This window comes from Pagrus pagrus (assembly GCF_965226575.1).
Source record: "Pagrus pagrus genome assembly, chromosome: 18".
NCBI classification, from domain to species: Eukaryota; Metazoa; Chordata; class Actinopteri; order Spariformes; family Sparidae; genus Pagrus; species Pagrus pagrus.
Window position 1 is genome coordinate 10,258,608 of NC_140202.1, and position 72,089 is coordinate 10,330,696.

Below are 72,089 nucleotides of genomic sequence, written 5' to 3' on the forward strand. Positions count from 1 at the left end.
TCACTTATCATTTATTCACATATTGGTGCTGACAAAGCACCACATTATCATTCAGGTCAGTCAGGTTTTGTTTAAGTTCACTGTTCAGTTCAGTTATTTTGCTCAGTTAGAAGCTGTTGTTAGGCAGTATGGCAATATAGGTACATAAGTATAAATATAAATCAAATTTTCTTTACCCAAGTGTTTTATGTTGTGATGTGAATTAAAGTAGGGCTGCATGACATGGTGACTGAAATCATAATGTGATTATTTTGATGGATCTTACGATTGTGATATGATGCACAATCAGAATGAGAATGATCATTTTTGCATCAGAATTTTCATTTTTCATAGTCAAAACTATTTAAATCATGATGATGTGACAGTTGTTGGGACTCTTCTTTTTGTAGGCCAGGGCATTTCTGTCATACTCTTTTGTCCCACATTTTACCCTTTACCTGACCATACTGCAATTTCTTTTTTTTTTTTTGGTAAACATATTTTATTGCAACAGGGTGAAAACATATACATTGGCACCGTATAGAAAGTTATTTTACATACACATGTCCCATTAGACCCAAACGTCCCTTGCCAAATCCCACCCCCCCATATTGCAATTTCAATGGACAATATTTAAATTAATTGTGCAGCTCTACTAAAAGGCTACTAATAATAGTTGTTCATTTAATTTTTTTAATGTCTTGATAAAAAGCTGAGAACAATTTGGTTTTTGAACAAGTTGAATTTGTCACCACTTATATAATACTAGTTATTTCTGTCAGATATAAAAAACAAATAAACAATGACTATCCTAAATAATTTACACATCAAAATGAATAAACGACTTGACTATGTTGTGGTTAGGGTTACATAACATTTTATCTCTGTTAATACCGAAAAAATAGTTTAACTTAAAAAAAAACCCACTAAACAACACTAAACATTTGTTACATTTGTGCATTTAGAAATTGTGCATCACCACAAGTTGGAGATTATTAACCCAGATAGCACATAGTCCACTACAGAAAATAACATAATTACATTTTGGGGACACACACAATCTGTATGATATCAAATCATAATATCCGAAAATGATTCCAGCAAATCAAAAAATTGTCTCAAAATAATACGTGATTGTAGTGTGTGAGAGTGAGGAGAGAGAGAGAGAGAGAGAGAGAGAGAGAGAGAGAGAGAGAGAGAGAATAAATAGCTTCTGTGGGACAGAGAAGTGAATGTGGGCCTCTGAGAGAATACCTTGACAACCCAGTGTGTGCCCTGTTCACAATAGGAGAGACCACCCTACCAGTTAAGATTGCAAATTCAACCAGGGGAAGTGAGCTCGGAGGAATTGCTTGGCTATATTGGATATGACCTCCTGGCTACAGGTATATGATAAGCACTTATCTGTTTGCACTGACGGAGGACATGCATTCAGGGCCTTCTTTCCTTTCTGCTGGAGTATTTCTTCCATGTACTGTATACACCCTCCAATGGTGCACACATATACACACGAGTAAACACACACACAAATGCAGCACAAATGTTTACATCCCAGAAATAATATCTCCATACAATGGAAAGAAAGGCAGCAAAATAAGTAGCTGCCCACCCTGCTCCTCACCCCGGCTCATCCTTCTCATAATTAGCTCTCTTGTGCCGTTGTGCGCCGCACACAGCCGCCACGAAACAAGTGCTTCATGGGAGGAGGTATTTATCAACATTTCCATTTACTGTGTACAAAAAGGACATAAGCAGCACATTCTCGTCAGTTCACGGACAAACTCTTTTAATTCAGCGAGGAAACGAGCAGGTTTTTTCAGCACACGCAGCTAGACAAGCGTATCACAAATAGTGCCAGGCAGGCAGATAGGGGCTCATAACAAGAGATCATCAGTAATTTTCAAAAGTACTGAGTTCCGCCGCGAACGGCGTTCAGCGGGTCAGAAAGTGTACTTGACAGGAAATATGCATACTGAGTGGATCCTACTCCCCTGCTTTTCATTTGCATTGTGTATTGATTTTTTTGGTCCCATTTAATACAATATTATGTGTGGGTCTACGGCGGCTTTTAGGTGTCTCTGGAGTGGACCAGTTCCATTGGAGGCTTAATGATAATTGCAGCTGGTAAAGGCAAGCTCAGGCAGATTTCATTGCAGGGCCATCAGTGCCCTCTCGCCCACCTCTTCTTCCATTCCCATACCCCCTCCTTATGTTGCGTGCACACACAAACACACAGACGCACACACAATCATGCCAGAAATGGTGGAGAAAGAAGGAATGTATCGTGAGAGGAAAAAAACAATGTTGAGGATTTTTAAAGCAATCACCAGCTCCTCTTGACTATTTAAAGGCTACAATGATATAGGGCTGCGCAATTTGTCAATATTATATTGTTATTGTGATATGAGACTGTATATCATCTATATTTTGGATATCAGTATGTCATGATATGCAGGGCTCCAGGGTGTGACAATTTTGGTCACACATGCACCCAAGGAGTTTTCGTCGGTTGCACCAATGCGCCCAAGATTTAGAGGTTTATCTTTTAAACAATTAAGATTATCGCAATTTCTTGTTGCATGTGATTTAAATTAAGAACATACAATCATTTACATCATGTGTTAAGAAATTAAAGCTGATACAAGGAGATTTAAACTATATATCTATATGACCTACATAAGCAAATGGGATCAACAGCGAGAAGATTAACTATTTCTATTTAGTTATTCTGTCACCAGGTCCATGCACTGGAAGAGCCTGTGTTTTTTACATTTTCCCAGGTCAAGTTACAGTCAGTAGTAATTTTTCTTTAGATAATTTTATTTTTTTGGTGGTTTTGACGGTGGAACCACTACCACTTTTGTCCACAGGGGCCTCCAAAATCAACAAAATATCAGTTACACGTTAAAATGTATAATTGGATGCATCTCAATGATGTGCTGGTACACCTAAATGAAACAGTTAGGGGCATCAGTGCACCTGGTATGAAAAATCAGTCTGTGGTCCTGATATAGCATAAGTGTTGTCTTTTCTTGGATTCAAAGGCTGCACTGCAGTAAAGTGATGTCATTTTCTAAACTGTTCTACTTGTTCTAATACTTTCCTTTATATACTTAGTTATTATATCCACATTACTGATGATTATCAAAAATCTCATTGTGTTTATATTGCGTGAAGGTGCCAATAGTCATCCCTACAATACTGTTGCAAGATCGATATTAAGGCATTTGGTCCAAAAAGTTGTGATACTTGATTTTATCGCGTAGTACTAGGATTTATGAAGTTCTTTTGAGGAGATTTCAAAGAGACATATATTGTATATCATGATATTGCAATATTATTTTAAGGCCATATCGGCCAGCCCTATACAGTGACATTTTATAGTTTGAGGAAAGTGCTCAGACCCCTTTAGGTTGCTTCTATTCCTCTCGGTAACCTTTCCTAGAGCATATACTGGTGGTCTGCTATGCATACAAAGACATTAACAGGAACTGTCAGCTGCTGCAATGCAAATCACCTTTCTCCTCCTCCCAGGAGACCCTGATTAATGCCTTTATTGTAATACAATTGGCCACAATATGGCTTCCTTTGAGAAAAATAAAGTCAAATATGTAACTCCCTAATAACATGATACTTATCACCGGGATGGCTTATAAAACTGTTAAACCATGACACCAAAACACACAAATCATATTAAGGTCCCGGTCACGCTCTCTCTCTCACACACACCCACACTGAGGTTAGAGATTATTAAGCTGTCACAGACAGTGGGAGTGATAAGCGGCTATTTGGTCTACAAATTAGGCATAATTAAGGAGACATGTTGCCAAACAGAGCCGCAGATATCTTCATCTGGCCCAAATATGACAGCGCCCAAATCCTACGCCTGGATTTACAGAGACAAATCAAACCAGGGATGAACTCAGGTGTTAGGGAGCAGATAGTAATGCCTGTATGCTTTAAGTCTTTCAGTCGCTCTGCGTCTCGCTGGCTTAAAGGAAGCCGACCACAGTTGTATATCCAGGGAGGAGGCCGCTGGTGTTGATGACGGCCGTCTTTTTTTTTTTTAAGGGCTTAATGCTCATCCCTTGTTTATATCTACAGCCACCAACAGACATGCACAAACATTAATGAGATTAAGAGGAAGCGCTGTGCAATATTTATTAGGCTAGACAAACACTTCTGGGCTTTAGTGCGCTGGGAACAGGGCTCTCTCCAGGCGCCGGCGTTGGCACAGGCTGCCCAGGCAGGAGAGGCAGATGTCTTGAATTGCCAAGAGGATCTGCCTGCCTGCCTGCCTGCCTGCCACCCTCAAGATTGCTGCTCCACTTCTCCACACAACTTTAAAATACACTTGATGTGTGTGTGTGTGTGAGTGTGTGTGTGCACCCAATAAATTCCCTCCCTCCTTCCCGCTGCTCTTCATCCCCACAAGTTACCGCCTCCCTAATTTTTTATTTTCTCTGTGACCGCTCTTATAACTTAAAAATGCAAATGTGCGGATTGTTGTGATCATTGATGAGGACCTCTTTGTGTTGTGTGTTAACCTCCATTAGGCAGGATTACAGGGACAGAGGCACACTGGCATTTGGTCAGTGTCACAGTGACAGCACTTTGCTGCTGGAATGCCCGGCTGTCACAGTCAGTTTTTATCACTGGGCTTTCTCTCCTCCGAGTGTGAACTAATAAGCCTAGAAATTACAATTGCCTCCCTGCTAAATCCCTGATAGGCGGAAATAATGATATCAGTGCCCTGCTAATCTTCTTGGCTTGCCGCTTGGCATCAGCCTATTGAGGCACCAGTCATACTTACGTCTGATGAGATGAATTTAATCTCTCTGTCCGTAATGACAATAGGGGCCATTTTAATGTTATGGATGATATTTGTCAAGGTTCTGTCTTAGTCTGTTTTGTTTTTTTCAACCCTCCTCTTTCTCTAGCACGTACCCTATTTGAGACGTCTGTCAAGGTATCAGAACACTTGGACATTAGCTAAAGCAGACACAGATTGCAAGTCTTTCTTAATTTCCTCATTTCGTAAGGAAACCAGACACGTTGCAACAGCAGTGCTGTTTTTGAATTTAAATGGATCCTACATTGAATGTTCCTCAGAGTAATGGGATGTTAAAAGTACTGACGGAGCTAAGCAGATGCAAGCAGACTTCTGCCAAGAAAATATTTTAATTTCTCTGCTGCTAGCTATTACCCAGTGCTACTGGGTCATTCAGTGCTCCACAATGTCCTTCAACTCATTATAATCCAAAATACATTTGACAATGTTCAGCATTCTCGCAATATTAATGCATTTCATTATGAGGGATGTATATCATCATAAAGGCGTGTGTGTTTCCTCTAGCTGTCATTCATTCTCTCTGGGGACAAGAAATAAGGGGGGACTCTAGGGAAAAGACAAATTTATATCAAATGCAGTTCTGCGACAACAGTGGCATCCAAGGACACCTACCCAGGAATACTCCAAATTATTTTCAGCCACCACCTCCAACCACGTAGCCATTGTTACGGCACCTCAAGGTCACATGACAGCCACAGCAGTGACCTATTCAGTGCAACAAGAATGTAACAGTGAGAACTTAGCTAAGTATTCTGGAGAGTTCAAGAGTGGAGACATTTCTGACTCCATTTACACATGAGTACTAAAATATAATGCAAGCTGCTTAACTTATTCCCTCATATTCTCTCCCTCTCTCGCAGCACAAAACACCCAACCTCCCCAAACTGCAAAAATGTCACCATTAATTTGGTTTCTTTTTTGTCATTTATTCACAGGAGTGGAAATCACCTTGACCTCGGCCATGACTGAAGAAGTGAAAAGTAATGGACTCAATAAGGGAAGGGACAGAACAAAACAATTTCACATTCATGTCTGCATATTATTATGGAATTAGACAATAATTCCTACAGGAAACAATATTGTTATATTGGTGCTATATGCCACATATTTAACAAATTAATAGATTAAGCATCATTTTAACAAAATAATTATTCTACATGTGACAGTTACCAGGATATAGTTAATATCTAACTTTCTGTGCATCAATAAAAACTTGTGGCGAGTGAATATTGTAGATTCTCAGAACAGTTAGAAAAAAAAGATACATTATTATTTTGGTGGCTCTTACAGGGAAGCTTTAGAAGATTCACCTGCTTCAAAGAAAATACAAGGATAAAAATTAGATAATGTTTGACAGTTACATTTTGAATCAAAGCAAAGCACTTAGTGTTCATTTCCCTCAGTGTGTATAGACACTCCAAATCAGTGCTGGACACATACATATATATAAAATAAATAAAATAACTGAAACTTTGTGGTAGCTTAAGAATGTATTGAATTGATACTTCTACAGACAATGCTGCACTTCAACACAGAGCATCTCTGTCTCCTGTTCCTGAATGTGTTTTTTCTGTGTTCAACTAACACAGCCAATTGCAAATGTTTTGCACCCCCTTCACACACACACAGACACACACACACACACACACACACACATACACACACAGAGAGAGAGAGAGAGAGAGAGAGAGAGAGGGAGAGACTCACACACAACCCGGGCTGCAGGAGGATCGATTGTCGTCATAGAAACTCTGTCATTAGATAAATGACTGCTTCCCCGAGCTGTCAGATTAACTTTGACAGAACAATCAACACTATGTTATTTATGCCTGGCTGACAAAGAATCGTTTTGGCTTGGCGAGAAACTGAACAATCCCACTGTGTCCCTAGTTGTCCTATTCAGGAAAGTACGCCATTACAAGGGTTGAGTTATGGAACATTGGACTTCCTTTACTGTCTGTTTATAGGCCAACATTTGAATCGCTCTCCTATGTCATGGAAATCAGGCTTCAGCTATTCATTGGCAGCTTGTTGAAATGGACTTCCTGTCAAGCTGTGAGCCCTAAACTTTAAGTTTTAAATTAGGGAAATTAAAGAAATTCTGTTACATCCTGTCTACACAACAACACCCACAGCAAATTTTCTTCTCTTACCGTATGGTGCCAATTATTTCAGCAGGGACAACACAACAGATGTATATTAATATACAGTAGATATACAGAGGATGTTTGAAGTGAAGAACAGTGGGGGGACGATAATTATCATCATATTTTGATGTAGCTGGCATCAACTTCATGCATGTCCTGCAGAAAGTAAGTAGTGGGCATTTGTTTCTGCAAGTTATTATACTGGATTATATTTTCAATGGATGCTTTTCATGTGTTAAAAAAGTTTACACCAATAACCAAATGTTCAGTCACTTTAAACCACTGCTAGTGCACACAAATCCCGATGCGTGGGAACAGAACATCGGCACACCGTCTGCTTTGTTTCCATCCTCAGTGTTTTTCCAAACTGATTGCCTCTCCGCTTTATGCTCTAATTTGAAATCTGTTTGGCTTTTCCTGGAGGAGAGTATTGTTCTTTCCTGCACTGTGCTGTTAATGAGTATGGTTAAGAACATCATTATTTTTTAAGTATCATTTGGGTGTTCACAGTGGGTGATCTCGACAATAATCTGTTTTCTTGTTTCATATCCAGAGTGACAGCAGTGGGTGCCTCTTTAATACCCAGAAAATCATTAGCGCTGAGAATCTTTTGGTATGGAGAGAGAGAGAGAGAGAGAGAGAGAAAGAGAGAGAGAGACAGAGAGAGAGAGAAATTGTAATGAAGACGTATTAACTACGGGTAATTTGGTTGTTCTTCAGCTCGAGTTTCCCTTCGCTCTGCTAGTTGGTTTTATTTGCATTGATGTCTCCTCAGAAGTAGTTTGCTTCTTGAACAAAGGGGCTGGCGTATGTTAAGTGCTTTTGAAAGCACAAGCGTTCCAGCCACGAGGGCCGGGCCTGATGAAAGGGTGTGAAATACAATGTGGAAATCGATTTCACTATCTTCTCATTTGGCCTTGCCTAAGCACAGTTTTGTGTCAAAGTGGCAGACACGGGGCTGCTGTGTGCATGCGCGCACATTTAACACACTTCACGCAAAGGAAGACTTAGAACAGGCGGCGTGGCTTTAAGCCTGATAAATTCATGCAAATTCCAGCTATGCTATGGACAGAATACATTAAAGCTGTTTAGTCTTGATATGAAGGCTTAACAATTATGAAAAAATAAAGAGAGAGAGAGTTGCTGGCATGAAAGGGTACTGCTGCACCATCAGTCTGAAGGCCACCACAGAATAAGACTAAGCCACTTGTAAGATGCAAAGGTCAAATAGTTGATTTTCATTTCCTCAACAACAGACACAATCGTATTACAGTTACACAAATGTGAATGCTGTCATTCAACAAGAACGATGGGTGGAAAAAGGGGCCAGTCCCAGGAAGTCAGGGGTCCGCAGATAGTGTATGCACGTCATTATACTCATCGCAATCTGTCAGCGCTGCGCCCAGCGAGCATCATCAATTTCTTTCCATTTCCAGAAAAATTGCTTTTTGTTTTTCCAAATAGCTGCGTTGTTGCCATGACTCGGGTCATCCATCCATCCGACCACCCATCCGTCCCACAGTGCATGTGTCTATTGAATGTAAACGACGGCTCAATGTCTATACTGTCACAAAAAGGCCACAGAAAGCGGGGGTGATGGAACAACAGTGTGAGAGCTCCTCTGTGAAGCGCTGGCAGTACCATCTGTGGGGATGGGTAAACAGGAAAGGCACACAATGAAATTATAAGGCTTTCTCTCCTCGCTTTTGTGATTAATGGCAGTGATATCCGTCAAGCCGTTTCACCATATTTAACACTGCTACAGCAGTTTGCAGCTGTATTGTATTTTTTCCGGTGCAGAGAGCGAGAGAGCACGAGACAGAAAGTGGAGAGAGAGAGAGTAGCTCAATCAAAACAAAGAATCGCTTCTTACCATTCTTTAAGCACCTTCAGAACACGATGCATAAAAATAAACAAGTGCACCCAATAACAAGGCCATTTGACACAACGCCAGCCAGGATGACATGAACAAAAACAACACATCCCTTTAAGCCTTGCCCTGTGAGACAAGGCCTCTTATTGGTTGGGTGGGATCAGTGAGACTACAGGTCAGGCAATGAGCTAGGGGAGTCAATTAAAGGAGCTCCATCTTAATAGGGCTGTGATGTGGAGCCATAACGGCGTTATCTTGGCTCTTGCTCGAGGTGGCCAGATCTCTTTTGTGACACGAGCCAAGTAAATAAATAGCCAAATGAGGGCTAACAAAAGCATCGGCAATATCCCAGGGCACCTATTATGCAAGGGGCAGGGGAAAATTATGCCCTCAACAAATTGCTAATGATGAGCCAGTGATGTCTTGTTAAGCGACATTGTTTTCCCTCAGATCCCTTTGTGTCTGTGTCGTGTTCTCCATTTAACGAGACACACAAAAAAGCGGCCGAGCGACTCGGCGATATTTTCCCTTTCTTCTCTCTCTTCTCTTTTTCCTCCGTTTCCTGTCCCTTCTTCCTCCTCCTCTCCGTGTCTCTTTTGCAGTTAACTTGTGTCTTCGCCTCTGTTTTTCCATCCCCTCACATCCGCTGCCACTCAGAGGGCCTGATTTGGCGCATGAGAACATGCTAGAGTGGGCCTGCTCAGCAGGGAAGGGCCTTTTGATGCAGACCCCCCTGGGATCCATCCACTGAACCAGCAGTACGTATCACAGATGTGACAGCTTTCATCTAACAGTTAACTTTTCCTAATTAAAGTCCCAAGTCTAATTACACACCAGCCTATCTGATATTTCTGAGATGGTCATAGCAGTTCTGGGGGCAGAGCCCATCAAAGATCCAAGCACTGGTGATTGGGAGGGTGGGTGTTTTTTGGAAAGAAACTGAGCGATGCTTGTGCCCTGTGTAGGCTGTGGGCTCACCTGGGTGTGGGGGGCCATGAATGCCAAATGGCAAGGCCTCATCTCATTTGCAAAGACACTGCCCCTGAATGTGGATGTGCAATTATGAATCAGGGAGAAAAAAAATGGTTAAAAGAAAAAAAAACATTCCATAATTAGCAAGGCAACTCCAAGCACAAGCAATGGAAATTAGTCCTGGTGCAATAAATTAGCCTGTGCATATATTACATGAGATGAACACCCTTGGGGACTCGTATTAGCAGTTTTGGCTGTACACTCCTGTGTATTTAAATAAACCAGTCACTCCTTTTCGTTACGGGCCCAATGACAGACATTTCTCTTCAAAACCTCATTTTTTTAAATCTCATCCCCACAATGTCAGCTGGGTGTGGTCTCTTTGTCCCCATGAGACCACATGTGCTATTTCATCCTACAGCCTTAATTCTCTGCACAGTCTGCCAGCCTTCGCAGAGTCGTAATCATTGGATATTTTGTGTTCTATTTTACATTGATTAGAGTTACCCATTTCTCCCTAGCTATTTTCTCTAGCTCTGATAAACAAATGTGAAATTAGAACCAGTTGAGATGAGCTGCAAGGAAATTTGCATCAAAATAATACAGTGTGCAGCTAACAAACCAAAATCAGATAGCAGCAACAAAAGCTGGCAAATTGCAAATTAAAAGGCATGATGTAAATGGTATTTTGTCATTAAGCTTCAGCAGCCATTTTGAGGGCGGGGGATTGGCGGCGGTGGCGGTGGTGGTGGTGTGTGTGTGTGTGTGTGTGTGTGTGTGAGAGTGGGGGGTAGCTGCCGGTTGTGATGAGTCTTATCCAGAGCGATTATTCATACTTGTCCTTCTGCTTGAATTAAAGCAAGAGTGCTGGAGCCAGTTAAAGCCAAATACTTGAATGGCTAGTGAACTCTCACCTTCACGCGCATCCATTTAGCTCACAAATGAAAGCCGAGTACAGTCAGTGGAAAGCCATAATGGGTCTTTCTTCTTGCAGAGTGTGGCCATTACATACTAATTTCTTCTGGAGGCTCTTCAGGAATTTAAACACTTGGCTGGAGCCGCTGAGTCTTGTGCTGAGACGAGCGGACCCAACAATGCCAGCACACAAGGTGTTTGTGCTGGTCACACTCATGTCGACTGACCATGATTGTGCTAAATTGGAGGGCTGCAGCATGTTGTTGTTTTTGGACAAGGGGCTGTATGTTTTGTGCAGAGGAATGTTTTTATTATTTGTAGCATGAAAAGTCCTTCTCTTTAGACTCTTTAAAGCCCTCGCTGTCATTTAACTCATTATTATATCATATATATAATATACATCATATTTTTCAAAATGCCATTCATGCTTTAGAGACGTTAACAGGAGGGAAACTATTTCACTCACTTTGAACAAGGTGAATATATTATTTCAAGGATTAAAGTGGAGTGGATTTCATGGTCAAAAATGTTGTACTTTCATAACCATTTGAAAGAAAATGTGGTTTTAATCTAAAAAGCTTCTTTAACATGTGCAGCAGCATGAATGCAGGAAGGTATTGGTAATACTGCATCGTTTTCTAGTTTTTGGAAAAACTGAATCTCTTCCCTCTCTTATCACCCCGTTGTTATATCCGGTTTACATCACAATGGTGTACAAATTGACCGTAACCTTTTGTGTATTCATGAAACAAGTTGTCCTTGGTGAGTTGCTGTGGTCCTCGCCATCCATTACCATTATCAACCAGCCCACATTGTTGATGAGTGGTATTTTTTGCGCCAGATTACCCACTGCACATCAGTAACACCCAGGAGGCAGTGATTTAATTATGCAATTAGTGTGGTGGATGATTAAATGGCTTAATTAATAGAGGAAGATTGGGAATTTGGCTAGAGTTGACAATATTTAACTAGCTCACTAGTTTGTGTGGATCTTTCAATAATTAGTCTTTAGCTCTTTTGTTTAGTGTAATGCATTGGCATGATGAGTGTGATGATGGCGAGGCAGCTATTGAAAGACTTACCCAATACACGACAATGGTTGCATTCATTTGGTTATTATGAATTTCAAGTGACACTCTTTTAAATATGGCTTTCCACAATAACGGCTAATATTTCTGGTAGCGACTTGTTCACCAGCTAATGACTCCACTCAGTGAATCAATAAATACGATTATCTATCATTGCGGCGAACGTCGGTGGCTCCGTCTCACATGCAGGCTCAGCTGTTTCTTGGGAAGAGCAGGATTTCACACTTCATGCCTGCTTTGGAGTCATTAGATTTCTGTGTTCCCAGCTTTTCTCCTGTGGTTTGAGACTGGATCTTCAGACAGGATTTTTCTCAGGTCGGGCTTTTGTTGTATTTACTGGATTAGTTCAGCTCTGAGCTCTCTAACACAGCATAGTGTACACTTGTCCATTTGATTGACGGCCTGCGGGGACCGAGCGAGCGAGTTATTTACTGCTCGTTTGTTTGCTCTCCCGCTGAGATATACGGAAGATACTAGATTGTGAGGTAAAGTCAATGGTGAGTTACACGGGCCTTTGTCAATCACAAATAGTTGTGGCAAAGGCACAATCATTGGAGCATGTCGTCTGCCGAGTCGAGCAGTGCTTGCTGTAAGTGCATATTGTTTGCAGCACTTGACGTTACAACGTGAAGCCTCACGTTCTAGTGTCAAGTTCGCTGGCCCTCAGAAGTGTGACTTTGTCTTGTGCGCTGAGAAAGACGACCCTGTCGACTAGAATGCTACTCAACATAATTGCCACCAGTGTATAGCAATTTGTGTTATTTCTTCTCTGACATTGTGAGTTTCACTAAAGCTTTTTTTTTTTTTTTTTTTTTTTTTTACAGTTTTTTTACTGGAGCGGCGCTTTAATGCTTCATGTTTGCACAATCTGAAAAGGAACAGTCAGTGGTAGAAGTCAATGGTTGTCTTTTTAATAGTTTAACCCCTGTTGCACTGTAAAAGCTGCGTGCAGTTTGAACTTTCAGCTCTTCTGGGTAAATCCTTTTCATGGATCAATTTAGCAAATGGAACATTCTATTAATTTGCTGCAGTGTATGGTATTGTGTCTAGTTAATCAAACTGTCACCACATTTATGCAATTGTCAGATATTTCAACATCTTGTTCAGAGCACGAAGGCAATACAGTAGATATAATTACACTATTTTAATCACACATACTCAGCGACCATAATCAAATGGACAAATTACTAAGTGTGCAATTTTCCATTGGTTCGTACAGGATTGCACTAATAGAGGCTTTAAAGCTGGATATAATTATTTGCTTTTCATTTTGCATGGTTACATTATCCCTCTCTCTAGCCTTCCCTCAGTCGAATGGTAGCCAGGCGTAGGGCTCTACCCATTCCTTATTCAACAGAAAAAACAGCATCTCACTTAATAAATATCTAGTTCTGTACTGATGCTCAGCGGGGTCACGTTGTAGCCACTGCTGTAAATCTAGGACTCGTCGTCTATTAATTAAATTAATCATTTATCGTAATTAATTATTTGGGAGGCACATTCAAACAGAATTGTCCCACTCATTGTTCAATAATGTGTCTGTATTCATTCCTTCCTTTTTCAAAGATGTATTATTTAATTTGTTTATTTCTTCTCCATGTTTATTTCTTTCACTCAAAGGTCTGTGTGGGAATGCAGTTGAAAGTGCAGAGTGAGTAAATGATCTGCTTCACTGCTGCATTTATGTGTAATCTTGTCAGTCCTGTGTTTATATGAAATCTGTGCTGCTTTCACCTCCCACTCCTGCTCAGGTTCCTCTACCACAAATACATTCAACAACACATGGAAAACAGAGAAACTACACGGCAGCTGTAAGGAATACAATAATCAAAGTACAGCTAAATTTCCAATTTAATTAAAATATTTATTTGTCAATGAAATAATGACCTCTGGGACTAGAATTGAGGTCTGGCCCCTTTCAGGAATTCCAAATTTAATTGCACTATTAAATGGAGATACATTTATTTTATTGATTAGCCGTCATTACATTAATTGCCAACTACTAATCGAGTGATCGGTGTGGGTCATTTTTTAAGAAAAGCAGCTTCCTAAATGTGAATATTTTCTGGCATCTTTACTCTTCTATGACAGTAAACTGAATATCTCTGAATTGTGGACAAAACAAGGGCTTTAGGAAACACCAATTGATATTTTTCACCATTTTCTGACATTTTATAGACCAAACAACTAATAAATAAATTTAGAAAACAAATGGAAACAAGAGATAACAATACACTCAGACAAATACATCGACTCAAATATGATTATTCCAGATAACTGTTGTTTCCTCCAGTCAAAAATAAAATTAAATAATATGGAAACTTTATAATTTAATGTTCCAATCACAGACAACATATACAGTATACTATGAGTCCCTGTACGAACTTGAAGCAGCCTCCCCGTGTCGCCACCACTGTCAGCAGCCTGTCTGTCAGTCTGCCATGCTGTGATTGAGACATCAACCTAATCCATGTTTACACTGTCCTGCACGTGTCACGCCTAGCCGTTAACCACACAGAATTAGGCCGTGTTTGACACCTCCTGCAACCCGCCACTTGAACCCATCATCATTGACTTCGGCCTCAAAGAGCAGTTCCAGTGCTCCGTAAGCAGTTACTGCATTGTCAAGGGCCCGAGAAAGCAAAAATAAAGCGGGAGGCTATAAGGGGATCGTGGGGTTGGTGGTGGTGGGGCGAGGGGGGGGGGTTAGTGGAAGGAGAAACGATGGATGGCTGTGGGTAAGTGCCACTCCTTGAATATCCTCTCCGGCTCCCTTCCCACTCCGCTTCTCTCCCTCTGTCCTTCATTCTCCTCATGTCTCTCCTCCTCCCATCTCTCTCCCTCATTCTCTCTATCTTCCTCTGCTTCCCTCTCTCTGTTGCTTACTCAGAGAAGCTGCCAGTGTTTGCTTCTCCTTATCCAGGTTTCTAATCCGCCGCCAGTGAAAGAGGGGGAGAGGGACAGGCAGAACCATTAGAGGAGAGTTTATCAGAGTCGCTCAATCTGTTATCACTCCTGTCCCTCTGTCCCTCCTGCTAGCCACCACCTCCCTCCCTTGTCACAGAGCTACTGATTGTAGCCACTACCGGTCCAGACACACACAAACACACACATGCACACACACAGCCCACCTCCGAGTATACTTGCGCATGTCTGTTCGACAGCTTTGTTGGTGTGCCTTGCAATAAGTGAGCACATATGTTGTTGTGTCCTGCTGCCTATCAATTTCTGCACCACCTGAAAATGGCTGCAGCCAAGAATAAATAAAAAGCCACCCCCTTCTCTTTTCATCAAGAGGCTACTCTCAGTTAACTTCCTGTACCTGATCACAAAGGGCCCGAGAAATAACATCAAATGTGGAGTATTTCACCAGAAACCAGAGAGGAGTCCCTCTGAGTGTCCCTAAGGGCACTTTGAGGGGTGAAGCGGGTGCTCTAAAATATGCTTGCGCCGGTTTGTTGGCACGAGCGCCACTGGGACTGAGAGGGGAGGGCGAGAGTTTACCTAAAGGATAAATGTCAGAGGATCAGCTAAATTAGATCCTGCCTGTATTAAGACATCAACTGCAGCTGAAGTGGGTATGGTGTATGTGTTTAGGTGTGCAGACCCTCGCTCTCAGCTAGACTGCGGTCCGGCTCAAAATGGAAGTGGCTGAATAAGCTGCTTCCTAGAGTTATGTGTAGTTAAGAACAAACCAGCGAAGAGGGATGGCCCGTGTTGCTATGTCATACTGTGTTGCTCATTGTCTATGGCCACATTAACAACACTGCCAGTACTAGCTTTAAATAATAACCATTTGAATTGACAGGAAGTGCTGTAGGGATGACGTATTTTGGCGGCTCAAGTTAGCATTGGCCTGATTCCTTCGGGTATATTGGTATATACTCCAGTATATTTACTACTAGTTAGTATATTTCCATTGAATTTTGGATTATTGCAGAAAATTAACTCTTGTTAAGCAAGATAATCTTCACAAAAGAACACCTTTTATGATTTTTGAAGCGTGAATGCAATCGGCAGAAGTAAAAAACTAACGTTATGTTATAAACAACCTACACTATGTCGGAATGACTTCAATGTCAACACCGCTAAGTCTCCTACTACAATACAATAAGTAGACTTTACTATAAATTGATCAAGTTGGAAAGTTAAGAGTGAAACCCCTTTAACACCGGTCAAAAGAGCCCTGCATTCACTCCTGTGTCAAATGACTGCAGTAGTCACGGTTGTTTATTGTCTCCAGCTGTGATGGAAACCCAACACCCCAGTGTACATGCTAATTTTTTATCATTTTAATAATAATAATTAATATGTAATTATAATATATATTTTTTTTTAAATTTTGATGCTATGATGTGCAATTAAATTCAGGCTGCTGGCTTGTTAATACTTTTCTATCGACTCTGTTCAAGCAGCACTCGTACATCATTCAGTCGGCACTGAGGGCGTCGTTAGTTTATGTTAGCGGACGTCATTTCCAAACTAACGTTTACTGTTGCTCTCTGTTAGCGGAGCGGAGAGAAGCATTAAGACGAGGCACTCGAGTGAGTATATTAAATCACATCCTATGGACTATCACGGAAAATCAGACCTGAGTTCTTCGCAAAGAAAGCCACAGTCCAGCAACATTAAACAACTTAAACAAATCGTCCACAGGTTTGTATAGACAACCCAGAGAGACGAGGAAGGTCTTATTTTCTTCATTTTTACGTTATATTCTGCTCACTTGTGGCCAATAAAAAAGTGAGTCAGTTTCTACAAACAGTTACACAGAGCTTCTTTAAAAGAGAGACTAAGTAAGGAATTTTAAAAAAGTAACCACCGTTACACTGTCAGTGGCGTCTGTCTCACTACCCGAGCTTTGCCAGCTGCCTGATTGGTACTGCTCATATCCAGCTCTCCACAGAGTTGAGAGAGAGAAGCGTGATGCGTCACTACTTAGCAACTTCATTCATTATCTTTGGAAAAAACGAGGCGTCCAATTTAAAATGTTGTTGATTAGGACTTTTTAAAACAAGTTCTATTGCCTCCTGGATGTAGTCTGATGAGGTGTATGATCTGCTGCTTTCTGCTGCTCCCTGTTTTTCCAGCTTATTTGTGATGACCAACATGACACAGAACTCATCTCCTGGCAATGGGAAAGAGTTAATCGCCTATTTTTAGTGAGTTTACCCAGAAAATTATCCCGCTAATATTGGTTAGAAAGTGATAATAAAGTAGTTTGCAAGTAAAAGTGGGGTATTCACTGATGTGTCTTATGTCGTCGAACGAAAACTGTAAATCTCTTAAGCTTGTGTTAACCACAGACCTTATTTCAGGCTTCTAACTGAAAACCCAATGACTCTGAGATGAAGGAACCGGAGTGCAAATTGCTAACTCTCCTGCAGCAATCAATAATGGACAATGACCACTCTGTTATTGTTCTTTCCGTATAAAACCTTCAGGAACATGACACATGCGAATGTTCAGAAAATATTTCATCTGCTGATACTTCAAGGCATTTAGCTATAAGACTCTTCAGGCCAGTGATAGAAAGTGCATCAGAGCTCCTTGACCACCATCCCTTGAGGCTTCCCGCGCCTATCTTTAATTACCATTCAGGTTATATAGGTGGACACAGTGTAAGTAGTGCTGTGGCCCCAGTGCGTGAGACAGGGAATAGGTTGTCTTTTCTACCCCAGGCCCACTGAGAGCACTGTTGCTGGAAGCTTCAATACTCATCACACCTACAGCGGCGACCGCATTTTTTTCTTCTATCCGAGGCAACCCAGAACACAGCCTGAGAAACATGCTGGCTATCAATTTTATGTGAAAATACAGACGGGGAATGACTGCATTTGGATACTTTCTGTGGGTAATTTGCTGTGAAAACATTACCACCGCAGGCTTTATTAGAATTTGTGTTTTTCAAATTTTGATGTCTCCGTCTTGGTTTATGGGGGAAGCACAGCGCGCTGCGTGGCAACCACAGGAAAATGGCTGGTGCAGAGTGACATTTCTGCCACTTCGTCCATGTTCCATCATTTACAAGTAATGGCCGTGACCACTGCCTCCGTGTTTACATAGCAGTGGGCTCCCAGCACCCATCCTGTGACAAATTATAAAAAGCCAGGCCTCTGTAGCCGGGCTGCATTTCATTAAACTTTAACTTCCCTTATCTGCAGCGACAGAGGACGGAATAATAAACGCTGACAGGTATCTAAAGATGTATGTTTGGACTAGGGGACAGGAACAGCATGAGAGCCTTAGCCAGCTTTGTCACCAAAGAAGGGACATATGTTGTGGGCTATAAAAACTGAAGGCAGATGTTGCTGTTTTACTGAAGCTGGGAGAGGTTGTAGACGCTGATGGGGCTCCGCACATATGTCCACCATGAATAGCTGTCTGTTTCACTAACAATGCTTCCTGTCACATGTAACTAAACAGAAATAAAAAAAAAAAATACAGGTGCTATTTGTTATCTGGTCATATAGGGTGAAATTGTTCTATTCAGAAAACATATTTGTCTTTTTTAACAGCCCATCACTGTAGATTTGTAAATGTTTTTGTCCTACCAAAAATATGTAACTTGTGGCAATCTCTTTGTATTCTGGATTATTAAAAAAAAGTGCATTAATTAGGAAGCGTAAAGTTCAGTTAGTAAATTGCTGTCAAAGCTATATTTATAATAATGGATGGAATGCATGAATTTTATTTAATAGCAATGGACTCATACAGCATTCATGTCAGTTTTTGTGAAAACTTGAATATGAATTAAAGTTGGCTGATTTGGAGATGTTTCTTTGACTGCTCTGAATAAATGAGTTACAAAAAATACTTGAGGTATGCTGTCATTCATTATTAGTGAGAACAATATGCCTCAGCCTTGCTTGTCTCTGGTTGTGTTTTTTCCCCCCCACACTGAGGCCTCTCTGAAATCCACTCTACACAAAAAGACCCCTCAGAAAAGAAACTTGGATCTCAGGCGTAAGTTGGATGAGGTTTATATCTCAAAAGGACAATGTGGCAAGGCCAACATTAAACCATGTTAAGATCTTCTGAGAGTAGCAGTTGATTGATTCCATAGACCTTGTTCATCAAGGCCACCAGGTTTGAACCAAAGATATTTGAAATGTGAGGAAGAAAGAGGTAGTTACTGCAACAAAAAGCTGCTGAAGCGGCCTTTGTGAGAATCTGAAAGGACCTATCTACAGCTAGCTAGGCTCTCCCGTTGAGCAGACGAAAGACTACCATGTAAATAAAAGCCAAGGGTGAGCTCACAACTTTGCCTGCATGAATAAAAATGCCCACAATAACATTACAGATGCATACCCAAATAAAGCCAGCCTTTCATTTCCTTGTAATACTCAGCAGGCGCTTTCTCTTTATTCAGTACTGCAAAAGTATATGAATTTCTTGTGCAGTTTTATTCCAAGCACAAAAATAAATTCATGTACAATTTTGTTCAGCATGTTCAATCACTGATTTTATTAGACCCGCGACTGTCCAATACCAATTTCTAACTCTGTAACGTCTTGTTTCAAGACTATCTAGACAGTGTTCAGTTTTAAGTGCAGCCAATTTTCTGATTTTCTTACACTCTCCATTAAAGGTTGTTTTCTGTGGCTCAGCCAGTGTGTGTTGCCAGACAGCTGCACACACGCTGAGATAAGGTCAGATATGGCCTTCCCCGTGGGTGGTGGTGGTGGTGGTGGAGGGTATCGGCCAGCCTGAGGAGTGGACTAGGTGGCTGAGATAGCCTCCTCCTGCAGGCGAGTAGGTCTGGAGTGCTGCTGCGGCTGCTCTCTCCCCCCCAGCAGCCATGTCCTGTTGGAGTGAGCCCCTTCACCAGAGCTTTGTCTGAGAAGAGAGTAGCCGAAAGGGCCCTCTGACATGCTGGACAAGACCCTTCAATATACAAGCGCCACCTCCACACCTCCAACTAAACACACACACGCACACATGTGCGCACATTCTGCATATGTGCATGTGAGGCACCACAAGTGCCGAAGTTGTTTTATCTACTGTATTGTGTGTGTGTGTGTGTGTGTGTGTGTCTGTGATTTTAGAGCTAAGCTCAAACGCAAACATTGGGAGCCGGAGGCTAGAGCAGAGCGCCATCTGCCCTGTTCACGGCCTATCAGGCTTTCACTGTCCATTTCCAACGAGCAAACCTCTGCATTCATTGCAAACCAGGAGAGAGAAAAGAAGCAAGATAGAGTTGCTCACTGCCTGAGTAAGTTTTAAATAGTTCTTTATCTACAGTGTTTTTCACTGTGTCTCTGCAAGGAGAAACATAGATGTAATCAATAATGAGCAACCTTGAAAATGGCTGTAAACAGATGGCCCATTGAAAAGATGCTTTCACCTTCTGTACTCCCCTCCTATATTTCTGCTTTCTAATTTACAATCAAAAAAGGAAGTTTGCTCCGTTGCTGAGCCTCTGGCTGCATCTGTTCCCGGAAAAAAAAAAAGATTCCAAATCTCCCAGTCAATACCAGAACACAATTGTCTTTCATGTTATCATAAATAATAACCCACCTTTGCCTGTCTCGCAGAAGACATTTTCCCAAGTCCCTACAGATAGCTCACACCACGTGTCACACGGCGTGACAAAGCCCACAGTGACATATCTAGACTAACGGAGAGAACTCTGAGGCGGTGAGGGAAGAAAGGAGAATGAAGAAGAGAGCGGTGGGGGAAGGAGTGTTAAAGAGGAATGTAGTATAATGTATAGTGGTTTTGTCAAGGTAACTGTTGGCTCAAATGCGCCTGTGACACATTTGAAATTGGCCCTGGCCTGCCCACAAAGACGGACAGAGGCGCTGCAAGCACTAACCAATCCATACTCTCCAGACACCTGCTCGGCTTGGAGAATCCTCAGATATTGACCTTCAATTCAGCCGGCATTCAGAGTTGATGAAAAGAGATAAGCACTCTAATCTGTCCGTCGTCTCCGCGCTCCCATTTATTGACTAACTGACACAGACTTAGACTTTAGCTCTGGCTGCATGCTGTCGCCACACGCCAATGTGATACATAAACCTAATAGATGTTTATTTGAAAGAGGCTAATATGAAAATTGCAGCTAAAGACACATGAATCAATTTTCAAAAGCAAACATAATTGGATATTCCGGGACACTTATTAAATGTGAATTGGCCCAGGTCTTCTTGTCTGTCAGAGAAGTCTGCTTTCCCACCCCCCCTCTTTGCTATGTTTCCTTGTGTGACATGTTATTATGCTCCATTTCCCTCTGTCAGTCGTAGCCATTTAACAGATTGCCTGCCATGGAGAAACTGCTTTAAAATCTCAATGGAGTGTGTGTGTGTGTGTGTGTGTAAAATGTGTGTATGTCTCACCACATGCCTTTATGTGCATAGATACATTCACGCATTATACTCAGGTAGGTCCTTTTTCTTTTTCCTCCCACAGTGGTCCTACATTTTCACATGACAGTTGTAGGCTGGATATTAGAGGCACTTGACAATGAGTAGGGGAGTAGGAGGAAGTGCTTACTGAGAGCCTCTGTAGAGAAAAGTGATGCCCACATACTGTCTGTGTCACAAACCTGCCATGAGGGCAACCATGTGGACAGACACACACACACACATACATATAATCACACGCGTGCGAACGTGCAGATTATTGAAAAGATTCACACACACCCAACCACGCATGGTCACGCACCCCGTATCAGAGAGCCATCCGGTCATTTTTCATATTCATATTTACATGTATATGAGAGCCAGAGTGGCACAGGAATACAGATCTATTTAAATTCAGACAGAATCCGTAAATACCCACCTCCGGAGAGCCAGAAGAGAGGGGAGGGAGAGGGAGAGAAAGAGGCCAGTATATTTATTTGAGTGACATTGTCTAAATTGAAGTTTGACACTCTTCACCACTCTAACCTTTATGCAAATGTGAAAACATCTATATGTGATGGACAGAATTCAATTAACTGAGATGACAGAAAATAATCTAGTGAACTGAATACATCATGCAGTTGAAAGTAACATAATCATCCTGGTAGGAAAGGGCTGGGTGGTGTTGGTGGGGGGGTCAGTGGGAGAGAGACGGAGCGAGAAAGAGAAGGGGAGAGAGAGAAGAGGGGGTGGAGGAATGGGAGGGAGGGCACAAAGGAAGTAGAAGATAGAGCCCATTTCTCCGCCGTCTTATCGAATGGCACAAGCTCTATTTCTCCAAAGCGGAGTCTTCAGTCCACTAAACTCTTGATCTCAAATGAGAGACCCTGGAACACTGTTGCTAAGCAATTAGGAGGGGGGGAGGGGGGGACTTATTGAGCAGCTGATTCCCGCCGCTCAGTGTCCATCATTTCAATTTCTCCTCACCTCATAGACTTCCATAGTAATGAACAGCGGCCAGCGCCCAGTGACCAAGCACAAGAAAATGGCCTCCTCCGGCAAAGGCTCCAAATTACACCGCTGTAGACCGCCACCCTTATTTCACCCAATACAGTAAGACTCCCCCAAAACAACTGTTGCTGCATGGACCCTGCGGGTGTGAGTGAGAGAGAGAAATGCAAAAAGGGACAGTAATAAATCCTAAAAAAAAAAAAAAACATAATCCTCCACAACTCCTAAGTGTTTTCTGTTCTCTTAAATTCCACATTATAAACATAATTTACCACACAACGAACAATTAAAATCACTTTTTGTCAATGCAAAATTAGAATAGGTGGTTTACATACACAATCCATATTAGCTAACAAGTATCTTTCATTCTAGGAATCAGTGCAAAGAGTGCAAGGAACCAAAGGAGCAACCAGACAGCCTCACACAATCTGTGCACACATTGGTGAGCTATTGGCCAGATGGGGGCACCCTTAACCAAGATATGAGAAACCACGCTACATTAGTGGAGCACAATGAAACAAGGAGGTGGGTTTGTTGTTTCGCTTAAAAACTGTTCAAAAGTTGAAAAACATAAAAATACAAACCTCCAACACTTCACCCAGATGCACATGTTTGAATTAACTGCACACTTTCCTGCATGTTGCTCAAGATATGCTGTGACATTAACCTAGGATGGCTTTTCTTTACAATTATCACAAACAAGTAAGCAGATATGTACTCGAACACTTTTGTTAATGTGATTTCTGGCCCATTCAGCGACAGCACTGTACCTGAGGTTGCTGGAGGGGTTCATTGTGTGTTGAGTGCCAACACTAGGTGGCTCTGTGCTCTGTTAGTGGTCCTGAAGAGCCTCTCAGTCTTACTGGATTGGTCTTGTGTTTACATACTGTAGATTTGACAAAAGCTTCTGCCCTCATCTAACACTGAATCCGAAACTACATGAAAAATGGTATTCTAAAATCAAAAAAAATATCCATGTCAAATCGTTATTACAGATCATTGCCAATCACGTAAAAGAAAGTAGAGAATGTTACAATGCAGTAGAGCAAAGAAAAGAAATTGTGTTAATCAATGGAATAACTCACTGGTTTCAACTCCTCTCGATTCACACTTCTCGGCTAAATTGTATTAGAATGCTGATTTAATCCCCATCGATTACATGTGGCTAGGAAACAGTGCTGCAGAACTGAAACCGCCCGTCGTAATGGATGGTTAAGTGACTCCTCACCAGATCTCTTACATATAATATAAGTTCCATTAGCCCCGAAATGGCTACTGTATGGCATTTAATTAAATATAGCCTTTCAAAGAAACCCACAGCAAGCAATTTAGAGCGTGGTTACATTTGAAGCTTGTGTGAGGTTACTAGTGCTTTTAACTACTGCACCCACTGCATAGACTGTTAATTAACATATTTAGAATGAAGTAGATTTGCCATGCACTAATCATTCTCTAATTCACTAAGAACTGCAGCCTTTCAAATACACTGGACAGTAATCAACATGCCAGGCCTAAACATTACATAATCTGTAATTATGTGTCACTGAAGGAAAGGAAGAAATATATAAATAAATAAACATAAATTAACCAAGCCTATTGATGTGATTGGTTAATGGATGCCTTTACGTGCTGTGAAGGCGAGGTCTGCACTGAAATACACTTTGTGACCTACAATAGACACATTCACAGGAATGTTGGAGAGGCAGAGTCAGAAGACAGAGCGTGCGTTCTCAAGTGCTCTTAATAAGTTTAAATACTGAAAACCAATTTCAAACGTAATGTTTTCTCCTCTTTGGAATTATTTCTCAACCGCATGCAAATCTCAAGCTCAATATGTACTAATAATGAGCATGAAAGAAATATCGACTCGTTCCCCTGCCAAAGGGAAGCGGGTCCACCCTGCCCTGTATGGTGCAAGGGGTGGGCCTGTCCCAGAGGCCCCAGTGCACCATGGGCATTGTTTTGACTCCTCAGGTATAATGAGGGAGCTGTGGCTCGGCTGCTGAGAGGGAAGAGTGGCAGCACTCCAGCCCTGACCCCCTCCTAATCCTGGGAAACCCATCCTGGGCTCACTCCCGCCTCACTCACAGGAACAGACTGACTGCTGCTGCTCAGTTTCAGACTCAATGTACCTGTGACCATTCACAGGCTAAACATCAGACTCACTCTTCACTACACTCCTTCTGTCGTCATTGTCTTGGCTCTCGCGGCTCTTATGGGATCACTTATCTACATTAGATTGGACTTACTACTGAGATATAAGTGCCGGAGATGTTTGCTAATGCATTTCATTTTATGGACAAAAACTATCCGTAATCCTTGTGTCATTACTTCTTGGAAATGAACGTCTGCACTTATGGGAGCTCGGATAAGACAGCTGCACAAAAATGCAAAAGGTGAAGGAAAAAAAAAAAAAAAGAATTAAACCCTTTCTAATTTTCCGAGCTAATTTTCTCACTGAAGTCAGCGGAAAAATTAACCATGCAAATTAGGACTGTTGAATCAAAAAACATGAATGTGTAGCTCCTCGCCAGGAAGGTAATCACTTGATGTCTTGCTCGTGACCCTGGCAAACAGGAGGTAAAACAATGAGTAAAACCTGCTGCGATTCAACAGCTTTGTATTATTGCTTGTGAAAAAGTATTTCCTTTTCATCTTTAGTTTGTTTGCATCACACTTAGGTACTGTGAGCATCAAGCACACGCATATTCTGATTGAAAGAGGACCAATAACCAGAAAACTTAGTGGGGGTTCAGATATATATTTTTTCAACGCCGCATTACTTCCATCCCGGAGGCCTGTGGTTCAGTCACATGCACATTAGGAGAAGATCACACAGCGGGCAGGCCGGCCTCTGCTGTACTTGCTGTTGTCAGGTGACTCTCTCTACGGCTTCAACGGCGGCAGATCCCAGCAGGGGACGTTGCTGATTGCTGACCACGCACACAACAATGTCGCCTGTGAACCCACCGCTTTATGGCTGCCCCGGCTTTGATGCAACATCTAATTGGCCGAGATGAACTGTTGCTGTGGCAGCTTGGGGGCCCGGCTCCACTGTACGCCAGTCCACACAGTCACTGTCTGCATTTAATTAGGTCCCCTATGCCTCTTGTATACTGTGTGTGTGCGTGTGTGTTTGCACACAAAGTGTATCAATATGTACATCTGCCTCTATGTTTGCAACCACTTCTGTGTATCTGTGTGCAATTGTCTGTACAAGTTCAGTGTGAAAAATCATGATTTATTATTTGTGTAATGAGGAATAATCAGAAAGCTAAATCAATGATTTCACATCAAGAAAGGAGAGAGGGGTGCTTATACTGGGAAGGCTATTTGAGACATGATGAGGTGCATGGTAGAATAAAGATGGAGAGGTTTGGGGCTTTACTGCCCAGTGGTTTGTTTTCTCAGTTCTTAACGTAGCTCGAGGTACTAGTGATTGGCTTGGACGGTGACAGGGTGCGGTCGAGTAGAAGAAAGAGTGAAGGGTGTCGTAGTGGTTTGTTTTCACAGGCCCTTCACTTCTCAGCGTTTGGCGATGGGTCTGGAGCCTGTTGTCGCCACGGAGGGGCTGTGTGTGAGTGGCGCTTTGTTTAACTTCCTCTCAGTGCTGGAGGAACCAGCAGGGCCTGGTAATGAGTCTGCAAACAGGAGTCACGAGGAAGAGAACTGCGTTCCTCATTACTAATTGCAGTGACTGATGGCAATGTGTTGCTTGGTATTTTAGCAACAGGTTCTGGTTTAAAAGGATAAGGTGTTTAGCATAATCGGTTGTTTGTTATAAAAGATTGTTGTACTTCATGACAAATGCCGAATACACAACTCATATAAAGGAACGGTGGAGCTTAGCTAATGCATAAATCAGTCATACCTAACAGCTACATGAAAGTTGTGTTAGCAGTTACATGCCAACAGACATAGTCATGTTATAAATGGAGGGCAATTTTAGAAGCTGTGCTGCTTTGTTTATTTGCATAAAATTGAAGAAATACCACAAAGTATCATGTGTCTCAGCTTGTGCTGAACTCACCAGTGCACAATGACTGATTATGGCAAATTACTATCCCTGTACGAGCTGCCGAGAATCCGCTCTCTGGCTGTACGCAGCCCTGAAGCAGGGGAAGAGAAATTGTTCCGCCCAAGTACCATAAAAACAGATTGGAAGCTCGGCACTGTGAATTAGCTGCACAGGAAGCCCCCTAAACCCCCTGTTTTATTCATGAGCATGAAGGCTATCGCAGTCTAAGAAACCCCTGTGGTTGTGCCTGCTACATCAAGGTTGCATGCCGCGTCCATGGAAGGTTGCATTCTTTTTTTTTTTACATGCCACATTAAAACACATCAGAGATTAACTGCTGCTGTCATTTGAAAGTATATAAACAAACTCTCCACCCTAATGCAGTGAGAGAGATCAACCCAGCAGCCATGTTGAAAAATTATAATTAGCAAACCATCATTCAGCTCATGGAATCCTGCTTGAAATGTCCACGAGTCACATTTTAGGGTTCAGGGGGCTTTGTTTGTGCAACCAGGGGAAGAGTTGGTGCAGGAGGGGAGTGGAGGAACTTTGCACAACTGTTCAGGAAATGCATTGTTGTCGGTAATCCTTTGGAAATTGAAATAGGGAGAGGGAGTGGCTCGTCAGGGAGAGCGACGCAAGCGGACACACACATGGCAACGCTACACTGGAGCATTGCAGAGCCTGAGAAGTTGGTGGTAGCCACAGGGGTTACAGTGGATAGGGGCCACGTGAGAGGAAGGTGAAGAGGCCACATCTGCCAAAATTGCAGTGTAACTGGAGAAAATGAGCTACCAAAGTCTCATGCAGTCTGTTTACACTTCCTACAATAACTTTGTCCCAGTTTAGCATCCGTTATTATGACAATACTTCATATTTACCATGAAAAATGCTTAGCTCTTCAAACCACAAACATGTCAGTTGTGAATGAATGGGGACAGAGAGACAGCGATTGGAAGCTAAATTTCCATTAAAAAAATGTATAAATCCAGATGCTGTCTTTCAAAGTATAAAATCCAAATCTGAATACAAACGGTGTGGTGTGAAACTAAGAATCTGTGGCATTCCCCTTTAATAAGCATAGCCTCAAACATAAATGGCTTACTTTACCAATCAAAGAGTGATTAATTGGTCTATTTCCCATTATGCTAATAAACAAGCAATAATACAGAAGTTGCTACTGTGAAAAGAATTACTCAGGGGGAGGCTATTTATTGCTTTTGATTTTGTAATTCCCCTTGAAAGCCATTAGATGTATCTCACAATGCCGAGCCACAGTATATATACGATTCAGAGCCATGAGTCCTTGTTTACTTGGTTTGTCTCGGTGCCAGCATTTCCTAATTGTCCTCTCTGAATTTAGCAACTTGGTCTCTCGTCATTACAGTGCCACTGAAGTCCTAATGAGTGGAATTGTTATCTGAAAGATGGCCCCCTTTTTTTCCCTGCTGCAAAAGCACATTAGATCCAGACAGCTCATTTCCATTCCCCCTGTCATCTCTCTAGAAATGACGTGCAGTGCTTGAAACTGTTTATTTCCAAATTCAGACCTCCTCCGCGGCAGCCATCGGCTTCAATTACCAGTTTTTCCTGAGCGGAGCCATCAGGCAGCCTGACACTGAGGTCCAACCTAATTCCCACCTTCTCCAAAGTCAAGAGCATAATGTGCAGATAAAAAAGGTGGAAAATAGCCTGCCACTCATTAGCATGCAGCGCCTGCCTGTTCATTTGCTTGCTGCGAATGAAAGTTCTGACACTCAGCGCCTTGTGCAATACGAGAATAGTCCTCTTCAGACTGCCTCGCGTCCTTACTGCCACAGAAAGGTCATCGGCAGAGGTGTGCGCTCACCAACCTGGCTCGCTGCTCTTCACTGGCCCACCTGGGAGAGGGGTTAGCTGGGGGTATTGATTCAGGGAGAACCTCATTACCTGCTGAATCAACATATTATTGCCATGTTTCACCCAGCCGAATTGTTTACAAGTGTCTTTAGCGCGGGCAAAAGCCTGCTCTGGTGGGCCACGACCGCATTCATTAGTCCCTGACCCCGGTGATTATGTGTTATCTGATACGCTGCTATCTGGCTTGGCCGCATGAGCAGGGCCACTGGCCTGCATCGGCCTGGGCCCATTACAAGCCCTCTCCTTTTCTCGCTCCGTTTTTCTCTCCCTCTCCCCCCTCTTTCCCTCTGTCTGTGCTCCCTATGAATGTATCCATTAGCCTGCCGACGTGTAAATTGTTTTCACCTGCACTGCGGGCAGATGGGGAGCAGTGTCTCTGTCGTGATTTCCTATGCATGAGCTTTCTAATCAGTCAGAGAGTAACACGATTCCCTTGCTCCTCGCTCCAAAAAGGTGAGCTGGCGCGAGCATGTACACATACATTACATACATGCACACACATGCACTCACAATCTGCAATCAATATGCACACTATGTTGTGGGGATATTGGTGCGGTGACAGGGTTCATTATATGAGCTCCCCTTACAACACTGCGATGATGGCTTAATACAGCGGAGAGGGCATGGGCCCAAGCTGATCCTTGCCTCTGCCATTACCAATTTCAGTTCAAATCGAAGGATAATTTGACCAGGAAGACTAAACCCACATAAGCACAATGACATCCAGCAGCAGTGTCAACCGAGTGCGACCTGCGGAAGAGACGGGAGAGGACGCTGCTCACGCAAACAAGTAAAGCATTCCCTGTATTAATGCTTTAATGTGGATGTGACATGTGCCCTGTGGGCCTCTTCTGCAGAAGGGGGTCAAATGAGCCATCCAGGACTGGATTGGCTCTTTAGGTGTAAGAATGGGTGCTCATATAATGAGCTGTCTATTCGTGGCTGCAGGTCTATTCGGGCTCCTCAGAGATAAACTTTTAGAACATTTTAAACATCTTTGTAGCACAATTTTATAAATGAAGATGTATCAAGAAAGACAGTCCAAGCTGATTACGTCTGTTGTTATTGGGGTGGCTGTGGCTCAGGAGGTAGAGTGGGTCATCCGGTAATTGTAATGTCGCTGGTTCGATTCCCTGGCTCCCCTGGCTGCACGTTGAAGTATCCTTGAGCAAGATACGGAGCCCCAAATTGGTCCTGATGAGCAGGTTGGCACCTTGCATGGCAGCCTCTGCCATAAGTGTGTGAATGGGTGAATGTGACAAGTGGTCAGTAGACTGGAAAAGTGCTATAGAAATGCAAGTTCAAGTCCATTTAAGCAGTTTTACTGTACATAGGTACAGTTTAAGAAAAGACACACACTACTAAATTATATGTGCAGGAGAACCTCAGGTGGGCAATCTGATTATTTTAGATCGTGACTGAACTTGAAAGTGTCCACAATCCACTTCTTAGGCGAATCGAAGAGATCTCAATCTTTAAAGGTGCAATATGTAAGAACTGGATACCTGCTGAATTCATAATCCCAACAAATAGCATGTCACCAGAGTAACTGCTTACTGTATTCTGTTGATATGATTGTAGCTTCTCTTAGGTTGTTGGCTAGCTGTGCAGCTAGACAGACAACTGACAGTAGATCTCTACAACACAATATATGGACGTCTTTGACATAAAATAAACTGAAACTGACTGTTTTTTCTTTACATTCTGTTGATAATTTAGTTCATTTAGAAAGGTTTTATAATTCAATTCTTATATATTACACCTTTAATGTATTCTTACTTCTTTTCCCAAACTTCACATAACCTGAGTGACTAGCAGATCTGCGCTACATTGCAAACCAAAAGAGTGATGAAGCCAACTAGATGGCTAAGCTGAGTGGAGAAATTACTTCATGTGGCTCTTCCTTTGGTGACGTACTGTAAATAATGCAACGTGAATTATGGGTACCAACATGGTGGATGAGGAGCTTGTGCCAAAAATAGATATCTTTAATGCAATGTTGTATTTTAGTGGTGCAAACATAGAAATTCATTGACTATTTAAAGTGTGGAAATAGTCTACAGGGCATTTCAAAATTGAGAGAAAAGATAGCAAATTAGATTGTGGCTCATGACTGCGATTAAGATCATGACATTATTTTTCGGCCAAAACACCCTCCCCTACAGGATACTGGTGCACAATAAGAAGAGATCAAAACAATATATGCCACCTTCTAGTTCAGCATCAATAAAAGGTGCACTTCAGCGCAAGTCACCAGCTGCACAACAGCCGGTTCACTACCACTGAGCCTGGGCCAGTAAACATGGAGGTGGAAAGGCACCGTCTTAACAAGGCCAGGGATCAGTGTAAACAACCAGGCCCACTACAGGTGCAAACAGCAAGCCCTGCCTGCCAGACGCCTGACCTGAACAGCCCAGCCCACGTGAATCTCATCATCTGACAACCGCACACGCTGCCCTTATTCGCTGCCATGTACCACACCGCCCCTGCTAACAGCTGTCAGTCAAACTCCTGGCTCACAGATTCTTGTCAAAGTAAGAGATGATCCTCTCTTTCCTGTCTCTCTCGCCCACTGACAGGATGTGTGACACAGACTGTGAGCATGTGAAAATGATTGGAAAGAGTCTGGATGAGACTGGCGGTAAACGCTCAAAGGAATGACTAAAAAGAAAAAAGAAAACAGAGAATGTATCCACTCTGCAAACTACGACATCACAAGGCGTGCGTGCGCTAACAACAGGCCACTGTCATTAGACCTGTGAGTCTTTGTTCAAACCACACTGAAGGCATTGTGCTCTCAGACAGCACTCGAGACTGCACTGATGTTTATTCAAATACCCAACAAGTGCAGCATCATGGTGAATCTGATCTCCTCACTCATCCTTAGTGCTAGAAGAGACAACACCTATACAGAAAAAAATAAAGCGAAAAGAAACAACTCAAAAAAAAAAAGATGCACACTATGCGTCTTAATACAGCTTAGCACAGCCTCTTAGTGTTCAATGTCGTCTTAAGTCGCAAATGAAAAGGCAAACATTGGAAACTAGTTCCCCTCCATCCCATTCTATTTTGTCAGCTTTCTTTTCCATGAAATTATAAAGGGGATTTGTTGCAGCTTTTCATCCACTTGATAGCACTTAACTAATTGCTGTCCTCTCATAGACAAAAACGTACTCACAAAACATAGACACGCGTAAACCATATGCGGGCACACGTGTGCGCACACACAAACATATAAAGATTAGGCAGTGATATTTTGTATCCTTTTTAAAATTTAATCAGGCCTGCTTTTGAACAGATACTACTAATATCATCATCTGGACACATTTAATCTTTTTAATATAACTTTGTGAAAATCAAACTATACCTGTGCCAACTACAAGTGCCTACTTTCTGAAACGATTATAAAAGCCCGGTCAAATCTCTTTCGCTAGTGGTATCAGCCAATTATAGAAACAAGTGACCATTGAATTAACACATGGAACTTGAAAGCTTTTGCACTCTGATGCAGAATGCTCTCTGGAAAAAAATGTGTCAGACCTTAATTTGCAATTTCACAGGCAGTCACCTGAGTTCTGGGCAAACAATGGGCTTTAACTCAATGGAACCCACAATGGCATTGTAAATGTTAAAATGTGTTGATAAATGTCACAGTTCTTCTCCAACGTTTTTGTAAATGCTATCCAGACAGAACTGCGAATGAATGAATAACAAATGTTCACACTAAGTTCATTTCGAACTTGCAACAATGGGCGACTCCTACGCCTTTTTTCTTCATAGATGAGAATTGAGGATTTGCATTAACCCCAAACACTGCTTCAGTATCTAAGTGATAGTGAAAGAAGTGAAGGGAGGGCCATAAAAAACCAGAGCTGTGGAAGAACAGCCACAAAAGACAGATAAACCCAACACCACAGAGAGGTGAGCCAACTGTTCCAAGTCTCACACAAGGGGAGGAAGAAAAAGGGGAGGGGGCGGAGAAGATAATTTAGCATTTGTGTAAGCTGTTTATCAAATTATTAACTGCACAGATGTTTCTGACTAGCTAGGGGCTGAACATGGGCTCTGCCAGGCAGGGGGAACAAAGGTCTGATGGATTCAACGGAGATGTGCACTGAATATCAATTTAATTTACTAGCTGTTAATTCTCATGCAAATTGTGACCTCTGTTAGGGCATATCAATGGCCATACACATTGTATGTCTTCAGAGGAGCAGCAGGCAGAGACACTGTATGAAACTACAAATACGGAAAATAATATTTTCAGTGCAGCCATTTATGTAGTAAGATTTGAAAAATGTAGGCAAGGCACTTTTTTGTTTTTACTGATAAACACTTGTAAAGACTATACCTTCTCTATCATCAAAACTATTTTTATTTTGCATTTGGGCTATATACATTTTTTTTCTCACTCGGAAGGAATTATGCTGCAGAAAATTCATAGTAGAGTTCAAACGAATGCTGTTTAAATGATATGTAGATAAGAACACAGTGTGGAAGAAAATAAATGATGAGCTCTGTAGTTTTTCTATGCATTTGTCTATGCAAAGTGACAGAAATTATACTCACCAACACATATAAGTGACAAGTTGAGTCCAGGCTTTGCACCTTAACTGGAGTGTCTCCACTGTTGAAGCAATCTCACTCATGATGCCACGCCACCTTGATGATTTTTCTGCCTGATACACAAAGTAGAGCAGAGCAACACATGCATATTAAACAGTGGATGTGAATGTTATCTATTTTGTGAACCATAATCTGCTGAAAACAATCATGAATTCTTGGTATGACATCCAACGAAGGTTGATCACTTGCATCAACCTCAGCTGAGCTCAGCTGGAACAGCAATGTCGCAAGTCCCATTTTCTTCATCACCTCCAAAGTACCGCCTTTCAGCTCTCCACCGCACAAACAAAAGGCCTGGCAACAATATCAATTATACATGCAGGAGGCAAACAAGGGGATTTATTTCACAACAAATAGCCTCATAGAGACATGCTGAATAGGACAGATTAGCATTAGAAAAGGACAACAAAACTCCCCAGTTCAACGGCTAAAGAGCAATTTGATGGGACTGGAATTGGGGAAATTGCTTGATTAGGGTTTGCATTTGGAGGGGCCGTGAATTTCAGAAACCCAGCAAGGACATGTAGTGTTGTCGCTTTGATAAGATGACGTGCTGCTGCAGTCAAAACATGACATTATGAGAGCTGTCAGTGGTGAACTTTGATAATGCAAGACAAGATCAGGGGATGATACTACAGCCATTTGAGCAAATGAGACATCAATCTGTATCTGATAGAGAAAAGGAAGCTATCAAATGAAGACAAAGGAAGCCTTTTGATGGCTGGTATTTAGGCCAGTCAGGTTACAGACATTTTTTGGAAGCAAATGTTAGGCTTTTCTGAAATATGAGGCAATAATTCATCCTGGAAGTATTCCTTATACTTAATTTGATTTGTTTAAATTTGTATACAATTAACGTGCTCTGTGTTTCACTAAATGTTTCCTTACCCGCACATCTGTCAGAGCACGACTTCATTTTCATCTTCAACACCATACCTTTACCACGTCAAGTTGCTTTTAATACATAACATCTAGAGATGCTCGCGCCCTAGCTCGTACCACGTGCTCCCTGTGTTTATCAGCGGTGATTTCTGGGAAGCGGTGCTCATGGTAACCAACGTAAACACCAGCCACCCTCCTCCGCCTCCTCCTCTTCCCCGTCTCGGCTTCGCAGTAGCGCCAAACCGGGCGAAAATGGCAAGCTTGGCTCCCAGCGAGGACCAGTATTATGAAAAGATAAAATCGATCCAACAGAGCATGCATACAAGGTGAGGGTTCGTCCATTTTTATATAACTGGAACAAGGCCTGGCGGAGACCGCGAGCTCGAGTTGTGATCTCTGCTGCCCGCTTGGCACCGGGAGATAGCGCGCTAGCTGCTTAGCTAACCAGCAAAGACAGGGAAGACGGGGATGCTGTGTAGCTAGCTAGTTCACTAGCCTGTTTACCTCGGACGCCACCTTTTGCTTACAACAGTAACGTTGAGGTTGTTCTTGCATGTTGAAGGTGAATGGAAAGCTAACTTGACATATCTGTATCTTAACATATCATTAGCGTCAGCATATTAGCAAAAGTTCGTATGAAGCTAACGCTCGTGCCTCTTTCCTGGGTGCATTAGTAAATAACTGCATCGACATTAACATGCGCATTTAGCTAACTGTATGTAACTTATTCGTGTGTCAAAGTTAGCACACGCATTGCATGCGTTTCTTAATGGGTAAATTGATAAGTACCGTTAGTAATGCTGATAATTAGCCACAAATTAGCCACGGAGATGCTGCAGTGTTGTGTGTGTGTGACAGCTCCTCTGATTTGAGCGTGCAGGGAGAAGCGGAGGCTGCAGCTGGAGAAGGAGCTGTTTTCTTACTCCAGATCCGACAGACGAATGTAAGTTATACAGATTACTTTATAATAAAGAATTTACTTCACAGCTTTTATCCCTTGACCTTCACACGAGACGTTAATTAAACATCTGAAATATTTAAGCTGAGTCCTCAATGTGTACAAGTCAGTTTATGTTAAATTAGTTTTGCAAATGTACCACATATTTAATGAGTATACATACTGCATATATCACCTACTGCATACATATAGTTATGTTAGTATTTTCATTTGGAATTTCTTTTGTTCACCCAAGTACTCAAGTGTTTTACAAGCACAATGCACGTTTGGATGTGTGCAGAGCATCCTGTTTTCATTGTAAATTGATTCTCATAAATATTAACATGCCAGGTCAAAGCAGCAAAGCTGAGGTTGATAAGAGAGTCGAGAATGCCATTTTAATTTAAAACACATTGTGCTTAACCTTTTCTTGTGAAAAGTCTAGCTCTTATTTTTTGACAATGGTCCCAGATAATATTTCTTTGGAATAATAGTTCTCCACTGCCTTCAGCTCACAGATAAAGTGTTCCAAACTGCGCAGTTATCTCAAGGAAATCTGTGACAGGGAAGCACGAGCAAAAATGAGAAACCTTGAGCTTCTGAGAGATGTGGAGTGCATAGAAATTGGCATGAAGGAATACAGTCCTGACCATGGCCCTCTGCAACAAGAAAAGGTATAATGCACACGCATACACACATTCAGTGGAACGCTGAACAAATAAAACCAACGTTTTTAAAATGATGTATGGTAAAAGAATTCTTTACAAACACTGTCAACAGAGCTTGATCCAGGTTTAGAAAATTGTTCTTTTTTTCTAAAATATTTTTAGCAAATTTAAAAGTCATCTATTCATTTTTTCAACACTGTGTATTTAGAAAAAAAACACTTAATCTAAAAGGTTACCAAACGCACTGGGACTTTAGAATAAGAACAATAAACTCACAGACCTGCAGTTTAACAGATCATTTTCTTTGAATCTATATTTATTAATGAAGCAGGTACCTACACATTTGCCCTAATGCTGTGCTGTCATTTTTACCCCACAGTAGAAACATTTGCTTGCAACTGCTTGATGTGACAATAGTAAACACTCAAACTGTGCAATTTGTCATGACAAGCAAATGAATGAGGGAGAAAACAATGAGCCAGTCAGATTATCACTTAAAACTCAACGACAGTGCTTGACAGCTTAATATCAAATTAACAAAATTGGCTAATTATGACTCGCTGAGTTAATTGCCCAATATAGAGACTCTGAAGTGCTCCAGAGGTTTAGTCATTTTCTCCCCTCAAGCAGTTGGTTTATTTCCTCTTGATGCTTTATGAGTCCTACATGTTTGTTGTTATTTTGGTTGTCCTGTCACTCTTTGTTTCCATTTGGTAAATTTACACAGATTTTTCTGCTTAAACTCTTATGTTTTGGTACAATGTAAAGCATAAATTCTCAAATGTACAGTGAGAAAGGTGAAGGTGCACATGCACATGCTGAGATGTTGCATGTTGTATTTTTTTGAGTGTGAAAAATGTTCAAATACACGAGCGGATAAATGGAAAAATTCTGAAAGTTGTCTATTATAAAGCAGCCATTGTTTTGATGAAAAAGTGTGGCATGTTTGAGCTAATCCAAGTGCCCCTAAAGAGGCCATTAGGGTTTTTTTAATTGGAGTTGGGATTAAGGCATTTTGTCTGGCCGGTCAGATAAATGTTAAAGGGTGTCAGTAGTTACAGAGGACAATCACAGGGGAAAACTCCATCTGATTGACTGTGATTGACTGATGCTTGACGTTTTAACCTCTTTCAAGCCACATGCAGATAATATTCACCACCACTATCACAGCACTATGAGAGACCTTTTGTCATGTTTGCGTACAGTGTCAGTTGCCTGCCACATGCCACATACATTTAGTAACTATCATCTATCATCTTTTTGTCATTTACTTTGATATTTTTCAGTATTCTATCTATCTATCTATCTATCTATCTATCTATCTATCTATCTATCAGCTTTTATCTATGATTCTCTTCTTAAATCTCTAACAGGCTGAATTTTTAAAAAGGATTTCCAGTTTAATGGAGGCAAGAAAGAAAATGGAACAAGAGCTTAATGCAGAAAAGGTAATATTAATATGTATAACATAAAATGTCAGCTACTAGAATAGTAATAACAATAGTATTCCTGTTTGGAAGTAACATAATTCTGCATCATATATTTTAAACCTCTTCTGCTGTGTATTTTGTGACCTCTGTGTGTGGGTGTTTTTACACATATTTTTGTATGGTTGAAAAAAGGCACTTGTTTTTTTTTATGTCGGATCCTTCCTTTTTGAAATGTTTACAAGGTTTATGCAAATCTCAGTTCTATCAAGCTGTGTTTTCAGGTTTAGAACAACAAAGGAAAGTAGACATTATGCCTCGTAAATCTGTAGAGGAGTCTACATTTAAACTGTGTATCTGTAATAGCACAGGTGTCTAATCCTAGCTGGTTCATCTGTACAAGCGATGTAGTTCAAGCCCATAGCTGCTTTCTCCCTTCACTTAAAGCAGTTAAAGCTCTTTTAGATGAAATGTCTAAGACATCTCATAATAACTTGGAGCATGCTGTCTAGAGCAGTCACTTGTAACTGTGTGCAAAACCCCCGTCAGCCTGTCGATATTGTAATGAGCAAAATGGTACCGTCACTCCATTATGCATACAAGCCATTGGCTGGCAGTGTGCATGTCCCTCAGGCTGCAGCATTCATTAAGGGAAGCTTACCGGGCTGAAAGCTGGAGACAGATGATAACGGGATATGATTTTCATATTTAATACATTCCTTGGAAGAGCACACGCGTGCCGCAGATTGATAGAAGAATCAATTGCTACTTTAGTGAAACACTTTCTACTTTGCCCTGCAGCTACCGATGGAATCACTCAGCCAAGAAATTAACTTTTCCTCTTTTTTACCTACTTTGTGGATCTGCTGGGCAGGCTGCATGGTTTACAGTGAATGTTATTAAGCAGCTAACTGTTTGGTATTTAAGACGCTTATCAGAAAAGAAACAGAAGCCATGCTTTTTGTTATTATGTTTGGAGGGAGGCTTTTTTGCTTCACTCTCTCCCCCCCTTGGTGACATTGCAGACATGAATCAAAACTTGTCTAAAGGATTTCTAATAAGATGAAAAGTTAAAACATTGATCCTGAGACATTCTTCTGAAAGATGTTGTGAAAAGAATTCCGACCTTGGCCCAAGTACGATACACTTATTCAAAGTTGCAAAGTGGATAGTTAACATACTTGAGCTGAATATCTTTCAAAATTAACCTAAACAAGAAATCTGAAAGTTTAGATTCATATTTATGCCTTGAAAAAGATATTTTTAATGAGGCAATGGAACATTTTGTTGACAAAAATGAATACACTTCATGTTACATACACTGTTCCTCCCTATATTTGCAGGTCGAAGCTGTGCACAGCCAGCACCAGGACAGCTCCCTCTCTCACCTAGCTAAGGATTTTACACAACCACCAGCAGTAATTTTTATGGGCCACCAGACCTCCAGAGGGTCTGACGCTGAAGCTGGCACCACAAGTGTACACTCACACCAAGCATTGCATCGTTCACCCAATCGCAGCGTGCACTCCCGCGAACGTCTACCAAGTGGCCTTTTGAAGGACTTCAGAGTTGGCGGAGAGGATGCCGACAGCAACCGAGCACATTTATCAGATGACATTTCAGGCTCAAACGATTCCCCTGACGGCTGTAATTTGAGTGACAAACATGAAAGAACGATGGTGGTGCTCCCATCTGTTAGTGCCTTAACAGGCGCAGCTGGCAATGTGCCTTTTGGAAGTGATGATGAACAAGAACGGTCACCTTTGGTGACCTTGACGGGTCCTGAGAAGAATCTGTCTCCTAGCGGCAGCAGCCCAGTGCAGGCTGAGAATTCCCCTGCAGAATACACTGACTACCGTGAGGTTGCTGGTCACACGCCCATAATGGAAGATGGAGAGGGAGGTCTCAGCCATTTGATGCCTCAGACCACGTTTGGAAAAGAAGCTCAAGATACACCAGGTTTGCAATGCTGTTCCTTGCTTGTTACCTTGTTATATCTTTTTAGTGTCTTTCTTCAAAGTGGCACTTTATTTAGCCTTTTTGAAGATTTAAAATAAGTGATGCACTGCACTGTGTTTGCATTCAGATAGATGTGAGAGCGTCAGCACCCCAAGTTCTGATGTGCAGTTGTCAGAGAGCAGTGCTAGTGACCTGTCCCTATCTTTGACACAATCTGAGCTGGAAGAGGATCTGCCAGAGGGTGTGGCACCTGAGAGGAGTGCCACTTCTCAAGGGAGCGATGATCACAATCAGCACAGCTGTGAATCATCCCTGCACTCTGATGGGTCCAAGAAAACACCACAGTTAAACTCAGCTCCACTGGTGACCTTGGAAAGGTACAGTATGTATGACTTCTGTACTTTGTTGCTGGAATTGTCAAAAGTGCATCAACATTTTGATTGCTTTATGGCACATGCTCTTCTTAAAACATGTACAATGCAGTCAGAATGTGTTTCTAAGATTTAAAGCTAAGTAAAGTGAGAAAGGAGAATGTTGTGCACAGCCATGCTGAACCACAGAGGGCTGGTAATGATAGGAGCGGGCGAAGACACTGTACAGTCCTTGCCACCATCACATCAGAGGCTGACAGAAAGGATTGTGGGAGTCACGCTCCACGCCACCATGCTCTCTATAGCTCAGCGGCAGCTGCGGTGGTGGTGGCAGTGATGCATCTTATAGGGAGAGCTCAGGACCTGTCACCAACAATATTGCCATAATCCAAGATAATGCTGTAACAGAGCAATTTTCTGCTTGAGAGACCTCAGGAAGTCCCCAATGGAGGAGGAAATTTGTGGCACCATAGAGTGTTCTGGAGGGTGGGCATGTGGACAGCACTTACAGCCACAAATCCTTGGCGTGATGATGGCCTCTGAGTTGAAGGATCATTTTGGATGGGGTTAGAGCCACAGAAAATCCCATGTGAATGTTTGCGCCCAAAGCCTCTGCATTGTCACTAGAATATGCAGTATTTTATGAACAGGACCTCTTATGCTCTCAAAGAAGAAGAAGAAAACTTTTTTTGGTGTGTAATTTCTTTCTTTACCATTTGCCTATTCTTAGGGACAGTCCCAATGCCTAATTTTTTGTGTTCTGTCTTTGGGTTACATACATTATGCTTGTCTACAGCTATATGCTTTATTTTTTAGATTTAGCATCCAGTTGCACATATGGTCACAATAATATTATTCAAACAAACACATCATTTTACTGTAACTGCAAAATATGAAGAACCTTTCCAAGAATTACTTCAAATCAAATGCTTTATTTAAAAAAATGTCTGGTTGCTTTATGTGTCAAAAGTAGTATGAAAATTTTTTATTTTTGGTCGGAGAGTGTAGTTTGTTTGTTTGTTTGTGCATGACTGTTTTTGTGTGGTCTGTTATACTGTTTATAGCATGACCTCAAGAGGAACTGCAGTTAGCCTGTGCTGGGAGACGATGGTGGGGGTTGCAGCTTTCATTGTTAACACGGAGGGCTTCTGTGTACGAGGAGAAAACCGGAGGCTTTGATGTAAAGCTCCGAGAGCATCCAGTCTCTATCCTCTCTCCCTCTCTCCCTCTCGCTCTCTTAAGGTTAGAGTTTATATCGCTGCCTCCATTCAGCTCACAGTCAGGAAAAACAAGCCTGGGCAATTCATTAGATTATCCCATTATATTTCTCCTCCAGCATAGCTGGGGTGAGTGACAGTATACGACTGAAATATCCTCCATGTTTTTTTATTTTTATTCTTCGAGACTCAACATAATGGCCTCACTGTGTCCTGCTCTCAAATATGTCGTCCCTGAACTGCACGATGCGCCATGACGGTGACAGCATGTCATTCAATTTAAAGTTGAGTTTTTAAAAGTCCAATTCATGTGTAAAAAATTAACAATAACGTAAATGTTTTGCAGAGTCATTAGGTCAGCGTGTTTTTACAAACATACTTCAGATGTGTGTTTTTCTGGTTTTCAATTCAAGTCTCAGCACAGAACTATGTAAACAGTGCGTTCATAGTGCAGTGGGACATATCCCAAATTTAGTCTGGCGGCCCCTGCACTCATTGTGTTGTTATCACTTGTGGTACATTTTTCTATTCCTGTGTGTGTGATATTTGCTGCCTGTGCCAGCACAGTGAGATTCTTCTGACACCAATCACTCAGCGGTGAGGCCATTCTGTGTGGTAAATCACCCCGGAGTCAGTACTGTACAATGTGGAGCAATATCGCTGCAGAGAGGCTGACCTCTTACTCCTAGCTAACAATGCGCTCCTGATGATGTCAACACGCGGACAACGGCGGCATCTAAAGTGAGGTTGGAGACCTTGACATGGAAGCTGGCAACAATACAATGAGACAGAGAGAGGTTTGCAGAAAAACACAACTAATTCCCTCTCTAAAGGTCTCTTTTTGAAGAGCATTGACAAATAAAGTGGAAAGAGAAAGATGACTATTTCAAGGCCCACGCTGACGATAAGGGAGAGAGAGAGAGAGAGAGAGAGAGAGAAAGATAGAGCTTTTGCCTATGCTACTTCAGCCACACTGAAGAGGACTTAGCACAGACGGATTGCACACTACAGAATGTCATGGATATAATTCAAGCTGCCAGCTTAATCAGGATGTTACCAGGAAACAACCTGCAAAAAAGAGGGAGCAATTGTTTGCTGACCCCTAACCCAGGAGCCCATTACAGATTGTCATAAATTCTTTTTTGGCTCCTTTTATGTAGCGGGTCTCAGGATCTCTCGGCTTGGGGTTTCTGGGAGAATTCAATGAGGGCCACCCAGAGCTTAATTCTCAAAAAAGAGATGGATTCCCAATATCCACATGCATTAGGCATCCATTTCTCATTTTGCAGCCTCACACAGGACCAGATTAAAGTGTAAATCTCTCACCAAAAGAAATCATCTTGAGGCCCCTCTTTTTTATGGTTGCATTTTTCCCTTACACTTTTTTAATGTGATACTCTGCAAATGTTACAAATCTTTTAAAATGTTCCTTTGTTTATTTTTATTATCATATTACATATTTGTTATGAAGTTTATTTTGCAATGTAAGTGCATATATCTGATTTAAAGTTTAAGTTCAACAGTAGGCAGCCAATTCTGCGAGCTCTAGTTTGAATGCCAGGTTTTACAAGCTTTACCATGCGACCTGTAATCACAAGTGGCACCATCAACAGACACACTTTAAATCGTTGAAGTCCTGTATTGTGGCGGTGGCACTGTAATGATCAGATTCTTCCAGCAGTCCTTGAGTACCTCAAGGAAATTGCCTGGAAAAAATGTGTCACTGATTTTTCTGATCAAAAGAAATCCTCTTTTTCTTTTTTTTTTTGTAGAAACAAATGGCCGGCCTATCGATCACATGGCATCCTCCATTTTTATTTCTTTTCACTACATTAATGGGTATTGCTTTTTTTTTTCTTAGTCTCTCCCAGGAAGGACTCTTTAATCTGCTAGACAGAATCGAAGGACGACTCCATTGTGAACGGACTTGCGTGTATGGGGGTTCTTCAATTGATGAAAGACGACTCAATAGAATTATCAGGTGTGCTCTTCCTGTCGTTCTTCAAACTTTACCGTCTTATCCCTTTCTCACTAACTAAATGCTTTGTATATTTATTTAACGGCCATGGGGAAGCCCGTGCAGACGAGGAAAACATATTATCCTCCTGCCAAGGGCTCTCACTTTAGATGGAGTGTCATCAACCGACATGCACACGTCTTTATTTCTGAGGGGTTTTCAAACACATGGGATTGTTCTAGTTACCACCCTGTTGAATTGTTATTGGGAGTCAGGGAGATGGAGGATGGAGAATTTGTTTCATTAGACTGGGCTTATTTTTCATAAGCCTTTTCATATTTCATAGCACGATTAATTTACCGTAATTGGGGTTCTTGTTGTAAAGTACGGATAAATGTCTGGCAAAGGGAGGCTTTCTCACTCTTTCTAAACCCAGTACACACTTATCCCCATCTGTGCAAACATGAGTGCTGTAAATGATGTCAACAACATCTTCAGTAGTCAGGGGTAGTGGCCGTCTTGTGTCATGACCCTCACCATGTTGTTTAGTCTTGCTATGATATAATGTCAGCAAATGTGTATGTGCATTGATATGTGTGATTATACTACATTGTGTGTGACATGTTAGCTGCTGCTGGATGTACTCCTGACCCGCGGGCTAGCCCGGGGCTCCATTGGCAATAGCTGACTGCTCTCTATATATTGGACAGCCTTTGTAACACCGGAGCAAGCCTGAATGACGAGGACCTTGAAGCATGTGGAGCAGTCATCCTTCATGAGCTTCAGAGGTTGTCATGGAGCACAGCAAAGGGCTGCCTGCTACCAAAGGATCTAGTAAGGGCTCACCAGTCCTGCACTGAGCCTAATGAAATAAGGTAAGGCTCCTGGTTTCTCTGTCAATCTAACACCAAAGGCTGATGTCAGTGTTTCTTTTGTGAGTGTTTGTTTCCATAATGCTTTAAAAGTAATTACAAGTTTTTATTGCAAATTAACTGCTAATGAATGCATAATAAATAAAACAGAATAGCTTGGTAAAAGTTTAACAATGACTCACTTTAGTTTTACTCAATAAATATGTTCATAATGCTATTATTAATGATTATTGTAATCTTACAATAAATATGTTTATTATACTTTAACACTTATAATGTCTTATTAATATTAATAAGCATCTCATAGGACTTAGAAAAGGCCTTATTACCTGTTAACTAACACTTATTACAAGAACCTTAGGATAAAGTGTTGCCTTTGTTTTGTGTTCTGAAATGGAGTCACAATGACTTAATCAGGTATTATCATTACTAGTCTTTTTTTTTTTTTTTTACATAATGTTGCATTTATAACAATCTGAAATTTCTGTGATGTTGGAAGAAAGAAAAGAAAAACTTGAACATTTAAAAATAAAGTATTGTTTATGTAATAAAGTGTGTGTTTTGTGTGGACAATGATATTTTCAACAACTGAAGTGAATAGTGCTAAAATAGAATAATTCACAGCACAAATATCAATGTGCTGAAAGCGATAGGTCAATAGTCCTTTCTTCTCTTTTCAGAGAGACGGTGAACAGACTTACTGTAAAGGTGAATTCCACTTTTCAGACCAAGAGTGGATAGCTGCCTGTGCACTTTCTTTTTTTTTTTCTGACCAGAAAGTGGGGGAGGGAGCACGCACTTACAAGAGACGCTGCGATATTGCACGCTACCATTCGATACAGTCTTCCTTGTCCACAAATGTAAAGGTCATCTTTGGTGTCACCTTGTGCGGTAACACTGCACGGGTGAATGTCATGAGTAAATTAAAATGCCCTATCTGTGACTTCCAGTCCTTTGGATAATGAGTAGTTATACTCTGAGCCAAATCCATGCTCTGCTTCACTACTCTATTGATTCCACCGAGACCTTCCCTGCTATATACTCAGTCCAAAGACACACATGTCCCTCTCTCTCCTGCGGAGATACCTATTGGCTTTTTCACCTGTTATCCACTTTTCAACCAGGAGCTATATTGCTGTCTCTGTGTATTCAGTGTTAACAGGAATTCATTAATGATTTCTACCTTCTAAAGTGTCTTAAGGTGGACTAGCACGCAACCTTTTGAGAGTACTTCATAAAAAATAGCTTGACAAACATATTCAGATGTCTTCACATAATGGTCAAACTTTTAAGCAACCTCAATTTTCTTGATAGTCGAAGAATTTTTCAATGGAAGGAGGTAGAATTATGACTATTTGTAGATGTCCTACTGCGTATTTGATAAGAAAGCCTCTCTGTCTCTCCCACCAAACCCACCCCCACCCTCACTGCAGCGCCAGCCTCCCTCCTGATGCCGCTCGGCTGTGGGATCGCTGGTTCAAGCACGCCCTCCTGCTCAAGGAGCGCCGTGTCCTCAGCACTAAGCGCCTGGTCCAGCTGTTCACGCCGCTGCTGCTGGAGCGCCATGCCACCTACAGCCACCAGGTAGCGTTGGAGGCACATACAATGCCATTACACATACAAACAGGAGGTCACGCACACTTGCATTCACTGGCACTCAGAGCACATAAACACACACATATGACTACAGGAGTAAAATGGCTTCTTTTTTCTTCTTTCTTAAAAGGCTAATGTTTTTGTTTCTTTGCATGTTTTTTTTAGAAGAGAGCTGTAGTTGGTACTGAGTACCCTCTTTGTGTCTGGTGTTTGAAACCAAGCCCCGGCTGCCTACTCATCAGATTGCTCCACACGTTGACCTAGACAGAAGGGAAACCCTGACCCATGTGCTAATCGCAAATTACAGCCCCTGCTTGGCTTCTTTCATCTCATGTGGCGTATTCATCTGAGAAACACTTGCTTTTAATTTGGTATTAGCCAAAAGTATAGCCATCAGCTGGGTCCGATTGAAAGGGGGAGCCATTTGGACCTTCTCCACAACGGACAGGATTATTTTAAATTTCCCACTCATTGACCTTGTGCAGATCATGCTCAATTAAACAAAGAAGGAAATTACAATTAATATTCGCACTTAGAGGCCAAAGATAAAGTCAAGAGATTGTCAGGAATCCCACTTTATAAGAAAATGCACCATTCTATCTGCAGGAAAGGTCACATACACACACACAGGTATTTTGTTTTATTAATTTTTGTGGACTCATCTCGTCTGGGTTCTTGTGGCTTGGAGATCTTTCTCCAGTGTCCCCAACGCAACGAGAGAGGCAAAGAGGGAGACTGTAGAGCCTCTTGAAAATATGAACGGACAAAAGGAAGAGAGGCGCTGCCATCTACATCATTGTGTCCAAGTGCATCAGGAAAAGCCTGAGCGAAAATCTTTCTCTCCGTTTATCTCTCTCACTCCATCTACTCCATCTATTTCTCTCTCACTCCCTCCATTTCTCCTTCCCTCCCTTCATTTCTGTCTCTCTCTCTCCCCTCTGTCCTCTCATACAACAGCTTACTCTCCACACACAAGAGCAAACAGAAATTTCCATTCACGTAATGCCATACAGCCTGGCTACACTGACAAATGGGAGCATGCAGCTCGCATGCACACACTCAAAGAGGCCCTTTGAATATTCAAGTGCTAACAGTTGCATTCATTGATATTTAAAATGCAGTGGGTCTGCGAGAGCCCTCAACCCACGGTACATTTGACTAAATCTAAAAAAAGAACAAAGACGGATATTGGGGACAAGGATCAAGACAGTTTTTATTGTGCAGCAGCATCAAATACCAAGTGGCAAGCTCAGATTGGCATGTGTTTGCCTCCCTTCCCCTCTCAGAAAATGAAAGCATGTACATTGTCGATGCTCACTGCGACCTACTGATAACAACTTACAACGTACTTAAAGTTTGTTACTGTCAAAATCCTCCTGATCATCCCCTCCATATTAGTGCTCATTAAAAGTAGCAAATGGCCATCTGAGGCTGAGAGGCAGTCTTTGATCACAAAAGAGAGATGATGATGGCAGGATTTGATATGGGGGAGGGAAGAAGGAGAGAAAGGAAATCGGTGTGTGGCATCTCCCTGCTCCTCATCTCCCGGAACAGCTCCTCTTAATTGTGTATCCTCATCTCCCCAGAGATAAAAAATGAGCTGGAGAGGGAGGAAGAGAGCAGTTTGTCTCAATTCTCTCAGCCAAGAGGGGGAGATATCTGGAATGTGTTGCACATTAACGCCAGGGTGATTGCATTCTTTAGGCGCTTCTCTAATCTCATGGATGAGAAGAGAGGGAGAGAAGGGGGGAGGGAGGGGGGAAAAAGTGTGATTGAGAGGGAGAGCGGGAGCGAAAGTGTGCGAAATAATCTTTTTTTAGTTAAACGAGCGAGAGAATTTGAAGTTATTTTCTCTTGGCGTTTGAACACGCACTACAGCTGCACCTCTGTGCGAGCAGCCGTGGCCAAAGTAAATGACTTGCCTAATCGGCGAGAGTTCAATTTGACACTTCCTTCACAAAATGGGAACAATTAAGAGTGTGGTTTTAATTTGTGCTGCTCGCAGGCCAAAGTGCTGCTGAGGACACTTGTGTCCCGGTCCAGTGAGGAGTGCCCCTCAGCAGAGGACGAGAGTGACTTGTCTTCTTCGTGTGGTCCTCCTTCTCTCCTGGCTGACGGTGATGTGAAGCCCACGAGGCCGATGCAGAAGCAACAGATCCAAGGTTACTGAAGATTATTAGAGTGATATGAAATACGCCTGAGAAATTCTCACTATAATCCAATATTAGAATGCTGACTTTTGGTTATTATTAACACTGGAATGGCTGCATTTTCTAACAATCAAAACTCTGTCTCCAGCAAGTGTTTTGGTCTTGTTACGGCTGACAGTAGATTCCCACACATATCCAAACCATTCCACACTGAGATAAGTCTGTCTTTGCCCAGTAATATGTAACAAGACCATTAATAGGAACAAATGTTAGACTACTGCTATTTTTTTACAAACTACCGCTGCAGAGAACTAAAACTTCCCCTTTATAAAAGAAATCAATTTCACCATAGAGCTTTTTTATAAATCCCTCACAGCCCAGTTTTCATACAGCCTTCTATTCAGAGCTAAAGAAAGACCCCCCATTCCCATTTCTATCCCTAAACTCCCTTCCTCCCTGCCTCCGCTTCTCACTATGCCCTTCCCTTTCTTACAGAACTACAAAGTACTGAAGAGGACAGCCAGGACGAAAGCCCTGTGGAAAGTGTTCCTATTAGAGGTAAAAAGGCATCGCCGGTGCCTCCGCATTCACACTGTCCTTATGTTGTGGTTTGTTTTCTTCCCACTGCAGTGAATAATGGGCTCTTTTACACAATGGCTGAGGCAGGATGATCAAGGTGAAACCAGGGTCAAAGTCCCACCTGAAGAGCCGCGCTAGTTCTCTCTAATTATCTCCGAGAAAACACTAGCTATGTTTTCAGCCTGGTCTGAGGCATTCTGGCAAAATTGATAATTCGCTGGCCCGGCATAATGCGGCTGCTTTAATTGTCAGGACGCCAGGGTGGGAAGCCTGAGAGATCTGTCCCCGGCTCTCATTATCTTCTAAACAATGCTCCGGCAAGGCTGGACTTGAAAAATACTAGATGTGAAGGCATCCTGGAAGCAGTTGGTGTGCCCAGCCCTGAGCTGCACCTCTGAAATGTAAAGCAACCCTATATTACCCTTGGCTATCAGATTTCCTACAGGGCGTTTCATGTGTCTGCAACCCTAAGGTGCACAGCTAGCAGAACGAATCCAGTTTCCGATCGCTACACTTAATCAAAAGAGCCATAACCAGTCCAACAAAAAAAAAAAAAAAAAACATGACCAAAGATTTTTCAAGAAAGGGGTTTTGCTGGGGTGAGCAACATCAATGTCACAATCAAATACCATGACCTTGGAGCTGATAGTAATTGCCGAGCCATGCGCATCTTTGTATCTAGTGGGGGTGTGTTTAGACTACATGTAAAAGCAATGCTGTGTAAAGTGCAGTGGGTGGAATAACACTGGAGATATTTATGCACTGTAAATGTTGCATGTTTTTTAGAAAATGATTAAAAGTGGTACTTTTATTATGAAACCAAGTTGAAAATGTTATGTCTGGGTCATACAAGACCACAATTTTGCTTTGTCCTTTGATTTGATTTGTGTGTTTTACGCAACATCATTGAGACAACAGCCCATTTATTATTTACCTCTGCTCCGTTGGTTCTTGCCTGCACAGTCGCCTTACTCCTTTCAAATATGATACTTACTTTAGTGCGGCGGAAAGTAATTATGAGCGTTTTTAAAACCGAAAATCAATCGTTGCCTTCCTGGTAGGGGATGCTGAGATACTGTGAGATTCTGATTGCTGTCTCATGGAAACTGTTGCTACAGACTGTAGGCTAGAATCAACAGCTTAGCTGATTGAGCACAGTGTTTTCAGCCACTCTGTTCAGCAGTGAGACCAAAAGACTCAGCTACTGAAGCGTGTTGTCTCATCAAACACAGAAACCTCTGAAAGTTGGAAACCTTGGTTTTAAACAAATATTTGACTGTGTGTGTGTGTGTGTGTGTGTGTGTGTGTGTGTGTGTGTGTGTGTGTGTGTGTGCGTGTGCGTGTGTGTGAACAGAAACCAAAGCATATCAGTTACTCAAACAATCAGCCATGCAGGAAAGGCAGCAGAGTCCTGAAGAGGAGGAGGAGGACGACGATGACCTCTCAGGTGAGTGATGCGGTCCACTCTGCCAGGCGAGTAGCTAGCTACTGGAGCCTAACCATTGGTCAATAAAGGCCATGTGTTCTCACAACACATAAGGTCTCCCCAGAAAGACATATTTGTTGTATACATAGGTGCTAGCTTAATGAGAGTCAAAGCACAAAGCTATTAGTCCTAGTATTCTCGACCATTTTTGGCTCCTATCCTCATTTGTAGTCCTCAAAAAATCTCGACATCTCAGTAATGTTGTCATCTGAATTTAGGTGTTGCATGTTTATAATTCACCATGGTGCTCCAGAGAAAATATGTATAAACAAAAATATATATTAGTCCTCTCACATCAACTTGTGTGCACATCAAGAAATCCCAACACTAAGGTTAAGATACTCAACCTTAGCTTCTCATAATCTGTACCTTAAGTTTCTATATTAATATACATTGTAAATTAGCTTGTGAAGAGATGTCCAAATCAGATGGTTTTATCAGGCCCTGTTTGCTCTTTTAAGGAATAAATCATGGCTGTGAAGAGGACCTGGGGAGGGCCAAACGCTCCTCACATCAAGACCCTTACCCTCGGTAAGAACATTGTTATTATTCAACGGGCCACAGGAAATGGGCCACCAGACACCAAAGTGGTTGATGTACATTTGCATGGCCACTCTCATAATTCCCTGTTCATTTCCATAAGATCAAGGGGCCGCCACCCATTAACTCGCTTACAAAGACAAAAGGCCCCTAAAGCCCCTCTCATTCACTGTTTGCTGGGTTCAGCCAGGTTTTAGAAATCAAAAGCACCACCAAAAAAAAAAAAAAAATTGGAGTCATAATATCACTGTCTTTAGGCTTGTTGTCAGAATGCAAACAGATCATGTCAAGAAGAGAATCAGGGACAACTGTTTTGGAAGAAGGGGACTCAAGTGTTGACAAGGACAAATGTCCTTTCATTTTTCACCCTTGAAATGCATTTAGGCTGCTCAAATCAGCGCCCTAAGTGGTTTGAAAAAGAAGATCTAATGATAAATAGCTTGGTGGAAGCTAACACTGTCGTGGTTACATTTGAATATCAACACGACTTCATCAAATCTGCAATTGCATGTGGGTCCTCAGAGCACCTCTTCACTGCGAACCCATTTGGGCTGTAGTAATGGCTGGGTAAACGTTATGAGGAATAATCTTCTCTGATTTCATGTGATTACTGGGCACCACGCTGACACAAGGGGTGAAGTCCGTATCTCCCTGGCCTGGCAAGCAGGCGCTCCCAGTCTGCCTATTAGCCCAGGGAAGGGCCTAATGGGCTGGCTCTATTGTGGTCCTCATAGCTGCTGATGTCTGCCACTGCCAGCCCCAGTGACTACCCTCTTTAATAAACATGAGCCAATTTTCGGGCCCAGACCCTCTCAGATGGTGCCTGTCTCCCTGTCATTAACGTGCATGGGAAGCCCAAAATATGTGTGATTAAACAAAATTTGCAGGACAAAAAATTAGAAACTGAATGCTGTGAGCAGTGTTGAGACACAAGTTGTGTATTTAAGAAAAACAGTAATCGCACTAGGGTTCGTAAGATAGTAGCGCTAAGAGCTCCTAGTCATCATCATGCTTTCTTTGGTCATACAACAATTTCCCCTGTCTTTTCTTGCTTCTCCTGGACGCTTAGATTTAAGCATTCCACTTACCACAGTCACTTCTTGCGCTTTATTGCTTCCACAAGTGGTCTAGAAGCCCTGCACTTAAGCGGCAGCATAACACTGCAGCATGCTCTTGCCCTGCTTCTCTCCTTTCTCTCTGTGTCTCACTCTCTCGCTGTCTTGCCCTTTCTTCATCTCTCTGCCCCTCTTCCTCTCTGTCTTCCTGTACCGCCCTCCCCACCCACCCCTTCTCCATCCTACTTGTTAATTATTTGCTTTATTTTGTCAGCGAGCTGATGAGTGACATCAAAAGGAGGATGGAACTGGACTCAAAATACAAAAATGGCTTCCTCTCTGTTGTCTTAGACAATAATTATGATTTGCCAGTTAAGCCTAGACTACAGCAGAGGGATTGTAGTTTAAAGCAGAGGCTTTAGTGCAAAAAATGCATTTATAGCCCTTTGTGAGGCTCCTCATTATGTGTGGGCCCGATTCATTAAGTAATTGGTTTGCAGTTGTTTACATGAGTATTAAGGCCTTCTATTCAGGGCCTTTGAGAGATACATTGTGCAAATGTTGCATGTTATGAATGCAGAATGAGAGGCGGGGGGCCAGTCCTATTGGCCAAACACTGCACTCGGCTGAAAAGCGAGAGAAAAGCACTGGGTGCTGCTTTGCATAGCAATGACTAGGGCCTTAATAAGCTTTACAGATTAAATACATGCAGTCTATACAAGATGCAAAGAGATACTCTTAACACATTTATATGTGCTCATTTCACTATTATGGCGTTGTAGAGAATTGAGGTCTTTCATATTCTTTTTTCTCTCTCTCTCCTCCTCGCTCTCTCCCACACAGTGTTTTTCAGTCAGATACTTTTATAGAATGTGCTGTTTATTGTATTATAACTCGCGGGGAAGCGACTGATTTGTCCATTAGAAATCTTTTGCTGTCTTTGTGAGTGGAAAAGTAAAATCACTTTGTGGTTGAGTGGGGATGAAAGGAATAATGCACGAAGGAGTGAGTCTTAATAAGCAGCTGCACTCCATGTAAAGACCACTTGTTCCCCTTTGTATGCGAGTGCATGCCACTGCTTCCTCTCGCGCAAAGAATCATTGTGCTCCTTTCTACTGTAGGCATTTCAGATGCCACTCCTTTCTTATTTTTATTTTGGGTTTGTTAAGACCTTTTTATTTTCACCCTGTTTTTGATCCTAAAAAATGCCTCAAAACATGTGCGTACTCACACACACAGGCACACACACCGAATCCTCCAGCCATCAGCTGGTGTGATGATTGTTGTGCCTAGTGCCTGCTTGACAAAAACCTTGACTCAACAATTAGTGGTTTACAGCTTTGCCTTGGACAACAGGATGTGCTCAAGCATTCGACCTCAAATCACTCAGAGTGTCAAAATCAGACTCTCTCTCTCTCCCTCTCTCTCTCTCTCTCTCGATGTGTGTGGATCTCTGACAGCTCACTGGGAGGAGGGATTGGATGGGTAAGAGGGACATGAGCTGAGAAAAAGGACTGGAGGGGAGGGGACGTAGAAAGAGGAGAGCGGGAGATAGAGGGAGACAGAGAGACACTACTGGACAAAGAGGTAGGGAAAGTTGGAGGGTTCCTGTTCCAAAATCTGTGTTAACAATGATACACACAATATAATCATGAGCACAAAGTAGATGCACAGTGAGGCAGGTGGAATCTGTACTTCTGTGAATATTTCTGTTGGACAATATATCCTCTCAGAAAACGACCAATACATTTCATACTTACTATGCATCTTTCTTATTCTTTTTAGATTTGACAATACAATAGTCGATCTCCTCCTTCTGTGTAGACATGGGCCTCAACAGGACAAACAATACAGTGATTATAGAGTGAGGTGGCATTTAGAGGCTCCAACCAGAGGAGGTCACTGTCCTACATTGGCTGCTTCAAACCAGTAAACAATTCCTGATTGCCCTATAAAGAATTAAGTTGGCTCTCTGACACTTACTGTGTTTTTGTTTGTTCATTTTAATATTTACTTTGGCTTTTATTACTTTCCTCAAGTACATGTGTTGTAATGTGCTTGAAGCTGATTGAGGCCAAAAAGACAAAAGACGCATATTCAGTTTAGAAATCTGCGGTAATTTATTAAGCTGTTGTGTCTGATGGTGTTTTGTTGCATTGCTTTACATTGTAATTTGTTCATATTATTTTTTTCCACGTTCTTTAGACTTTGACGTGTATGTGTCGGACAAGCCAGCAAATGTTAGTCCACGCCCGCACAGGTTATAAAGCACCAAAAAAAAGTAACATGAGATGAATGATCTGTCCTTCAGCCATCCCTTCCACTGGCTGTCTCCAATAGACTGCCACCAGTCAGGAGGAGAGCGCACAGTGTTCAAACCATTGAGCCCAGTACCTCTTCCTCTGAGCTGCAGTACTTACTTGTTGCCAGCAGAGAGCACTCACACGTTAGAGAGTGCCCACTCCTAGTGCACTCACAGTTGCCTCTCACTGTTTGCCCCCTACTGAGGGCTATATCCTGCTACCATTCAGGCCTGTTAGAGTACATCTAAACAGGAGCCTAAACAATGTTTCTGTGGGGTCATAGCTGGGATGGGAGTAGGAGTTGATGGGAATGATGAGGTGATGGGTCTCCCTTTACCTTTAGACAAGCACCGCTGCGCAAAAGTGCTATTGTGCTATTAGCATTTGTGTGTGGGTGGCAGTAGCTTAAAAAAAGCCAGGGTAAATAAAAGCAGTTTTCTAGCTGTCGGTCTGTGCAAGGCAGTTAAATGCTTTGTAAGCATTATTTCCTCCGACAGCCACCACATTCCCAAATGTGACTGTAGGATTATGAGTCAAATCAGTCAGTGGCTTGAAAGACGCATATTCTGGTCTTACTTGCGAATTACTTTAAACTGCCATTTGAAAGGACAGTATGTTCCATATTAATTTTTTTCACATTTTTTTTCACAACATATAGCAACAGCACTGTATACCCAGGTTAGATGTGAGGTTGTAGCTGTTCATATTTCTAAATTTCTGTGCTGCATTAACTGTAGTACATGAAAATGTTTTATGCAGCATGTTGTTTCAGCTGAACTGGTCTTCTCCCCAACTGATCTTGTTTATTTGTTCCACAGCAGATATGCCTAAAAATATATTGCAAAAGATCTGGCAAAACAGAATGAGGATGCTGCTCTCAGGGGCAAACAAAGCAAAATGTTTTCCTACACCGGATCTAAAAATGTAGAGAATAGTCTCAAAAGGGCTTTTAACTTCCAACAGAGTGCCTCGATTTCTGCAAGCTGAGTAGTCATTGTGTTATTCTTAAAGAAACATGTCACTTTTCCCCGCATACCTGACAAATAGTACCAGTTCCATCCTTATGTGCACACACAGTGGTGACATGATTGTCTTGGTTTTTGTAGTATTTGCAGATTATAAATCACTGCATTTCCAGCCAACTTATATTAAAACAACCTGATTTGTGAATGATTTCAAAACATGTAAATTTAGGAGCTTTAGATGTAATCTTTGAGTGTTATGTGATTTTGGTGTAATCTGACAAAACAGAGGTTTGATTAAGGAAATACGCAGACAACACTAAAAAATATCCTTCTCCTCCAAGCTCCAATTGTGTAATGTGCATATAACTCATCATACTATTTTAAAGGTCATCATGGCTATATGCATAGCAGACATCAACTGCAACTGTTAAAACCTGAGATAAACAACAATATGGAAGGATTGCAGAGGCCAGAGAAAGAGAATGAGTGAGCCATTGGGAAAAAAGAGGACATTACAATAGCTGTAATTTGCATCATTTTACACATTACATTCACCTCTGTCTAACAGAGCTTGTAAAACACTGGCCAGCCCAGTCTTACATATTCAGATTATTGCCTCAATTAAGGGAAACTCAGCAGAAGATGAACTGGCATAAATGTTTATGGAAACGGAATATTAGATTGGTGGGGTCAGATCCAGACTGGGCTCTCTATGGTAATAACCCTGTCTTGAAATCAGTCCTGTCCCTCACTGAAGTGGAACAGCTGATAGACCATTCCCATCCCAGGGGGAAGTTCAAGAAAAGAAAAGCCTAATTTACTCTCCGTAACAGCTATTATTGTGGCAAAGGAGAGGAAGTAATCGTATAGATTATTGCTGTATTTTTGCTGCTGCAGGGTCTGTTTCCTAACAGTTGTAAATGGATGCACTAGTCCTCGCGGTGTAGTTGTGCTTCGACGTCTCTACTTTATCTCGTATGCAGTTTAATGTGAAGCTGAAAGTGGATGTGAATGTCCCTTTTTAAAATGTAGATATGTATATATTCCTCAGCTTAGTATCCATCCTTAGTCTATCCCCAAATATGTCAACATTTAATGCATTTTATGCTATAGTTTTGGAGGGGAAAAATCTTATACAGAAGGACATACAAAAGATATATAATTTGGTACTCTCCTTCCAAATAAGGTGCACTATGTAGTTTTGGGGAAGGAATTTTAATCTAAAGATCTTCAATGGCTATTTTTCTTTAAGATTCCGAAACAAACTAAATAAACAGACTCTCTCTGTTTTCATGACTTTCTTATATTTTGCAGACCCTGCCACCTTTCTAGCTTCAAACAATGTTGAAGGGGACCTTATTTCCCATTAGAACAGCGTGTTTTTCAATAATTAAAAAAAAAAAATTTCAGAGTTCGTATTATTACCTCATTAATATTGTAAATATTGAAATTCTGAGTTTGAAATTATTCTCCAAAACTACATAGTGCCCCTTTTAAAGGACTCAGGATTCATATATGTGGTTTTACAAACCTAGGTAACAATTATTAGGGCTGCAGCTAAAGATTGTTTTCATTCTAAATGAGTCTACGGGTTATTTTCATGATTAATCTAGTCGTTAAATCTATAAAAAGTCCAAATGAATTTACAAAAGCCCAAAGTCACATCTTTGAATTGGTTTGTATGTCGAACCAAAAGTCCAAAACCCAAAGATTCTTCATTTACTGTCATAAATGACAAAGAAAGCAGCAAATATTTACATTTAAAGAATCTGAAACCAGCCAATGTTTGACATTTTTATTTCAAAATAGGTGGCACTTTATTTTCTCTCGATCGACTAATCGATTATTCGACTCATTGTTGCAGTTCTAATGATAAGTTGCACGATGATGTTTTCCTTCATCTAAATCATTTTGTATACAGTCGTCTGTCAGTCTACTATTGTCAGTACATGATGATTCTGGCAAGTGATAAGAACTCACATTTGCTGCTCCTGAACATAACACAGTCTAGGGAGATATTACAAACCAGACACAGTACCTATTATAATGTTGGTCTAAAAATAGGCCTGACCAAAAGGAATACCATCTGCACTACTCTCCATTCACCAAATCCACAAGATTTAATTAAGCGTTTTCTGACATACACATATTTTGGCAAAACAAAATTCTCTTTTTTTCTGCAACACCCTCATCCGTAGTGTACCTTCAAGCTTGCATTCTGATTGTCTGTCATTGTCTATTTGCAGGCTGTTTATTTGGCACTGCTTTTCTCACTCAGCCTCTGCTTTGATGTGTTAGAATTTTAAGCATCCGAGGTTCACCATGCTGTCGAAACAGAAGCAAGAATCATCCAAATGTCCTATAGGAAGTCCTATCAGCATATGAATGTAAAGGTTATATTCCGGTGATTATACTGGCTGTATGGTATATTGCTTTTAGCACGAAGCAATCTGTTCACAGTTAGGAATGAGATGTCGCATCCTTTTTCTCTCATTCTGCCTTGAGTGGTGCAAAGCTGCAATATATAGTTTAGAAGATAGCAATTGGAACGCTGCCAGAGTAATTTGGGCCTTATACTCAATGTACAGTCACATGTGCCAAGACTTAGCTCAGGAAGAGATGAGGAGATGAGTGTGATTGAGAGGATGACAATCAAAGAGGTCATGGGTTTGAAATGACGCAGATGGAGGGACACACCACACAAGAGTTGGGTTTTTTTTTTCTTGCGCGGGCTCATTTACTTAAAATTCGGCATCTTTTCTCTTTCTGTTTCCAAGAAAAGCATTGACACTGCTCGGATATAGACAGTCCGAACTAAACAAATAAGCCATATGGATATGTATGCTAACCTGGGAGATGATGAGGCTATATTGTGGGGTTTTGAATAGGCTCTGTGATGATGTAAATTAAAGAGGAGGCCTTTAAAAGTGGGACGGGGGGCCTTATTGCATATGCATTGAGGTAGATCAAAGCCTTTTCGTAGGTCACACATTTACATAGCGATATCACCAGAGCTATGGGAACCTGGCAACCCTGTCTTTGGACTATTTTTGAATACAGAGGGCCTTGTGGAAGTCTTTTGGCACAATTAGAACAGGAGTCAAGGAAGTTACCTCTGCTACACTGTCTGCCTGCCTTTTTCCCTTTTTTTTTTAGTTATTTGTGGTGAGAATTAGTGGCTCTTTTTCAGAGAAAAGCCTAAGGTAATAACTTTACAAGGCTAATAACTGTCTTTTGTGTCTCCAGGAAAGAGAACACTAACTCAAAGGCTCATTCTGCTCTACAGTCAAAAGGTGAGTATAGACAAAGTCATTTCAATTGCGTGTAAAGACACAGTGTCAAAAAAAGGTTAATTACACTGAACAGATCACAGTAAAGAGGTTCATGTGTAGACATGTATGAAATGATTGTAAATTTTGAGCTTCGTATGAACACCAACTGTTTGATTAAATTTCTCTGTAAATGCAGCTATGCCTTTTGAGGATGTGTAAATGAAAGGAAATGACCTTGAAGCCAAATTCAGGTTACTGAAAGCTTAGATTTAAGTTGTCAGCAAGCACTACCTAATCCTCTAATAAATAAGTAAAACGGTCCATTTTAAGGGAAATGTCTGGGCTGTTTTATCTCTGATGAAACCTTAAACAAAAACCCAGGATAACGATATTAAATCAGAGCATCGCTGATTCTAATGGGTAACAGTCAGAAAAGTGCATTTTCATTACATTGTTGACCCTTTATGACATGTCTTTATAAATCTGGAGGCAGATTGCATCTCAGTTCGTCACTCCATTGACAAATTGACACAAGCATCACATCAATGTATTTAGATCTGAGCTGCTGAATGAATAAATAAGCAATACTCTGAATATGGCTTGAGCAGTTGGATCCCATGGGTGCCACCATCACATATGTATTTAATTTTCAGTGGTGATCAGATCACCTGAACTGCATTTTGTCGCCACGAGTTAACAAGACAAGAGATTTCTAAGTATAAAGGGTCAAATGTTAAGATTTTCACGGTGAAATCAAGCTCAAGGTAAGCTGCAGCTTCAGCGCTTTCAAATCCTGGAGTGCCTGTAAAAAGAGTGTAAAATTGTCACGGTAAAGAATTCATGAAGACGATGTAAAAGGTTACACTTCATGTGAACCGTGGAATGGTAAACATTCTGCTCTAATAATGTAATCTTGTGTTTCTTTTCTCTTCACGTTTTTGTACAGCCTTCTGGGCGGAATCGGATGACAGCAACTCAGACATTGAAGCAGCGTTACGTCCTCAACCTTTCAGCACAAATAACGATGACATTGACGACTTCTGCGACTGATATTTTCCCGCAGATATTTTTTTTAATGCACTACATTATATCGCTGGAAATTTTCAGGCAGGTTGGCTCACAGTAATTCACCCCCTGACCATTGTTTTAGTGGTTTGCATTGTAAATCATATGCACACTGTATCATAAAAACAAATAATAAAGTTGACAGCTCTCACGCTGGGTAAAGTATGTGAAGAGTTGTCCAACACTCTGATGTTAACCCTGCTTCAGTCTCTTTATCTGAACAACTCTCCCAGCTCATAATAACAGCTCGAAATAGATTAAACTGATCTTTTAAAGCGATTTGTTTGCACTAGGCTGAAAATCATGCATTTTGAATGCTGCAAGCATCTCCGAGTGCTCTACCTCCAGCATGCTCGAGTGTAATGATGTGAGTCACCTGTGAAATGACAAAGCACAATGGCCACTCTGCACGCTGCTGCGCGACCTGTGAACCTGCTGAAGAGGCCCATCTCCCAGGGCACAAAGTGTTGTAGCGCTAACAAACTCAGAATATTTAGAACCTCCAACAAACCCTCCACATATTTTCACAGCTGCTTCTTCAATACCTGTGTTCATGCTACAGAAAGACGCATGTTTAAGTTCTTTAGTATTATTGTGCAAATGAGTCACGAGTAGTGGAATTGTTGCTGAAACCACAGGGTAGTCTTCTGCAATTTATGATTTTGCAGCATGTTGAGCGTTCTGTAGCTATTAATAACTCCGAGCTGCTGTGTGGGAGGCTACATTCCCAAGTTTACATTTATAGTTCATTATGTCTGTAGTGTAAATTTCCAAAACTGCCATTCTGGGATGTGGTAAAAGCCCCTGGCATTCAGTGTCAGCAGGATTCCATTAGTCAGCTTTAGGTGACTTTACATGCCTGAACCTTTTAAAGTAGGACTCCACATTCATTACCAATAATGGCTTCAGACAGCCCTGACCCACCACAGAAAAGGGACTGTGGCAGAATAATTTGGAGTTTGCTAAAAGGCTCCCTAACATAATATCCATGTTAAGGAGCATGTCAACAGATACTTGTGTGCGACAGATAGCTCACGGTGGAAGTGGAGTTATATTGTACTAATGTGTACTAACACAATAACATTTTTTAAAATAACTTCTCTGATTCCATGCCAGAGAGATGACGATGATGAGGAGGATGATATCCAGCTCATGTTTTTCGAGCGCACCTAGTCAGGCTGTCATGGGAGGAAGGTTTTATCTTGCAGTTAAGGGGTGTTATCCATATAGTGACTCACTCAATTACAGTGTCGGCATCGCCGCCAAGTTGACATTAGACAGAGCTCAGTTCTTCCAGCTGTGGTTTTTTTTTCTTCTAGACGAATATGCAGTGGTGGAAAGAGTGCAGAAAATCTGGGCGGTTTGTCTGTATGTCAGGGTTTTCATTGGCCCTTTTGTGATCGGATAGTCTCATTGGCTACAAAAAATGCAGATGAAAGGTTTGGATATTAATTTGAACTGTACTGACTACACAATTACAATTTTAAAAGTAACTAAGTTGATAACATTGTGTAATGCATACCTAAGTACAAGTAAAATTGCAGACAAAGTACCCCAAAAAAGACTTAATTACAGTAATTCGAGTAGTTGTAATTAGTTACTTCCACCCCTGCAATACTGTTTTTATGATCTTTTATGCCAAAATGCATTTTCTCTTTTAATTCTGTGCCTTTTCTTAATTAAAGCCATTGTTTTCCATTTTGAAAGAACACAGGGATCTAAAGAAAGTCGCCTTTAGTGAAGTTTTCCTTTGAAACTGGCCATATCTATACCTTTTGGGATGATTCAGTCACTACACTGACTCAAAGAGAGCCTCCAACCCCCAAGCTGTAATGTGTAATGTGTCCTTAAGATCAGCATTTTCTTTCAGGGCTGATTTTTCTGGTTCACAATTTACTAAACAAAGTTAATGGATTGTCGTCTCAGTCTGCGATACAAACATGCCCATTATTAATAATCACTATAGGATAGTATGATTGTAGCAGAGATTGACATGAGTTTGTGTAATTGATTAACATTGCAATGGATTTTATGTGTGTGCCTATGGACCTAGCAGTTTCTTGTGTGTTTCTATAAAATGAAAACTCAAGGTTTCTTTGTCTCTTTATCAGTCCAAAATTTAAACTCAACTGCCCTTGTAAGCACATGTCCCTTTCAGATGATAATAAGCACAGCAACCAAAACGAAACATCTGTGAGGAGCAATGTCAGACTTAACTTCACATCCTCTTTCCTCCTATTGTGAAAACTTTTGTCAAATTTGCTGCGTTTTAGCAGCTACATGTGCTCAAAGAGAGAACCTTGTCTTCATCATCAGCTTCAAAGTGTAATCGGTAACAATTTAGAATTATGTTTTCAATCAGTAATAGCTGGTTGCTGAAGCAATACGTCTCGCTTTTAATGAAGTGTTAAGCAGACTGCAGTTTAGCAAAATGAGTAAAACAACAATAACATGCACACAATCTATTATTAACATTGTGTGCATGTAAATACGTCTGACACTATGACTCAGTCTTTGTGCGCCTATAGAGATCCACATCTACCATATGTAACAAAGGTCAGGGGCTGACTGTATGCAGTCTTGTTAAATGTACAAATGCTAATAGAAACCGGTCCACCGTTGCAGAACACAATAGACAACATTTCAGTACTAATATAAAAGGGGAACCACACATCACAAACCAGCTGCCCAGCAGCAGCAACCAGAATGTTGAGTTCATATAAAGGTCACATAAAATATATATTACATAAACTAGTGGATTACACAAAGAACAAAACGTTGTGCATTCCAATAGTAGCTGTTTTAAGTTAGCCCTCAAAGTCTGCTCAAATGTCTTTATCCATTGCCTAGATTCTCCAGAACTAGCATTGTAGCAGTCTTGCCATTGCATCATTATTCACAACATATGTGAGTTTCTACATAAGATCACGGTTGTTCGAGAAGTTGTCGCAAAATAAACTCTAATCTTTTTTTTTGTGTACGTGGACACTCATTTTTTTAAATTATGTTCATGCCTGTCAGCCTGATGAACTTTATCTGTCTCCACCAGATTTCTTTGAATGAATGAAACACTATATTTATACACTGCGTTAGCATCAAAGGGAAGAAGGTCGGGGTGGATGGCAGCTGCATAGTCCAGGACTCTCACACCAGAAGTCTGTGGTTAGGTTTAGGCAAGAAGAGCACTGTGGTTGAGGTTGGGAAAAGATATTACCACTTCATTAAACAGTTGGGGTTAGGGTTATAAATGTAATCTGTGGAGTTAACATTGGTTGAGGTTAGCGAAAGATTGTGGTTACAGTTATATGTTTATTAAAATTAGTTAAGGCAATAGTAACAAAATTGAATCTGTAGGATTTATGTACATGGACACAAATTTTCTACATTCCAGTCCACAATTATTGCCCATGTAAACGATTCCCACAGACCAGATAACTGATGTTGCATTAAAAACAACAGTTGACTTGTGTTGCAGAGGCATGTGAAATCCGCAAACTTGTTTATTTCTGCCGTCATTTTCAGCCGTAGCTGTAACATTTAAAGAATAATAGTTAAACGCGGTGGTCCGATCTTTGATATTGGTCCAATAGCAACATCTCATGCTAACTGCTAGTTAAGGGTAAACTCAAGCTGTCGATTCACTTTATAGACCAAACAATATATGAATTTATTCAACAAAATAACTGGAGCTCTATGTAACAATTTGTAGCTATTTACATGTATTAATCACTTTTGTATTTGCCATATGTGAGCACATTGTAACGTGACGTGAAAAATGAGACCGTCCCCATCTCTCTCGGTTGCCTATACAAGCCTGTGTTGAAGTTGTTTGATGCTGCTGGACTGTGGATTTCTTTGTGAAGGACTCAGGTCGGATGTTACGCTACAGTCCAAAGGATTTGACTTTGTGCACGTTCTCGAGTGCCTCATCTCAGAGCCTCTCTCCACTCCGCTAACAGAGAGCAACTAGCTCACGTTAGTTTTGAAATAAAGGCCATTAATACAAACTAATGACAGGCTTCCGGCACAACGTAGAAGTTCCACAGAAGCCCTTTGAATTAGATATTTTGTTGCATCTCTGACACCCCAAATCTGATGTTTCGAGTGATATGTTGGATCACTGAAACATTTATTTTTCTTCATTGTAGTTGCACAGAACATTGAGTTCAGTATATTGTATGGCCAGTTATTCAGAAACGTCGCCCTTGAATGTCATTTTTGTTATGTACGTGAAAAGTGCAGTGATCCCGAAAATTCTGCAAAGATTGAAGACCAGAGCAGGTTACTCAACACACAAAAATATTACAAATTTACTTTAGAACGTGAACTCACAACCACTACAGTGTTTTTCGTGTATGGAAGCCGGTTCCTTTCCGTCTGGCTTGCTATCAAGTACTGAGCTTAAAGCCATTCATGTTCAGTCCACATCGATTCAGCCCTTTTTTTCCCCCTCACCAATGGCTGCCATGAGTGTCTGGAAAGTTGAGAGGAGGGTCTTGCTCCCTCACAAGCCAGATTGACCTGCTTTTTGTCCAGACAACTTCCAATAGGAAAGGGTCACTCTTCTTTCATTGGTGTCTTTGCATTTGAGTCTCATGCATGCGTCTAAATTGTTCAACCAAGACACTTGTGTTGCTATTAAGTGAAATAGTGGATTTATCCCTCCATAACAGCAGATTTCATGCGTACAATGCACATGTAATCATAAGAAATGTGTAAAAATGGTTTATTTTTTAACAGTCTGTTAATCGGCTCTTCCTCTATGTGCTCTTAGAATGGCTATTATGTATTTCAGAGTTTTGTTCAAATAAGAATTTAATGTTAGCTGCAAGTGGGGAGGACATAGATGAAAGCAAGTGGCAAAGTTAAACACATTCATCAACAATGCTATGGTTTTGTTCTCATATGTTTGGGTAATATATTCCCACTCGCTGGACAAACCGAGGCTCTCGAGTGTGCGCCTTCCATTCTCCGCTAGCCTACTTTTATTTTTATCAGTGAATAATCATTTAGAGCAAGGTCATTTTGATCTCCTGCCTCAATAGGCCTCAATTAAATATTCATTCGTTCTGATGTGGCCTCCTCGGCAGCTTCTTTGGTATGTGTGCTAAAGAGACAAAAGGCTGTGCTTTTGATTTTCAAAGACATCAGGCACCATTATATAGAGTTAAACAATCTTTTCCACTGATCAGCAGAGTTGTTGGTAAAATGTTTACCTAGGCTACGATTAGTGATTTTGTCCTTGAACATTGTAACAAAAACAATTCAGTTATTCAGTTTGCAAATTCAAAGCTTAATCAAGCTGTGTCTCCAAGGCTCCTGTTCCATGTGTCATGTTGTGCTGCTACATCATGAAACATCTGCAGCTATTCCCTGTTTGGTTGCCTATTTACAAGAATGTATGCTCAATTTAATCAACCTGAAATTGTATTAAATTATATTAATCTACAGCAAGTATCACACTCTTAATATTTGTTGCAACGTTCAGCATTACTCATCATGACCACGTTAGCATCGAATGTAGGGATGGTACTCTTATTCCGTTCTTTTTATCCAACATTACCGATCAGTAACTATTTGATAGATTTGGATAGATTTGCATTTGGTCTACACATCACTGTCCACAGAGGATGAATCATAATGATTTTTGTGATCCCTGGCCACCAGCAGGTGTCCACATCTTCAGTTCATGGCAGATAGTGACTGATTCCCCATCAGCCACAACCTGATAACCATTCCCTAGAATTGCCACTGTACGGAGAAGACACGACTTTCAGATTTTAGTAACAACATGTCCTTTGCACTTGGGCCACTCCTTAGAACAAATACGATATTTTTTGCGCACACATGTGGTAAGAATAAACCTTTTACACAGCACACATTTTGATTCGTAGTATGAAAAGCACAGGTGTTACTTAAAACATTAAAGATGGCTCGGTTCTATTCAAGCGAGACAATGAGCCAACATGCACGATACCAGTATTGGGTCCAAAATCCCTCCCTATTTATCTATATATGTGCATATGTACCCTTATGATGTATGTATTGCCCTCATAGCCTCAAACAACAAAATGAGAAAAGTAGTAATAATAATAACCTTTATTTACACAGCACTTTTAAAAACAATGTAGTGTCATGAACATGTACACTATACTCTCTGACAACAATCCCACAATGCAATGTGTCACGTTTTATGGAATTAAAGTTAATGCTTTACATTAAAATGCTCTTAACATTACTTTATGTTAATAAGACTATATAAGTGTTATTGATAGCAGAATAAACAAGTTTTGTAGCTTATAAGACATTTATAAGCACTTATTAACAGTTTATAGACTGCTTAAGAATGTTAATAAAACCTTACGAGTTTAACTTAAAGTCATTGTTAAGCTTTTTTGTTGCTTCGTTAATTGTAATACATACTCATTTAGCCATTTATTAACATTTATTTTTATATATTACAATACAAAAGTTATATTTTAGCAGTTATTTTTTTTATAAATTAATATGTAGTTGTTCTCGCTTCAGATCCAGTAGCTGCATAAAGCATAGTTGATCTTTTATATCTATATTAATCTTAATAAAGCAAGTACCTTTTAACTCCGTTACAAATGATCAGAAACTAGTAAGGTTTTATTAAGCATTCTATAAACTGTTAGTAAGTATCTTATAAGTGCTTATAAATGCTCCGTAATCTAACAATAAATGTGTTTATGATGCTATTATTAACACTTAAATAGTTTTCAGTGTTATATTACTTATATATTCCTTAGTCTAATTAACACATGATAATGTTAATAAGCATCTTACATAGACGTATAACCTCTTGACTAAAGCTTGTTATAAGGACTTAAAAGCGTTATCGATTTAAAATAAACCGATAGTGAATGGAGGAGTGATTCAGAAGCAGCTAAATGGAATTCAGCCATCTTGAATTTCTCTTTACATCTACCTTTCTCTGCTGTGATTTGCCTTAATGTCTTCTGGAAAAAAGGCCTGTATGCTCTTTGTAATAGCATTACAGCCTCATTGCTTTTACAGCTGATTATTTATTTATGGAGCATTTTATTTTTAAAAAATATGTATCCTTTTAAAATATGCACTTTTTAAAAAATCCAGTAGATTCTTTGCAGTCACTAATAGTCACTAAAGAACACAGAAATATAACATTCATTAGGTCTTCTCTTCAGATAGCTACAGTTAAAAAGGAACTACTACTCTGGGAAAATACTTTTTAAGATTTTTCATAAAGTTATGAATAAATAGCTTCTACCTCATAAGTTGTTTTCTATGTTTTGTTATGGTCGTAATAATATTGTGATCACAATTTGCATATTACAAGATCTGTCTGCTTATACTGACCAAGTAACATCACCTGAGAGACCCTTGATTGATTTTAATGCTGCGTAAATACTACACCTTTGAGGACAAGATGTTAATGAAAATGACTTTAATCGTTACTCAAACCAGCCATTATGACAGCACAAACACAGGAACCTTATTAATGTATCACTGTTGTCGAGCACAGGAATTAGTCATTTTGTGTAACACCCTTAGGTGAGAACTATGCTCACTCAAGACTGAACATTGTTGGTGAAAAGGTACATTTTCAAATACACAAACAGAAAGACATTTTAGTACTACTCAAAAACTTGTTGTATGAAGTTAGTTTTCCCCCTTTGGACAAATTTGAGTGCTCTGATATGTCTTATTATTTCTTTTTACTCATATGCAACTTATCTCCAGCCCTGCCATTACATTTATCACTTGATTCAGCAAGTATCTGAAAGCGCAGTGGGTGAACAATAGGTCCAAGGGTGATTTGCACATGAATGATGTCTGTGAATGAGAGTTGGTTACAGAGGAAGGCTGTCTCTCCATAGTCGGGGCAGGAAGGTTTGCTCCCCTCTGCCCCCACTCCAAAGACCAGGTGAGATTCTCCTACACAAAGGGCCAAGTGAAAATCTGTTCAGCACGGACGCCTAACACCCTTATTATGGAGATGCTTTATGGAGGATTTCAGTGGACGTATATAAAAGCACTGAGGTGCTCCCATCTACAGCTGGATGCCGTGTCTTTATGGATTGCTGTTACATGTCCATACGGCTTTGATCTCTTGATAACAAGACTGTATTTTTGCTATATAATATTGTATAGTATATAGCAGTCTCCATTTCTGTGCGGAACTCAGATACATGCACAGTCCCTCTAAGCTAATGCAGTTAACAATAGGTTGTGTATATGACATGATTTTGTATCCTTAACATTTACTACTGTGCAAAAACTGCCTCCACAATAAACTTTACATTTTCAACTTTGATAGCATAGTTAGCATTGCTCATTAAAACGTCTTATAAGATGATGAGTATCAGCCCATAGAAATCATTCTTGGAATTATAATATCAGTATAACATCAGTATGTTGAGATTATTTTTATATATTACATGGCCCTTTTTCTGTCAGTGCTGGTGTCTTGTCTTGTTTTATTTGGTATTTATTTAGGTTGACACTGCTCAGTTATATATGCAGGCTATCAAATGCATGGCCCAACCCCCACACAAGTACACACAATTTATATTATAAAAGTAATAAAATAAAATATGAAATGAATTAATGTAACACATTCAAATATCATAAATAGTGTCATAATGTTTAAGTTGATTATAATTTGTGTTAATGATATCAATTAAAGTTAACTAAGGTCAAATGGTCTAAAATATAGTGCAGTGAAAAGTACAATATTAGCCTCCAAATGTAGTGGAGTAGACATAAAGTAGAAGAAATAAGTAAATACTCAAGTAAAGTACAAGCACTTCAAAATTGTGCTTAAGTAGACAGTCTTATGTTATACAGTAAATTGCAGGACAGCACAAAATATGATCATAAACCAGCTCTTCTTCCATCAAATTAATGCAAACAGTGAGTGGCTGTTGATAAATATGCATTATGGCACATAAACCAACACAGCACTCTACAAAAGGTGTGGAAGGAAAGTCAAAATCCAGCGAACTGCATGCAAATATACAAAATGTTCAGACTCAGTCAGTGTTGGTAATGAAGGTGAGTACATAGTGCTTAATACCTGTTTTTGTAGGTCATTTGCAGGTTGAAACTCTTCGCACATCAAAATAATCAAACAAAATCAAATTATCTCCAATTTGCTACCAACAGAATAGAAGACATGGCACTATATGTGTCTATCAGTGTTTCTCCCTCTGCCCAGCAGCAATGAAGACATCAGTACTTCAGGAGCATGTGGTGCTCCTCTATGTGGTGGTTCTCTTAACTGTGGAGTGGATTTTTTTGTAGGTCAAATAATTTTCAGTCCAATTTTCCCTCAATGCAATACTATTATTATAAAACATTAAATAATGTAATTTGATAATTAAAGTAGTGGATTCAATAATATTCCTAGGTGTTGGTACATTAACTCGAAAAATATATTTGTTGTATATTTTATTGAGTTTTGCATTATCCCAAATGCATCCCAAAGTTCGTTGTAACTGATATGTCAGAGTGAGGGAGAAAGCCACTAAGTGTGAGGTAAATAAAAGCCAGAACTGTAGCTTCAAAACTAGAGGAGGCGGCATAACTGCTTGCTGCTGCTCACTATTCTGGACTTGCTACTCTTCGCTGCAGCTATATTTGGCTGTAGCAACTGGCTGCCATGCTAGCTGCTGTTAGCAAGTAGCTCAATAAGCCTTGAGCTAATGGCCCATTTTGCTGACGGGACTCTGTTCGCACCGCCTGAGTGGGCACAACAGATGCTAGTTTGAAGACAGGGAATCCAGTATGTAAGTGATTTACTTGGCTCTTGGCTCTGACTTGGGCTATGAGTCCGGGATGGCAAGGCACGGCAGGCAGGGACAGAGAGGCGTTAACTGCCAGAGGAGAGAGAGAGAGGTTGGCATCAGCAGCAGGTGAAAATGGCATGTCGAATATTTTCACATTACTCAGTGAATTGAGGATTTATTTCAACCAAACCAGAGGTTTTTGTGGAAATACAAACCAAGACTGTTTTACTTTGTTGATGTAGAGTTTGTACGGAAGCCCTAAAGGGCCATGCATTCATACATTTTATTTCCTCCGTTTTCCCGTGATAACGAGTTAATTTCATTTGTTTTCTCGAGATCTCAAGTTATTATCTCGAAATAACAACTGCCGTTTTCCCGAGATAACGGGATAATTTTCTCGAGATCTCGAGATAACAAAACTTTGTTTCCCGAGATAACGATATAATTAATTCGAGATCTCGATATAATGACTGTGATATGAAAGGCCTGAGATTATGGAGACGCCCAGGACCTCGTAGCTGGTCAGCTATGTAGTTAACGACAACATCAGGCTCACTAAGATTGCGCGGCCGATATAGCTGAAGCCTTGCTAACCGTCTTTTTAGATTGCGCACACTAATGTGTATATTATCTGTAATAGCAAGGCATAATGCTATTTCAGCCTGTGTCAGGCCTTGATTGAAAAGATATGTGACGCGGTGATCGATGTGCTCCTGCTCCTCTGACATTGCTACACTGAATGATGTTTCCTGCAATGATTTAATATACTACACTATCGTTTTGTTTTCTCAAGATCTCAAATTGATTATATCGTTATCTCTGGAAAACAAAGTTTCATTATCTCGAGATCTCGAGAAAATTATCCCGTTATCTCAGGAAAACGGCAGTTGTTATTTCGAGATAATAACTCGAGATCTCGAGAAAACAAATTAAATTAACTTGTTATCACGGGAAAATGGAGGAAATAAAATGTATGAATGCATGGCCCTTTAGGGCTTCCGTAAGTTTGTACGAGGTGAGTTTTACTTTGTTGATATAGAGTTTTACTGATGCAATTAAGCTTGTCTTAGCTCGGTAAAAAGAGAGGGGGTTTATTTTGTTTACTTATTAGTCTAATTGTCAAACTCGTCACTTTTATATCTCCCAGCTGAAACTATCGGAATATCACCCCTTGTGGTAAAAAGTGGTATCATCAAACAGGGTAGGCCGGGGCTAGCTGGTGAGCATGCTAACTTCAGCAATCATCTCTACATCACAGTACATACACGCCTTTGATATAATGTTAACACCATTGCTTCTTCACACTTTTGTTTGAATGATGAATGTTTTAAACTAAAATTCTGGCCATATCTCACAAATTGTGCTTTCACAATGAAGACAACAACTCCCATTATCCCATGCTCATCATTAAATGTAATCTTTTGTTTTGATTGTTTTGATTGACAGACCCCAAGTGACAGAAATGATATAATGTGTGTTTAGAAGGTATGGTTTTCACCTATCTAATTGAAATTAACTAAAAGCGTAAGAGTTCAGGCAACAGAATAATCTGCTCCAAACATGCCTGGTGTGTATACCAAGGTGCCCCAGTTTTACTCCTGCCTCTGCGACCCTCAGTCAGGGGAGAAGGGCCGGCTATGCTGAGCCGTAATGAAGAGACCTAAACTGGAGCTGTGGTCAGAGAGCTCAAAATCTAGATTGCCAGATTCCTGCTTGAGATGCTTCAAATCACATTATAATTAACCGCATTTAGGATGGAGAGCAGAGTCCCTGCTCAGAGCTATTCCCATGATTCTCTGCCTCTCTTTCTCCCCCTCTTCCTCTGTCACTCTTTTCCTCCGTCCCCATCTCTTGCTGTCCCCATTTTCAGTTGGGGTAATTAATATGGAAAGATGGAAAGGCATCATATTCTACAAATTCCTATGAGATTGGCTTGCAAAAGCTGTTAAAGCCAAGTAGGCAAATTAGTATTCATGCAGGTTTTCCTGTTGCAAGTCATCTTTCCCAGTGGGACCAAGTAGTAGATTGGGTAGACAGGCAACGCTCATCCTTGATTATGTGAGCAGAATGCCACCACAGAGCCGAAGCCCAGCAGGAGAAAAAAAAACATTCCTTAGGCAGTAAATCAATTTCTGTGACCTGCTAAATGTAATTGACTACACTCTAATTCTTTAACCCTGTGTATGAGGGTGAAAACACATCCTGAGGTAGAATGATTACCAGCTATTATACAAATCCATGGTTTCTGTATCAGTTAATAACCATTTACTGCAAAATTATACATACGCCATGATTCAGTGGCAATAAACAATTGCTTTAATGCACTAGTCATGTCTTTATTTAGTCAATCAACTGGATCTCAGAAAACCACCTATTATTCAAAATAGGAAAATGGCTTGGTAAAGAGTTTTTTGCTTTTAGATACATGGAAATTTGTATGTAAATTGAGATGTTAATATTTCAGCTTGTGCTGAATACCAGATATGGCCTTTAATAATATGGTTCATACACCATAGGATTCACTGGGAACATTTGATGCTGTTGTGCTACATTAAAATGCTTTGCTGATTATGGATTCACATTACAGTGTTTTTGCACAGCATAACAAAGGCTATAAATATTAGATTATAAACATTATGTCAAATGTGTTGTCAAATATTTGTTTCAAGGCGGCTAATGCACCCTTTTGTTGTTGTTTATACCATTCAGCATTCAGTATTAGCACAGATATTATGATCAAAACCAAATAAACACACATAATTATCTTTACACATGGATTTTTAGACATACAAAGACAACAGGGTACTTCATTTCTTTCATGAGAATTTTCTGCCAAGGCTCACTTTTTTGTCTACCCACATTCATTTGATAATACATGTATCCCTGGTCTCAACTTGACCAGTTGTCAGCGGGCCCAGGACATGAGCTCTGACTTTGGCCAGATTAATTAGCAGTCCGTCCTCAACAGTCCATTCCCCCGTTCCTATTAGACCAAGCTCAGCAATCTGGTGGAAGGTAATTTGGTGCTCCATGCACACAGGGCGCAGCATTGACACCTTATGCTTCGTGATTGAAGGCAATCTCCTGGGGACAGCGCTAAATTTATTCATGGTACGCTCTCCCACAGCCACTAGAGACGTGGCTGTGCCCGCCTGCCACACATCCACAGATTTCCTGCTCTGCATCTTTCCCCGAATGCACAAATAATACTAAATGATCTGAGGGAGTTGTTGCAGTGTCTTATATTCCTATCCTTGCAGGGACCTGGTGATCTCAGGGTGTGCGACTTGCCTCTGCTCCTAGCATGAGTCTCTGAAATGCAGACAATGCATAATGTCAGCCTAGTGAATGTTATTGCATTTGCAAATCTTCACCCTTACGACCTCTTCTATTCTCCCAAAGGAATACATGTTAGCAAACTAACACACACACACACACACACACACACACACACACACACACACACACACACACACACACACACCTGTGCTCAGTGCAGCTGGGTCACAGGAACTGGCATTAATGTAATTCCTTGTTGATGGCTGAAATCTGTTCATAATAGAGATGTTAGCAAAGGTGATCAAAGCAGATTAGCCCAAGACACAGCAAGGGGATTGGTTGGACCCCCTGTCATTAACACTGGCTGCTATCTGGGAGCTGGCACGCTCACTAGTCCTCACTGGGGGAATACAGGGTCAGCCATTAGCATGGAGGAGAAATGCTAATGCTCGACTTGAATCAACAGACCCCTGACTGCCTGCCACCATTTATTTACTGCTAGGGTTTCAAAGCCGTTATTAGCTAGTGACACAAACAGGTGAACCGTGGCTCTGCTGCTAAGCTTATTGGGTACTTTCCTTAGGGCACAAAGTCTCTTGTAAGGTAACCAAGGAATGGCCTTTTGTCACGAGGCACATGCTCCGTAAAATAGGTGTGAGGCTGCAGCATAGCATCACATGTGCAGCCTTGCCTTTCGTGTGACACATTTGAACCCAAAGCATCACAAATTTTACAAGCTGTGAGTGCAACACAAAGGTCAAAATGCACTATTAGATCGCAGCAGTATCGCTGAGAGCTTTATACGTTCCCTCGTCTCTCAGGGTGATAAAAGGAAGTATGAGGCATCACTCCTGAGGCTGCAAACTTGTTTGGAGTTATTGAATCATCAGAGCAGAAGAGGCAAACAAGTGCCCTCAAGTCTTGCAGCGCTTGAGCTGGAAGAGGTATTTTGACAATTAGCCCTATGAATTTGGCTCCCTCGGCATCA

The 72,089-nt window shown here is 41.0% G+C and overlaps 1 protein-coding gene and 1 long non-coding RNA gene across 6 annotated transcripts; one reads left to right on the plus strand and one right to left on the minus strand.

Annotated features, from left to right (window-relative positions):
* Positions 1–14,622: 14,622 nt before the first annotated feature.
* LOC311274195 lies at positions 14,623–33,703 on the minus strand. Of its 3 annotated transcripts, none has more exons than XR_014624730.1 (3): positions 33,616–33,703; positions 32,671–32,780; positions 14,623–14,753 (listed from the first exon to the last, which is right to left on the minus strand). It is a non-coding gene; the product is annotated as an uncharacterized lncRNA (long non-coding RNA). The 3 variants fall into 3 exon arrangements; XR_014624731.1 differs by lacking the exon at positions 14,623–14,753 and adding an exon at positions 29,243–29,329; XR_014624732.1 differs by lacking the exon at positions 14,623–14,753 and adding an exon at positions 30,948–31,006.
* Positions 33,704–33,781: 78 nt separating this feature from the next.
* kiz (kizuna centrosomal protein) lies at positions 33,782–58,224 on the plus strand. 3 transcript variants are annotated; one of them, XM_084381671.1, is made up of 15 exons: positions 33,782–33,935; positions 34,490–34,552; positions 35,058–35,220; positions 36,588–36,662; positions 37,985–38,600; positions 38,728–38,977; positions 42,050–42,169; positions 42,856–43,020; positions 44,451–44,601; positions 46,619–46,775; positions 47,259–47,321; positions 48,697–48,789; positions 49,290–49,359; positions 56,938–56,984; positions 57,910–58,224. In XM_084381671.1, exons 1-15 carry the CDS (start codon positions 33,862–33,864, stop codon positions 58,011–58,013), a joined length of 2,211 nt encoding a protein of 736 aa, XP_084237797.1. In that variant the 5' UTR covers positions 33,782–33,861; the 3' UTR covers positions 58,014–58,224. The 3 variants fall into 3 exon arrangements, with proteins under 3 accessions (XP_084237797.1, XP_084237799.1, XP_084237798.1); XM_084381673.1 differs by lacking the exon at positions 35,058–35,220 and having other exon boundaries at positions 34,468–34,552; XM_084381672.1 differs by lacking the exon at positions 36,588–36,662.
* Positions 58,225–72,089: the final 13,865 nt, after the last annotated feature.

Coding starts and splice junctions, on each gene's coding strand:
- kiz (XM_084381671.1), top strand. CDS start 33,862: ATGGCAAGCTTGGCTCCCAGCGAGGACCAGTATTATGAAAAGATAAAA. Junction 38,978..42,049: donor CCACTGGTGACCTTGGAAAG/GTACAGTATGTA, acceptor TTTTTTTCTTAG/TCTCTCCCAGGAAGGACTCT. Junction 42,170..42,855: donor CGACTCAATAGAATTATCAG/GTGTGCTCTTCC, acceptor TATATTGGACAG/CCTTTGTAACACCGGAGCAA.